Source organism: Eriocheir sinensis, chromosome 9, assembly GCF_024679095.1.
Source record: "Eriocheir sinensis breed Jianghai 21 chromosome 9, ASM2467909v1, whole genome shotgun sequence".
Lineage (NCBI taxonomy): Eukaryota > Metazoa > Arthropoda > Malacostraca > Decapoda > Varunidae > Eriocheir > Eriocheir sinensis.
The window spans coordinates 23,496,671-23,560,039 of NC_066517.1; the positions used below are offsets into that span (position 1 = coordinate 23,496,671).

At 43.6% G+C, this 63,369-nt stretch overlaps 1 protein-coding gene across 1 annotated transcript; it reads left to right on the top strand.

Annotated features, from left to right (window-relative positions):
• Window positions 1–40,264: 40,264 nt before the first annotated feature.
• Window positions 40,265–55,771, top strand: LOC126996210 (ABC transporter F family member 4-like). Its single transcript, XM_050856535.1, has 10 exons — window positions 40,265–40,362; window positions 43,856–44,042; window positions 46,567–46,593; window positions 46,751–46,801; window positions 47,852–48,050; window positions 48,371–48,665; window positions 48,835–49,083; window positions 49,411–49,551; window positions 51,678–51,818; window positions 52,953–55,771. The coding sequence occupies exons 2-10, from the start codon at window positions 43,856–43,858 to the stop codon at window positions 53,100–53,102; spliced, it is 1,440 nt and encodes a 479-aa protein (XP_050712492.1). The 5' UTR covers window positions 40,265–40,362; the 3' UTR covers window positions 53,103–55,771.
• The last annotated feature ends 7,598 nt before the right edge of the window (window positions 55,772–63,369 follow it).

A 63,369-nucleotide genomic window follows, 5' to 3' on the forward strand; every position in this document is an offset into this window, starting at 1 on the left:
CCTAACGAAACCCCAAACAGGTACTATAGGTCTTGACTCAGAAAATTCATATATGCTTCCTTACTAATGAGATTTTCTATACAACAAAGTGAAGTCATTCTTTGTTGATTTATACCTTAAGGTGCTGGCTATCATGTGTTTGAAGATACCCTAAACTTAACCTAACCTAGCCTAACAAAACCCCAAACAGTTACTATAGGTCTTGACTCAGAACATTCATACATGCTTCCTTACTAATGAGACTTTCTATACAACAAAGTGAGGTTATTCTTTGTTGATTTATATCATAAGGTGCTGGCTATCATGTGTTTGAAGATACCCTAAACTTAACCTAACCTAACCTAACAAAACCCCAAACAGTTACTATAGGTCTTGACTCAAACCATTCATACATGCTTCCTTATTAATGAGACTTTCTATACAACAAAGTGAGGTTATTCTTTGTTGATTTATACCATAAGGTGCTGGCTATCGTGTGTTTGAAGATACCCTAAACTTAACCTAACCTAACCTAACAAAACCCCATACAGTTACTATAGGTCTTGACTCAGAAAATTCATATATGCATCCTTACTAATGAGACTTTCCGTACAACAAAGTGAGGTCATTCTTTGTTGACTTATACCATAAGGTGCTGGATATCATGTGTTTGAAGATACCCTAAACTTAACCTAACCTAACCTAACAAAACCCCAAACAGTTACTATAGGTCTTGACTCAGAACATTCATATATGCTTCCTTACTAATGAGACTTTCTATACAACAAAGTGAGGTCATTCTTTGTTGATTTATACCTTAAGGCGCTGGCTATCATGTGTTTGAAGATACCCTAAACTTACCCTAACCTAACCTAACAAAACCCAAAACAGTTACTATAGGTCTTGACTCAGAAAATTCATATATGCTTCCTTACTAATGAGACTTTCTATACAACAAAGTGAGGTCATCCTTTGTTGATTTATACCTTAAGGTGCTGGCTATCATGTGTTTGAAGATACCCTAAACTTAACCTAACCTAACCTAACAAAACCCAAAACAGTTACTATAGGTCTTGACTCCGAACATTCATATATGCTTCCTTACTAATGAGACTTTCTATACAATAAAGTGAGGTCATTCTTTGTTGATTTATACCATAAGGTGCTGGCTATCATGTGTTTGAAGATACCCTAAACTTAACCTAACCTAACCTAACATAACCCCAAACAGTCACTATAGGTCTTGACTCAGAAAATTCATAAATGCTTCCTTACTAATGTGACTTTCTATACAACAAAGTGAGGTCATTCTTTGTTCATTTATACCTTAAGGTGCTGGCTATCATGTGTTTGAAGATACCCTAAACTTAACCTAACATAACCTAACAAAACCCCAAACAGTTACTATAGGTCTTGACTCAGAAAATTCATATATGCTTCCTTACTAATGAGACTTTCTATACAACAAAGTGAGGTCATTCTTTGTTGATTTATACCATAAGGTGCTGGCTATCATGTGTTAAGATGATACTAAAAAAACCTAACCTAACCTAACAAAACCTAAAACAGTCACTATAGGTCTTGACTCAATAAATTCGTATATGCTTCCTTACTAATGAGACTTTCCATGCAACAAAGTGAGGTCATTCTTTGTTGATTTATACCTTAAGGCGCTGGCTATCATGTGTTTGAAGATACCCGAAACTTAACCTAACCTAACCTAACAAAACCCAAAACAGTCACTATAGGCCTTGACTCAGAAAATTCATATATGCTTCCTTACTAATGTGACTTTCTATACAACAAAGTGAGGTCATTCTTTGTTCATTTATACCTTAAGGTGCTGGCTATCATGTGTTTGAAGATACCCTAAACTTAACCCAACCTAACCTAACCTATTCCTAACTAGCCCACTTCCTCCTCCTCCTCCTCCTCCTGGCGGGGCGGGGCCGTGTCAGGTATGGGCAGGTATGGACGGGTAAAACGCCTGACGGCCACTTAGCGTCTCCATCCCTGACGCCCAGACTGGCTGACCCACATTAGGAGTGACCCAAACCCAGGCTGGGAATGTTGCCGCTATGTTCTATGCTCATTATGCTGACCCGCGACTGCCTCGACTACTACTACTGCTACTACTACTACTACTACTACTACTACTGCTACTACTTCTACTGCTTCTACTACTACTATTACTATTACTACTACTACTACTACTACTATTACTGCTGCTGGTACTACTACTACTCACCTCCATTATCATTTTAACCACTATTACTTCCACAGCTCCGGGGGCCAGCATTAGACAAGCAATATGGCGCCACTGTAAATACTTGCCTGCGCCATTACGGACTGGGGCCGATCACCAGACCCCACCAAGAAAGCCTACCAGCGCCATGGGGAGAAACGTAAAAAGAGAGAAAAAAAGAAAAAAAGAAAAAAAGAACCCTCTCCCCTCAGCTGCAATGAAGTAACCTGCCGGACTTGTTTTCTCCTCTAATACACAATATTACTCTTAAAGAAAGAACAAAGAGAACAACATACTGCATGACTAGTGGTTTCTTCCTCCAGTATACATTAATCTCCGCTTGCTCTTCCTCCTGCGCCGCCGTGTATTGACCTTCTCTTCCTCTTCTTCCTCCTGGGTCGGCGTGCAGTGACCAACCACCTCGCTCGACCCTCTCAGGCCCTCGGGAGACGCTGGACACACCCAACCAACCACCGCCTCTGAAATGGATCACCTGACTCAGCCCTTTCGTGTCCCCGTTGTTAGGATCGTCACAGCAATTATGATCTAAAAGTAGTACCCGCACGCACCCCAAACGTACCCAGGGAGTGCAAAGTGTACCCAGAGGCTGTATTTTGCGTCACGGGTACATGTCAACACTGATAATTGAAGGTAATGCAGGTGATAGGCATTTGATTGATTGGGGAATGCAGAAAAGAGGTAATTAGCACTTGATGAATGGATAGATGAGTGATTAAATAGATTAGGCTTCATTTGTCGCCTTGGTTAGTGTTAATAGGCTACAAAGACATTTAAATCAATAATGCTCAAAATTAACACAGAAAAACAGGTAAATGGTACTTGACGAATGGATAGTTAAGTGATTAATAGATTAGGCTATATTTTTTGTCGCTTTGGTTAGTGCTAATAGGCTACAAAGACATTTAAATCAATAATGCCCAAAATTAGCACAGAAAAACAGGTGAATGGCACTTGACGAATGGATAGTTAAGTGATTAAATAGATTAGGCTACACTTCTTGTCGCTTTGGTTAGTGCTAGTAGGCTACAAAGACATTTAAATCAATATTACCCAAAATCAGCGCAGGAAAACAGGTATATAGCACTTGATAAATGGATAGTTAAGTGATTAGTAGATTAGGCTATATTTTTTGTCGCTTTGGTTAGTGCTAATAGGCTACAATGACATTTAAATCAATAACACCCAAAATTAACACAGACAACAGGTGAATGGCACTTGACGAATGGATAGTTAAGTGATTAAATAGATTAGGCTTCATTTGTCGCCTTGGTTAGTGTTAATAGGCTACAACGACATTTAAATCAATAATGCCCAAAATTAACACAGAAAAACAGGTATATAGCACTTGATGAATGGACAGTTAAGTGATTAGTAGATTAGGCTATATTTTTTGTCGCTTTGGTTAGTGATAGTAGGCTACAAAGACCTTTAAATCAATATTACCCAAAATCAGCGCAGGAAAACAGGTAAATGGCACTTGAAGAATGGATAGTTAAGTGATTAGTAGATTAGGCTATATTTCTTGTCGCTTTGGTTAGTGTTAATAGGCTACAAAGACATTTAAATCAATAATGCTCAAAATTAACACAGAAAAACAGGTAAATGGCACTTGAAGAATGGATAGTTAAGTGATTAGTAGATTAGGCTTCACTTGTCACCTTGGTTAGTGCTAATAGGCTACAATGACATTTAAATCAATAACACCCAAAATTAACACAGACAACAGGTGAATGGCACTTGACGAATGGATAGTTAAGTGATTAGTAGATTAGGCTTCACTTGTCACCTTGGTTAGTGCTAGTAGGCTACAAAGACCTTTAAATCAATATTACCCAAAATTAGCACAGAAAACAGATCAATGGCACTTAACGAATGAGTAATTTAGTGGTTGGTTCATTAAGCTTCACTTCCTGATGCCTTGGTTAGTGTTAATAGGCTACACAAACATTTAAAACAATCATAGTCGAAATCAATACAAATTACCACTCAAGTTGGTAACAAGAAATAAGTTAACAAGCACCGAGAACTTAAAGTAATGAAAAACAAGTTAACAAGCACACAGTCAATTATAGGGAACGAGAAAGGAGTAACAATCACTTAGAACTTGTTAAGAGGAAAAACTAGTAAAAAATAAAGAAGTAAGAAGTTAAACAAGCACTTAGTCAATTAGGAATAACAACAACAAAAAAAAAAAACAAGTTAACAAACATCTGGAGCTTACGGTAACAAAAAAAAAAAAAGAATAAAAAGAAACAAAGTAAAAAGGATCTGGAATTTGAAATAACAAATAAAGAAAAAAAAAAAGTGTTAACAAGCATCTGGTCAATTAGGGGAACAAGAGAGTTACAAGCGCCGGACAAATTAGCAAATACTCAACTTCAACTCAATTCATTACCCATTACGCTTTGTCACAACGTTCTCTGTAATCTTAAACACACTAACAACATCCTTCAACACACTGCAAGGAACGGGGAACTCAAGTCGATAAGGGGAACAAGAAAGCAACACGTTAACAAGCGACTGTCAAATTAGCAAATACTTATACTCAATACTCGATTCACTTACCCATTACGCTTTGTCACAACGTTCTCTGTAATCTTAAACACACTAACAACATCCTTCAACACACTGCAATGAACGGGGAACAAGTCGATTAGGGGAACAAGAAAGCAACAAGTTAACAAGCGACTGCCAAATTAGCAAATACTTATACTTAATACTCGATTCACTTACCCATTACGCTTTCTGTCACAACGTTCTCTGCGCTCCTGAACACACTGACAACATTTTCAAACACTCTGCAAGAAACGGGGCATTCAAGTCGATTAGGGGAACAAGAAAGCAACACGTTAACAAGCGACTGCCAAATTAGCAAATACTTATACTTAATACTCGATTCACTTACCCATTACGCTTTCTGTCACAACGTTCTCTGCACTCCTGAACACACTGACATTCTCAAACACACTGCAAGAAACGGGGCACTGAAGTCGATTAGGGGAACCAGAGAGCAGTAGTTTACAAGCAACTGCCAAATTAGCAAATACTCAACTTCACCTCAATTCAATTCCCATTACGCTTTCTGTCACAACGTTCTCTGCGCTCCTGAACACACTGACAACATTCTCAAACACACTAGAGTGGACAGCGGCTCTTGACAAATTAACGAGCATGGAACTCCGACTTATTAATCTACTATTGTGTCCCTGTCATCGTGTTTTGGTTCACGTAGACAAGACTTCAAACACTCAGGAACGCGAGACAATGATACATACCCATAAAAAGCGAAGATGAGACGAGGAAAACCGAGAAGAAGGAAGGAGGAGGAACACACACTAACATCGACACGAGAGAAAAACACATGAGTCTCGGAGCTTTGAATGACAACAGCTGATGGAGACAAGAGACGATAGCCATGCGCATTCTACGAAATCCTCCCCGCTCCATATACTACGAAATTTAATACTCCTCTCTCCATACATTCATAAGATCAAATACATTACGTTATGGAAGTGAGAGAAGGAGGAACACACACTAACATCGACACGAGAGAGAAAACACATGAATCTCGGAGCTTTGGATGACACAGCTGATGGAGACAAAAGACGATAGCCATGCGCATTCTACGAAATCCTCCCCGCTCCATATACTACGAAATACTCCTCTCTCCATACATTCATAAGATCAAATACATTACGTTATGGAAGTGAGAGGAGGAGGAACACACACTAACATCGACACGAGAGAGAAAACACATGAATCTCGGAGCTTTGGATAATACAGCTGATGGAGACAAAAGACGATAGCCATGCGCATTCTACGAAATCCTCTCCGCTCCATATACTACGAAATACTCCTCTCTCCATACATTCATAAGATCAAATACATTACGTTACGGATGTGAGAGAAGGAGGAACACACACTAACATCGACACGAGAGAGAAAATACATGAATCTCGGAGCTTTGGATGCCAACAGCTGATGGAGACAAAAGACGAAAGCCATGCGCATTCTACGAAATCCTCCCCGCTCCATACATTCATAAGCTCAAATACTCTACGTTATGGATGTGAGAGGAGGAGGAACACGCACTACAATGAAAGACACTCAACATAACTTACAACGAAACACTCATCATAACTTACAACGAACAAAATCATCATCATATCATACATTCATAAGACCAAATGCATTACGTTATGGAAGATCGAGAGGGAAGAACACAAATTAACAACACCATACAGAGAGAGAAACACAAGAATCACAACACAAGATCATCTGACTGAAACAAAAGACGACGGACTTGCGCACATAACGAAGTATTGGTGGTTTTGTGGTCTCGGTCTGGGTCTTTCCGTCTCAGTTCTTCCTTACTAACGGCACCACTGAATTCACGCACACAACCAAATCCTCACCATAACAAACATTCATAATACCCAAAACCATATCCATTACACCCAAAGTCATGCATCGATAACTCAAACAATTCCATACATTTCCCGCACCTCTTGAAAACTGGTTATAAGCATTCCAACCCTTCCTTACGGACTCCAAATCGTTTCCGCACCGAACATCGCCTCGTCATTTCGTCGCGGGGAGCTGAGCACGAGATGACACAGGAGCAGCAGTGGGTATCAAGACTGCCAGATTGTCGTACTCAGCCGCTCATATTTCCCGACTTCCTACCCCAAAACTGTCTTCTGTACTCCAATAACAAAACTCATTTATAGCTATCCTTACAAGCGTTAGATCCTGATGTTTCTTGGCAATAGCTATGCGTCCAAACCCGGTAAATACAATGCTCTGGGTACGATAATTATAATCTGGCAACGGTGGCGGGTATAGAAAAGCGGATAACCTCATTGTGGGATGCCGGGAAAGAGGTGAGCGGGTGGCAGGCCGGACCAGAAGGAACGGGTTGGGGAAAGGAAGGCAGGAGGGAAGATGAGGAGGACGAGAAGGGAGGATGGAAGGGGAAACGAATGCAGGAGGGAGAGTTAGGTTAAGAGGAAAAGAGAACGGTTAGAAAGGAGGAGGAAGAGGAGGGGAAAGGAAACCAGGAGGGAAGATAAGAACGAGAAGGAGGATTAGAAGGGAGAAAGAGGCAGGGAAAGGAAGGTTAGAAGGAAAGACAAGTTAGAAAGGAGGAAAAGGAAGGGGAAAGGAAGACAGGAAGGAAGGTTAGAAGGAAAGACAAGTTAGAAAGGAGGAAAAGGAAGGGAAAAAAGGAAGACAGGAAGGAAGATTAGGAGGAAAAAAAGAGAAAACAGGTTAAAAGAGAGGAAAAGAGATGGAGGAAAGGAAAACAGGAAGGAAAATTAGGAGGAAAAAAAGAAAACAGGTTAAAAGGGAGGAAAAGAGATGGAGGAAAGGAAGACAGGAGGGAAGATTAGGAGGAGGAAAAGACGAGTTAAAAAGAGAAACAAAGCAGAAAAGAAGAGAAGGAGAGAGAGAGAAAGGAAAAAGGAAGAAAACAAGGTGGGGAGAGGAAAGGCAACAAGATACTCAGAAAAAGAAGACAAGTTAGTAGGAAGAAGAAAGGGAGGAGAGGAAGGAAGGAGGGAAGAGGGAGGAGGAGAAAACGGGTAGAAGGGAAGAAAGAAAAGGAGGAGGAAAGGAAAGCAGGAGGGAAGGATAGGAGGAGGAGAAGAAGACAAGTTAGAAAAGAGAAGAAGAGGAGGAGGAAGAGGAGGGGGTTGAAGGGTTCGCTGTTGGGTTTGCAAGTTCGGTTAGATCTTGACTTCGGTTCCGCTGGAGGTTGTGTGTACAGGAAGTGACGGGGGTAGAGATAACATTAACGCTGTGAGATTATTGGGTACGATCTCTCTCTCTCTCTCTCTCTCTCTCTCTCTCGCGAAGAAGAAGAGGAAGAAGAAGAAGAAGAAGAAGGACGGGTTTTCCCAGATTTTCTTTTTCCCATTATCATCCGTGCGTGGAGAGAGAGAGAGAGAGAGAGAGAGAGAGAGAGAGAGATAGCAACAACCTCGTATCTATGCGGGAGGAATGATGAGAACGCACTCACACACACACACACACACACAATGACCGGATGGCACACACACACAAACACACGTACACACATACACACATCAGTCACTTTTCTAATCTCTTCTACAAATCATAAAAAACAACAAAACAAACAAAACAAACATAGGAAAGAAAGAATATATATAATTAAAAGTCTTATCTGTTTCTACTACTACTACTACTACTACTACTACTACTACTACTACTACTACTACTTCCATATGGTTTTTTTCCGGTTCATGTTTACAAGTTTTTTTTTACTTCAGTTTACAGCTACAAGGCAGGTTTTCCTCCTTTTCCTCCTTCCTTCCTTCCTTCTCTCCTTCCTTGCTTGTCTCTCTTTTTCCTCTCCTTTACTTTCTTTCCTCTTTTCCTCTCTCCTCTCTCGCTCCTTTCCTATTTTCCTTTTTTTCTCGTTCTTTTTCTTCCCTTTCTTTCTTTCTCCATTCTTTTCTTCCCTTTCTTTCTCCTTTGCTTTATTGCCTCTTTTCCTCCTTTCCTTTCTTCCCTCTTTCTTTATTTTCCTTTTCTTTTCTTCGTATCTTGCTGCTTTTCTCCTTCCTACCGTGTTTCCTTTCTCCTTTCTCCATCCTTTCTCTCCCTTTTCCTCCCTTCTTTCTTTCCTTCCTTCTAATCTCTCTTTCTCCTTTTCCTCATTCTCTTCTTTCTTTCTTTCTTTCTTTCTTTCCCGTTGCTTTCTCATCCTTATTTATGTTCATGCACGAGAGAGAGAGAGAGAGAGAGAGAGAGAGAGAGAGAGAGAGAGAGAGAGAGAGAGAGAGAGAGAGAGAGAGAGAGAGAGAGAGAGAGAGAGAGAGAGAGAGAGAGAGAGAGAGAGAGAGAGAGAGAGAGAGAGAGAGAGAGAGAGAAAGGGGAGGGGTGTAAGTGTGTGTGCGTGCGTGTGTGCGTGCTTGCATATGGAGGGTCGTAAGTAGTAGTTGTGATATCCGGAAATGGGAGGAGGAATGACCCTTCTCTGGAGGAGGAGGAGGAGGAGGAGGAGGAGGAGGAGGAGGAGGAGGAAGAAGAAGAAGATGTAAAAATGACCACCACCACCACTACCATCAACAACAACATCAACAACCCTTCCTATGAAACCCTTGCCAAATGTGTGTGTGTGTGTGTGTGTGTGTGTGTGTGTGTGTGTCTCTCTCTCTCTCTCTCTCTCTCTCTCTCTCTCTCGGGCATGAACAACATAAAAAAAAGTACGAGAAAGCAACAGAAAAGGAAAGAAGGAAAGGAAGGAAGGAGAGAAGGAAGAGAATGAAAAAAAGAAAACGACCCAAAATTTAGAAAACCAGGAGGCACTCAGGAACTCAGCGGTGTGTGTGTGTGTGTGTGGGGGGGGGGGAAGGGGGGGGAGTGATTAACAGTGATGGAGGTGTGTTTGCTTTGAGGCGCAACACAAGGCACAGCTGTTGTTTTGCAGGTTAGTTTTACCATGAAGAGCCAGGCGCAATATTTTAGAGCATCACTTAACTTACGCAGCATGGAGGAAGGAAGGAAGGAAACATGGTAGGAAGGAGAAATAGCAACTGGATACGAAAAAAAGGAGGAAAGTATTGAAGGAGGGAAGAGGAAAGAAAGGAAGAGAGGGAAGAAAGGAGAGGAAAGAAGGGAGAGAGGGAAGAAAGGAGAGGAAGGAAGGGAGAGAAAGGGAAGAAAGGAGAGGAAAGAAGGGAGAGAGGGAAGAAAGGAGAGGAAGGAAGGGAGAGAAAGGGAAGAAAGGAGAGGAAGGAAGGGAGAGAAGCAAGCAAGGAAGAGAAGGAAGGAAGGAAATAATGGAGGAAGAGAAGGAAGGAAGGAAAGAATGCAGGAAGAGAAGGAAGGAAGGAAAGAATGAAGGGAAAACTTGATAAGGCTTGGGTAGAGGCTGTGTTAGTATTTCCAAGGGTAGTTTTATGTTTACAGTGATAGTCTGACATTCTTCTGGACCGTGAACTTGAAAAACACTCATGGAAACTCTAATATCATCTGTCACCTACCAACAACAACATTAGAAAGGAAGGAAAGAATGGAGGAAGATCTTGATAAGGCTTTGGTAGAGGCTGTGTTAGTATTTCCATGGGTAGTTTGTGTCTAGTGATAGTTTGACATTCTTCTGGACCGTGAACTTGGAAAACACCCATGGAAACTCTAATCTCCTCTGTCATCTACCAACAACAACTTAGGAAGGAAGGAAAGAATGGAGGAAGATCTTGATAAGGCTTTGGTAGAGGCTGTGTTAGTATTTCCAAGTGTAGTTTTATGTGTCTAGTGATAGTTTGACATTCTTCTGGACCGTGAACTTGGAAAACACTCATGGAAACTCTAATCTCCCGCGTGCCCTTTGGAATATTATCGTCACCCTCATAAACAAACCGTCTAAGTCATTATTTTCTACTTTACAGGAAATCAGAAAAGAAATGTCATTATCTCATTTAGCTTAACCCGGTAGCTGCGGGGATCATGTTTCTTAAATGTCCCTCTAAGCGAGAAAAAAAGAAAAAAAAATCATCACTCACACAAACCATTTCATAATATATATTGAAACATTTGTGATCGGTTTATGTATCATCTATTTTTTGGGGGTTTATATCATGGCACAAATTTGGCCCGTCGCTGCTACCGGGCTAAGATTTAGGCAGGAACGAAAAGGCCAATTCTGGAACACTTAACAAACCCTGAATAACGAAGACAACTCAACAAAAAAGGGCGTCACGAGTTGAAAAATTGATGTAGACAAAAACCTGGAAATCGCTAAAAAATGACTATGGCGATTATTTTATGAGGGTGACGATGTGTTGTGAGAAGCGAAAGCGTCTGATGTTACCGTCCCAGGAGGCAGCCTTGAGGGAGTCTGTTGATGAGTGCGTCTATGATAGTGGGCCGAGGACTCAAGGCTCTCCCCGCTGTGGGCTAAGGCGGTGGCGGGGGAGATAGGGGGGGGGGGGGCGTCTGGGGTGGGTCATGAAAACCTGGACGCGAATTATGGCTGGTGGCGTCTCGGTGTTGTTGTTGTTGTTGTTGTTGTCGGTGTTCCAGCTGCCGAAAACGAGACCAACTGGGTTCTCATGAAATGTGGCCCGTCACTGGTACACGGTAAAGCCACAAATTTGGCCCGTCGCTGCTACCGGGTTAACAGGACATCAACCCTCACCTATTTAACCCTTTCATTCCCATTCCTCCTTTTCTCTCTCTTCCATCTCCTCCTATCACCTTCCCCTTCCTCTTTTTTATTTCTTTCCCCTCCCCTTTCCTCCTTCTCTTCCTCCCCTCCCTGTTGCTGCCTAGTGAAGTATAACATTATTTTTTGCCGGTCTCTCTCCCCGCCGGACCTTACCAGAGTACATCTTCCCGGCTCACCTAAAAATAGCTCACGGGGGTATAGGTACAGACGCTGGCACAGACGTATATCAGGCGGACCACAGTTCGTACCTCGTTACCTGTGGAGCTCTCACCTGTCTGTCTGTCTGCTTGTCTGTCTGCCCGTCTCGCCATTGATCCAGAAAGGTGATGAAGGTTTTTTTTATTATTCTTTTATGATCGATGGTAGAGCAAGAAGAGGAAGTGGGTTAGTGGACAAGGTAGCGAAAGGAAGGAAGGAAAGGAGGGAGGATGAAAAAAACGGAATAAAGAGGGCTTGGAAGGAAGGAAGGAAGGAAGGAAGCAGAAAAGAAGGGAGGGAAGGAAACAGATGAAGAAAGAGGAAAGAAAACAAGAGATAGAGGAAAGACGGAAGCAGTATATTGTGTGACGCTCTTCCCCCTCTCCCCACCATCACCGTCTCTCTCTTTCTCCTCTTCTCCCTCCTCCAAAACCAAGCCCTTCATATCCTCCTTCCCTCAAGTCGCTAGAGTGAGGTATTCCTTCTCTCCAAGCGGCGGGAACTTCTTCAAAACATAAAGATCTCATTGGGATTGGAATTTGGCTTGCCCCGCTTCGATGCAACGTACCCCATACCACCCGGAGAGCTTGACGGGCGATCACAGCACCCAGGTAACTAGATTCTGAAGTGCGGCAGGTATGGAGGGCCAGGTAGTACTCAGGATCATTCACCCCGCTTCTCTAGTATCCGTCTGCACCTCGTGGCGGCTCTTATCACGCCCTCCAGGAAGCCAGACGCAAAAGTGGGGCGCTCCTGACAACATTTCAGCGGCCAAGCACTCAAGGCTTTCATGGGAGTTTCGGACATTTCCAGGGGTAGTTTCATGACGCTTGTGATAGTTTGACCTTTCCTATGTACCGTGAACCTAAGGAAACACTTATTAGAAGCAGGTTGGTCTCCTTTTCGGCCGTTGGAAATAGATGATGTGAAGGGGCGGAAGAGTCTTGAGAGCACCGACCCTCCGTAGATACCTGAGACCCGCTTTTTATATGGACAGGAACCGAATCTGCTTTTTTCGCCGGGTGGGGCGGAGTAGGAAGCGTCCCCGGTCAACCAGAGCAGGATGCGGGTGACTTCAAGCTATGGGGCGGGGCGGGGGAAGGGGGGGCGAGGAAGGGGAGGGGAGGGAGCCGCGGGTGAGTCGTGTGGCCGGTCGTTCAGGTTGTATGGGCAAAAGTATGTTGACCCAGTAGAGGAGTTGCCGGGTACGAGTGTGGAAATCCTTATGTGTGTAGGTCGGGGGGGGGAGGGTTGAGTATGTAGAAGGGGGTGGGGGATGTGTGTGTGTGTGGGGGGGGAGGGGTGGTTACAGTAGCCTTCAAGTCGGGGTAAGCATTTCTGCACCTATTCGCGTAACGACGTATGCGAATTAACTCTAAGCAATACAGGCATAGGAGAACACTTGGCCGTCACCACCACCACCACCACCACCTCCACCACCACCGAGAGCACACACAAGACTTTCATGGGAGTTTTAGGCATTTCCAGGGGTAGTTTAAGAAAGATGATCCCCGCATCTACCGGGTTAGGCTTTCGAGGTGAGGTTAGTCTAGGTTAGATTAGGATAAGTTAGTTTACACAGGAATTATAGAAGTTAGAGAACCAAGTGGAGGGATGCGATTAGAGGGGTGAAATTAGGGCGTAAAATAAAACAACTAATAACAGAAAGAGAAGAGTGGAAAACGTTGGGAAAGGCCTTTGTCTAGCAGTGAAATAACGATGGTTGTTAAAGATAGCAATGATGATAACAATGATGATAGCGATGATGGTAATGATAGAAGGGGTTTGATTAAGTGCATCAGGTTAGGTTAGAAAGGTTACCAAGCCTAAGTAGATTCGATGATGACGATGATGATGATAATGATAATGATGATGGGGATGATGAAAGGGATTAGAATAAGTGGATTAGATTGAGTTAGACATGGAAGGAGTTTTTTTCTGGCATGGTTAGGTTTGATTAGGTTAGGGATTAGTTAGGTTAGGTTAGGATAGATTAGATGATGATGATAGTGATGGTGAGGATGATGAAAGGGAAGGAGAGGAACCATTACTTAGAAGATAAATAAAGAGCTTGGTTGGGTTAGTCTGTTACGCCTGTTCCTTTTCATTAATTTCCTTTCTTTCCCTGGTAACTTTTTCATCTGGCTTCGTTTATATTTTCTTTATCTTTACTTTCATCTCCCCTTTCTTAATTCTGTGGGTGAGATTAGGTTGGATTAGGTTAGGGATAAGTTAGGTGAGGCGAGGTTAAGGTAGGGAAGGTTAGGGATAAGTTATGGTAGGTGAGGTTAAGGTAGGGAAGGTTAGGGATAAGTTATGGTAGGTGAGGTTAAGGTAGGGAAGGTTAGGGATAAGTTATGGTAGGTGAGGTTAAGGTAGGGAAGGTTAGGGATAAGTTAGGTGAGGCGAGGTTAAGGTAGGGAAGGTTAGGGATAAGTTATGGTAGGTGAGGTTAAGGTAGGGAAGGTTAGGGATAAGTTATACTAGGTGAGGTGAGGTTAAGGTAGGGAGAGGATCATTTCTCATCTCCCTCTTCATCTCTCCCCAGCATCCCCTATGGCTAACCCGAGGCCCCCAATTACTGCTTCGTTGTAAGTCTTAAAAGTGGGGTCATTAGCGTATAAATCACCCATATATATCATTAGCGTCTGAAAGTGATTACAGAGTCGGCCAAACATATAGATAGTTAGATATAGGTAGACAGATGGATTGATAGATAGATAGATAGAGAGATAGGGAGGAAAAGGAAGATGGGAAGAAAAAAGAAAGGGGACATGAGGGAAGAAAAAGAAGACTGGAGGGAAGAAATGGGGGATTGGAGGGAAGAATGAGAAAGAGGACTGGAGGAAAGAAAATAGGATTGGAGAGAAGAAAAAGAGGATTGGAGAGAAGAAAAGACGGATTAGAAGAAAGAAAAGGAAGATTGGAGAATAGGAAGATAGATAGATAGATAGATAGATAGACAGATAGCGAGAGAGAGAGAGAGAGAGAGAGAGAGAGAGAGAGAGAGAGAGAGAGAGAGAGAGAGAGAGAGAGAGAGAGAGAGAGAGAGAGAGAGAGAGAGAGAGAGAGAGAGAGAGAGAGAGAGAGAGAAACGGGGGGCGCACCACCCTTGCTAACCTACTTCTCAGTGACCTTCCTCTTCCTCCTCCTCCTCCTCCTCCTCTTCCTCTTCCTCTTCCTCTTCCTCTTTACCTACTTTTCACTAACCTTCTCTTCCTCCTCCTCCTCCTCCTCCTCCTCCTTCATTTCTATTTCCTTCTTTTTCCTCCTCCTCCTCCTCCTCCTCCTCCTCTTGCTCAGTCTTAAGTAAAATGGAAACTGGCCTTTTTATAATCTTTTTTTCTTTACTTATATATATTTTTTTACGAGTCTTATACAACATGATGGAAAAAATCTCTCTCTCTCTCTCTCTCTCTCTCTCTCTCTCAAAAACAAAAAAAATAAATACAATAAATTTTTTCAATCTCTAAAAATAGACTTTCCCACCTCTTGCCTCTCTTCCTCCTCCTCCTCCTCCTCCTCCTCCTCCTCCTCCTTTTCAACCTGCTGCGGCCCCCCTGACCTACTCTTACTCGGCTCCTCCTCCTCCTCCTCCTCCTCCTTCTCTTCCTCCTCCTCCTCCTCCTCCTTCTACTATTTCTACTACTACGACCATCACCACCACTACCACCCACTACTACTACTACTACTACTACTACAACAGGCATATCTCCCTCAGAAGTTGGCAAATTAGGAAGCGTTTTGTATATGTATGAAGGGAGAGAGAGAGAGAGAGAGGGAGAGAGAGGGAGGGAGAGGGAGGGAAGGGAGGGATGCCAGAGAGAGAGAGAAAATTCAAGATGGAGAGAAAAGAGGTGAGGGAAGTGACAGGAGAAGGTAGGAGGCAAGGGAACTCTTCTTCCGGGTCATTGAACGAGTATGTGGAGGAGGAGGAGTAGGAGGAGGAGGAGGAGGAGGTCAAGAGCGATTTCCCATTTTCTATAATTACAATCCTTCCCGCCACACCTGTCTGGTCTTGTGTTTGAGTCTGGAAGTCCTCCTTTTCTTCCTATCCACGCGCCTGTCATGTGGAAGAAGGGCGGGACGAAGAGGGGGAAGGGATGGAGGAAGAAGAAGGGGAAAGAAGAGGAGGAGGAGGAAGGGGGCATGGGAAAGATATGTAGAGGAAAGTGCGGAACGAATCACGAACCTTAAGGGGAGGGAGGGAAGGGAGGGAGAGAGAAAGGGGAGAGAAAGGGAAGAGAAAGGGGGACACTTATATAGTAACTCACAGTATGTTGTGGGTGTGGAGAGGTCAGTGGGGGAATGGGGGAGGGGGGAGGGGATAGGAAGGGGGTGAAAGAAAGGGGACGTGGGTAGGGAGTAATTGGGAAGGGATGAGGAGGGATGGGGAGAGAAGGGGAGGAAAGGGAAGGGAAGGGGAGGAAAGGGGAGAGAAGTGGAGAAAAGGGGAGGGATGGGGAGAGAAGGGGAGGGATGGGGAGGGAAGGGGAGGGATGGGGAGGGAAGGGGAGGGATGGGGAGAGAAGGGGAGGGATGGGGAGGGAAGGGGACATTAACCTAAGGCCTACACCTGAGGTCATAATTCCCCCCCCCCCCCCCTCCCTTTATATGGAGACCAGAATAAAATGCCTGAACTGTAATTATGGTCATCAATGCTTTCCTATTCCTTTCTTCATCGCTATTTTCGGGACCAAATGTAAAGTGAAACTGACCTTTTTATTATTATTATTTTTTTATTTTTTAATTTTTTTTACGAGTCTTATCTAACCGGATGAAAAAAGCCTCTCTCTCTCTCTCTCTCTCTCTCTCTCTCTCTCTCTCTCTCTCTCTCTCTCCCCCCCCCCCCACTGCCTATAACTACGGTTCTCACTGCTATCATATTCCCTTCTGTATCCCTACTTTCAAGATTAAATGGTGAGGTTAGGACACGTGAGGAATCTATGTCCATTATCAAGTGTAAGTTATCACACACTCACATCTCAAGCGCCTTACACACCGGCCGTCGACCTATACCCAGTCTGCCCACGTCAAGACCAAACACGAGTCAGGGTTAAGGGAGGCAGCCACAAGTAAGGTTCTAAACTTGTCTGCCTTGGAAACGACATTGCCCAGAGCCTTCCCTTGCGGCGACATGACACAGACCCTCTATCAGTCACCTTAAACGACATTGCACAGTCACCAGCAGCCGTCACTTCAACCTCAAGCTGCTTCCATCTCAACCCAGGCAATCCAAGAGTAAGGATAAAAAAAGTCGCTTTGATAATTTAGAAAGATCGTCACACAAGTTTTTTCCTCCTCCAGTCAAAGCAGTTTCCATATTGATCCAGAGGAGGAGGAGGAGGAGGAGGAGGAGGAGGAGGAGGAGGAGTACCATCAGGCCTAAGATCATTGCTAGAGGAGGAGAGAGAGAGAGAGAGAGAAATGACATGGTTGTGGAGATAAACTGCGCTCTCTCTCTCTCTCTCTCTCTCTCTCTCTCTCTATTGCTGTGGAATTTGAGGAGTGGGTTCCTTGATGGGGGGCAAATTTTGGGGGGGAGGTGGAGGAGGAAGGGGGGGAGGGGGGGAGGGGGTGAAAAAAGTGGAGTAGGTCAGAAGTGGAGAGGAAAATAGGAAAAAAAAACTCCACCACTACCACCACCACCATTTCAATACCAGTTTTCATCACCACCTTTTAACCCCTTTCAACACCACCAACCACCACCAAAGCCAACACCATCATCACCACCTTGCACCTCCACCAACCACCAAATTCACCGTTGTCACCGCCACCACCACCACAACCCACCCAAGTTTACCCCATCACCACCACCCAGTCAACTCCACTTCAACACCTTGCACCATCACCACCACCCAGTCAACTCCACTTCAACACCTTGCACCACCACCACTAACCACCAAAACTAACCCCACTTCATCACCACTTCCCAGTCAACTCCACTTCAATACCTTGCACTATCACCACCAACCACCAAAACTAACCCCACTTCATCACCACCACCCAGTCAACTCCACTTCAACACCTTGCACCATCACCACTAACCACCAAAACTAACCCCACTTCATCACCACCACCCTGTCAACTCCACTTCAACACCTTTGCACCACCTCCACTAACCACCAAAATTAACCATACTGCAACACCACCAACCATTAAAGTCAACCTCCTTCACCTCCACCAACCACCAAAGTCAACCTGTTCATCACCAATTCATTCTACACCACACGGAAAGAACCACCACCAATCCAATCACCACCACACAACCTTCACCACCACCTTAAAAAACATACCTAATCCCATCACTGCCAATCCATTCATCACCACAGAATCATCACCACCACACAATCTTCACCACCACCACCATCTACCCCATCACCACCAACGGCTTCACCACCCCACAATCACCTCCCCACTACCCAACCCACCACCAAAGACCCACACCACCATCACCACTGCATCGACCCACACAGAAGAACGCGGTCACGCCAGCCGAGAATCGAACAAGCCTCCTACGATTCAGCGAAGGGCGGGGGTGGGGGGGGTAGCGTTTCCCGTCTTTTGCGTAGGGTGGAGGTGGTGGGTGGTGGAGGTGGTGTTCCCCTGCGGCACTCCACTTGGTTAATGATGGAAGACGCCTGGCTGCCTCGGGAGGGTGAGAGCCGGGTCTGTCTGCGCGCTCTGGTTTGGAAGTGTATCCTCAGACACCATCGGTTCTCAAATCAAGTACTTCCAAAGGCCACGAGGGATAGTATTCGGGGTTCTCAAGAGCGATTTTCACATTGGCGGAGCAGAAGCCTTGTCAAACTATCACTAGGCTCATAAAACTACCCATGGAAACACTTATAGCCTATACAAAAAGCTAGATTAGATGTTTAAGAATATGGGCTTAGATTTTTTTTATTTTCAAAGGCCATAAATGATAGTATTCGGGGTTCTCAAGAGCGATTTCCACATTGACGGAGCAGAAGCCTTGTCAAACTATCACTAGGCTCATAGAACTACCCATGGAAACACCTATAACCTATACAAAAGCTAGATTAGATGTTTGAGAATGTCCTTAGTTTTTTTTTTTTTGTGACAGTGCTGAGAAAAAAAAGCCCGCTACACACCGCTTCCTAAAAATGTTAATTAAGCTCATAAAACTACCCATGGAAACACCTATAACCTATACAAAAGCTAGATCAGATGTTTGAGAATATGGGCTTAGTTTTTTAATGTGTTTTTTTTAGCAAAGGAGACGGCTCAAGGGGAACAAAAAGAGTGCAGAGAGAGAGAGAGAAAAAAAAAAGCCCGCTACTCATAGCTCACTAAAAATGTTAAAATGATATAGCACGAGATGTACGCACGTAAAGTTTTGTATGAAGGTTAACTCTCCACCTGACTAATTGGAGAAGGTGTATAGTGGGGGGGAAAACCTTACCTGTCTTCCTATTTGGTCTGTTCTTAGTGATCTAGGACGAAGAAGAGGAAGGTAAAATTTGCATGGGTATGATTGACTGGGGTTGGTGGAAAGTGTGGTCAAAAAACTTACTTGGCTATCCATCTGTTATTTTTTTTTCTCTTCTCTTCTCTTCTCTTCTCTTCTCTCTTTTTTTTTTTGTGTGTGTGTTTTAGCAGCAGGAGAAAACGGATGCAAGGTCTATTTGAAGGTTATTGTCTCTCTCTCTCTCTCTCTCTCTCTCTCTCTCTCTCTCTCTCTCTCTCTCTCTCTCTCTCTCTCTCTCTCTCTCTCTCTCTCTGCCTTCCTGTCTGCCTGCCTGGGGTCTTGGGTTACCTTGTCTGTCTGGAATGTTCTTTGCGTTATGGTGAGAGATAGCGCTTGTGAAGGTATGCGAAGGGGTGGAAGAAGAAGAAGAAGAAGAAAAAGAAGAAGAAGAAGAAGAAGAGATGAGAAGAGAAAGATGAAGAAGATGAAGGTGATCAAGATGAAGAACAACAGGAAAAGAAAATGAAAAAGAAGAAAAGAAACAGAAGAAAAAGAAGGAGCAAAAGATGAGAAGAGAAAGAGGAAGATGATGATGATGATGAAGATGAAGAACAACAGGAAGTGAAAATGAAAAAGAAGAAAAGAAAAAAAGAGAAGAAGAAGAAGGAGCAAAAGGTTACGAATGAGAATAGGAAGACGAAAACGAAGAAGATGAATAATAATGAAAATAATAATAAGAAGAAGAACAAGAAAACAATCAACAAGAACAATAAAAACAAACAAAAAAATAAGAAAAACTAAAAAAAAGAAAAAAAATGAAAAAGACAAAGAAGAAAATTAAGATTACCACCACCACCACAACCATCAACCAACCAACACCACCACAACCATCAACCAACCAACACCACCACAACCATCAACCAACCAACAAACCAACCAACAAACAAACAAACAGGAAAACTTTCACGCATGTCTTCCGGATACGACTGCGAAAAAAGGCGTGTGTGCGTGTGCGTGTGTGTGTGTGCGTGTGTGTGTAGGTGGGTAAGGGAGAGGTAGGGTGCGTGAGTGCATGTGAAAAGGAGGTGGAGCGTGGAAGAGTGGAATGGGTCTTGAATGAAAGGGTCGGGAGAGCGTGATGTGGAAGAAAAAGGTTAAGTGGAAGGGATGTAGTGTGTGTGTGTGTGTGTGTGTGTGTGTGTGTGTGTGTGTTTGTGTGTGTGTGTGTGTGTGTGTGTGTGTGTGTGTGGATGTGGTATGGCGTAAAGGCAGAATAATAAAGATAAAAACAACAGTAATAAAAATGGAAGGTGAAGACAAGGAATAAAGATAGTAAGTGAAATGCAGGTGATAAAGATGGGAGGTGAGAGAGAGAGGTGATGAAGATGGGAGATGAGACAGAGGTGATGAAAATGGGAGGTAAGAAACAGATATAAGAAAAACAGGAGATGAAATACAGGTGATAAAGACTAGGAGTGAGAAACAGGGAAGAAAGATACGACATGAAAGACAAGAAATAAAGATGGTAACAAAAATAGGAGATGAGGAACAAGTAAAATAAAGATAGGGGATAAAACAAGTAATTACAGATAGAAGGTGAAAAACAGATAGATAACAAGGATGGAAAATGCAAGTAAAAATAAATGAAATAAGTAAATAAATAAAAACGAGAGATGAGGTACAGGTTATGAAAATGGGAATTGAAACGCAGGTAATTAAGATACAGGTGAGACACAGGTAATGCAAATGAGAGACAAAATACAGGTAGATAAAGAAAACGTAAAAAAAAGATGCTAATAAAATGTGAAAACAGGTGATAGGGTGAAGAAAATTGAATTAAATATACAGGCAGGAAGAGACACATAGTGAGACAGGTAATATAATAAGAGACAAAAATGAGGTAGAGAGGAAGGTAAGAGATAGAAAAAATAAGAAAAATACAGGTGGGTGATGAAATGAAAATGAAAAATTGCAGGTAATTAAGATACAGGTGAGACACAGGTAATATAAATGAGAGACAAAATACAGGTAGATAAAGAAAACGGAAGATGCAGGTAAAAAAAAATGGAAGGTGAGGTGCAGGTGATGGCAAGGTAATATAGCCCTAAATTAATGCTTCCTCTCGCCTACCTGTACCAGTTAACCTGAAAACACACATCCAGGTCACCTCACAACCGACACGCTCACAAAAACTGGGTAACAGGGCAAATTGATCCAGTAGTCTTGTTTTTTGGCCTAAGAGGTATCGAATCCTGTCTGTTATGTAACCCGGTAGAAAGACGAGTGCATTAGCCGTGATGAGGAGGATTCTAATGGCAATGTTTGATCTATTAAGGGATTTGGTTCTATATATCGTCGGTTTGAATTCCTTTTAAGAGGATCGAATATTTTTGTTTTGGCGTAAAGAGGAATCGAAACTTGTCTTGTACGAATGCATTAACCGTGATAAGGGGGATTCTAATTGCAATGTTTTATCTATTATGGGATTTGGTTCTATATATCGTCGGTTTGAATTCCTTTTAAGAGGATCGAATAGTTTTGTTTTGGCCTAAGAGGAATCAAAACATACATGAACAGTGATGAGACGGATTCCAATACATATACTTTCTCAATTAGGTGATGTGATCCTTTATAATCTTTCAGGGGATTTGGTTCTATATATCTTTGGTTTGAATTCCTTGTAAAAGAATCGAATAGTTTTGTTTTTGGCTTAAAGAGAAATCAAAACCTGTCTAGTACATACATTGTGATGAGAAGGATTCCAATGTCTATACTTTCTCAGTTAGGTGATTTGATCCTTTATATCGTCGGTTTGAATTCCTTTTAAGCGGATCGAATAGTTTTGTTTTGGCCTAAAGAGGAATCGAAACCTGTCTTGTACTTACATTAACAGTGGTGAGATGGATGTCAATACCTATACTTTCTTAATTAGGTGATTTGGATCCTCTATATCTTTGGTTTGTATTCCTTTTAAGAGAATCCAACCCTGTCTCTGATGTAACCTGGTTGAGAGTCGAGTGCATTGACCATGATGAGAAGGATTCCAATACCTATACTTTCTTAATTAGGTGATTTGGATCCTCTATATCTTTGGTTTGTATTCCTTTTAAAAGAATCGAACCCTGTCTCTTATGTAACCTGGTTGAGAGTCGAGTGCATTGACCATGATGAGAAGGATTCCAATACCTATACTTTCTCAATTAGGTGATTTGATCCTCTATATCTTTGGTTTGTATTCCTTTTAAGAGAATCCAACCCTGTCTCTGATGTAACCCGGTTGAGAGTCGAGTGCATTAACAGTGATATGGATTCCAATACCAATACTTTCTCAGTTAGGTGATTTGATCCTTTTTACTGTTGGTTTGAATTCCTTTTAAGAGAATCCAACCCCGTCTCTGATGTAACCCGGTTGAGAGTCGAGTGCATTAACCATGATGAGAAGGATTCCAATACCAATACTTTCTCAATTAGGTGATTTGATCCTTTTTCGTTGGTTTGAATTCCTTTTAAGATGATCGAAACTAGCCTTTAAGTATAAAACAAAGAATCACGAGTCATTAGGATACTCAAGGATACAGAAGGATTTAAGGATACCACAAGAAGCCAAAAAATCCTACACAACAGACCAGACTAGATCCTATTTATAAGGGGGATCGAACCCGGGCCCTCTCATCAAGCTGGGAAACAAGTGCACCAACCTCGATACCAACACCACCACTTCCTCTATTCCAAGGTGATTCAACTCAATACCTGTCTCTAATTACGTCTTGTCGGGGGGCTCGAACCTTGTACCTTTGTTGCGGTTGGGAGCAGAGTCAATTAGCCGTGACACGAATACCAATGGATCGTCTGTGGAGTGTCACGAAACCTACATCTCGCGTCTTTTTTTATAGTCTCCCCTACACGAAGAAAACGGGGTGATGCGTTTCGGGTCATGGGCAAGTGGGGGATACAGTCGGTTGGTATTTTAGAAGCTTCCGCCTCTCACAGTCAGTCGGGAGATCAGTCGGGTTCTAATGGGTGGTTCTGTAGGTTCACGGCACAGAGGGAGGGTCATACCACCACTACCAGGGTCAAAACTAGCCCAGGAAATGCCCTAAACTCCTACGAAAGCCTTGTCAAATATGCATGCTTGGGACTTGAAATATTTGAGAAGACTCCCCTATATAATTTCTGAGACTACTTCGCTTTCTCCACGCGAGGAAAACATCATCACATCAGCTATTTCCTAAGGCCGAAGAGGAGATCAGCACCACAACCACTGGGGTCAAAAATGCCCTAAACCCCTAAAACTCCTACAGCCTTGTCAATATGCATGCTTAGGACTTGAAAATAGAAATATTTGAATATATATCCCTGAGACTACTTCGCTTTCTCCACGCGAGGAAAACATCATCACATCAGCTATTTCCTAAGGCCGAAGAGGAGATCAGCCGGGTTCTAATGAGTGTGTTTGTAGGTTCGCGGCACAGAGGAAAGGTCATACCACCACTACCAGGGTCAAAACTAGCCTAGGAAATGCCCTAACTCCTACGAAAGCCTTGTCAAATATGTATGCTTGGGACCCAAAATATTTCAGCCATTTCTGGGATCGTTTTGATTTCTCGGCGTGGGAGGAAAGGATGTGGCCAGAGGTATACGTCTTTACAAATGTCTGTCTGGCTCTTTAAACAACTATATGAGGGGACAGCGTGGGAGGAGAGACAATGGAGGAGAGTCACGCAGTCATTTCTGGGATCGTTTTGATTTCTCGGCGTGGGAGGAAAAGAAGAGGGCAAAGGTATACGTCTTAACAAATTGTAAACTTAACTAAACTATGAGAGGAGAGGAGGATGGAGGGGTGGTGGAGTCACGCAGGGATTTCTGAGATCGTTTTGATTTCTCGGCGTGGGAGGAAAAGAAGAGGGCAAAGGTATACGTCTTAACAAATGTCTGTCTGGCTCTTTAAACAACTATATGAGGGGACAGCGTGGGAGGAGAGACGATGAAGGAGACACTCACGCGGCCATTTCTCGGATCGTTTTGATTTCTCGGCGTGGGAGGAAAAGAAGAGGGCAAAGGTATACGTCTTAACAAATGTCTGTCTGGCTCTTTAAACAACTATATGAGGGGACAGCGTGGGAGGAGAGACGATGGGAGAGACACTCACGCGGCCATTTCTGGGATCGTTTGGATTTCTCGGCGTGGGAGGAAAAGAAGAGGGCAAAGGTATACGTCTTAACAAATGTCTGTCTGGCTCTTTAAACAACTATTTGAGGGGACAACGTGGGAGGAGAGACGATGGAGGAGACAGTCACGCAGGCATTTCTGAGATCGTTTCGCTTTCTCCGCGTGGGAAGGAAAGATTAGATGACTCTCCCAACAACTGCATGAGAGGGGCAAGTGGGCGAGGCGGTGACGAGAGAGACGCTCACGGTATCATTCCTTTCTCTTCCTCTTCTTCCAATAACATAAGAGGAGCGAATTGGAGAAGAGGCGATGGAAAAGAGTCACATTATCATTTATTTCTCTTCCTTTCTCTTCCTCCTCTTTCAACAACATAAGAGGAGCGAATTGGAGAAGAGGCGATGAAAAAAAGTCACATTATCATTTACTTCTCTTCCTTTCTCTTCCTCCTCTTCACCTAAAAACACGAGAGGGCCGAGTGGGAGGAATGGCGAGGAAAGAGACAGTCACGTAAAGGCAAGTTCCGTCCTCATTAACCGTCGCTTTGTGCGGTAATTCCCCTTCAACCGTCTGCCACTGTTGCCTACGTGACCGTCTGTCTCTCCAGGTGACCCTAATGACTCCCGCACGCACCTGGCCGCCCACTGCTCCTCCCCGCCAGAGCCAGACACACGCCAGCCCTCGTCGACAGGGACAAAATCAACAGCAACGACCTCCACGCCGCTCTTTACACCGCACCAAGACACCTGTGAGACCATATTTGAGTTTTGTTTTCTTGGTAACTTTTGTACTTTTTTGGGGAGTAGTGTGTTGTGGGACCTTTTTTATTATTTTGCTTTCTCTCTGTTTCTGTCGGTGTCTGTGTCTGTCTCTGTGTCTGTGTCTGTCTCTGTCTGTCTCTGTCTGTCTCTGTCTCTGTGTCTGAGTCTGTCTGTGTTTGTGTCTGTCTGTTTCTGTCTGTTTCTGTCTCTGTATCTATCTATCTATCTATCGCTTTATCTCTCTGTGTCTCTGTCTCTCTGTCTCTCTATCTCTCTATTTCTCTATCTTTCTTTCTATCTAACTATCTAACTATCTCTATCTCCATAACAACAACATTAGCATACTTTAACAATCCTTCATTTTTTTAACACACCGCACTTCGTCACCACAACAGCTGCGGTTCGTACTTAAAGTCTTAAAGTCTTACATTAAAACAACCTGTCTTCGTGAGTCACTTGCTTTAACGTTTCACACGCCCCGCTACACCGTTTTTGCAAGGGCCGTGACTGACTTCAACGATCGCATCTGCTGTGTCTTTTTTTGCGTGTGTGCGTGTGTATGTGTGTGTGTGTGTGTGCGTGTGTGTTGTACCGCTTTGTAATTCATCCTCGTACGGTCTGCTTCTCGGAATTATGGTCCAGACTAGCAAGATGGCGCCACTATAAACACTTGCCTGCGCCATAACGGGACTGGAGCCGACCATCAAGCCCCACCGAGATAGCTTACCGGCGCCATAGGTGAGAACGTAAAAAAAAAAAAAGAAGGGGACATAATGGGCCCAGTTGTGTGTGTTTGATCATTCTAAAAAGTTTCTGATCCTCTAGCAATAACCATGAACTCTTCTATTGCGAATTTGGCAACACTAGTTTAATACAGGTAGAGACAAGACTGAAGGTAAAAAAAGGAGGCTGTTTAGTGCTGGCAACAACGCGTATTTCCCTTCTCTGAGCGGGTATGTGGCGCCGCTCTTGAACAGGGGTTAGGTTAGGTTAGGATAGCTTGGGTGAAGTTTGGGTCGCACAGGGAAATTTTGAGTGGGAATTACAATGAGAGTATTTACCAGAACACCCCGTACGATACCATCTTCCTAAAAAAATATCATATGATCCTTGGATTTACGAAGTCACGGAATATATTATCTTACAGCCACATTTTTTCACGTCCAACAAAACCTCCTGATGGTCTATATATATATTTCGTTGCTATAATTCGGAGCCAACTCTCGCGTACCGTATGAAGTTTCGCGTTCCAACTACGATCTTATCTTCCTAAAAAGTGTGGCGTATGATCCTTGCAATTACGAAACCACAGAGTATCGTCTTACGGCTACATTTTCACGTTCAGTCTCTCCTTTTGACTGACAGAGGAGGCGGGAAGGAGGAGGAGGAGGAGGAGGAGGAGAAGGAGGACGAAGAAGAAAAAGAAGAACAACAAAAAATAGAATACGAAGATGAAGAAGAAGACGAAGAAGAACTATAACAAGAAGTAGAAAAAAAAACAAGAAGAAAAAGAAGAGCTGGGAAGTAAAACAAGACAAGAAAAAGTAGATAAAAGAAGTAGAAGAAGAAAAAGAAGACAAAAACGAAGACGAAGAAAAAGAAAAAGAAGAAGAAGAAGAAGAAGAAGAAGACGAGGAGAGAAGAAAAAGAGGAAAGAAGGAATGATCAAGCAGAGATAGAGAGTTGTCGGAATAGGAAGACGAGGAGGAAGAAGAAGAGGAGGAGGAGGAGGAGAGACAGTAAGAGAGAAGGGAGGGGAGAGAGAGATGTCGGCCCGGCAACGCGTCTCAGGTGTTTGGGTGTTAAGTGGGCCGAGCAGGTGGGCGAAAAAGAGGTCAAGAGGGTGAAGCAGACCGCAGATGACGCGTGGCCCCGGCGCTCAACTCCGTCTCCTCAGGTGGCGACAGGTGATATATTTAAAGGGATGACTCATTAGCCTTTGCTACGTAGGTGAGGGCAGGTGTTAAGAGGCTCATTGCTCCTGTGTTCATCTCCGTGTCTTTGGGATTGAGAAAGGAGTACAAGAACTAGAACAAGAAGAGAAATAACAATAAGAAAAATAAGAAAGAGAAGAACAAAAACGAGAACAACAAGAGAGAAGAACGACAAACAAGAACATGAAGAACAAAAACAAGAAAAATAAAATTAAACAAGAACAAAACATAAACAAGAAAAAAATAATAACAAGAACAGGAGTAACAAGAACAAGGAAAAAGAAGGAAAATGGGAACAACAACAATAACAACAACAATAACAACAACAACAACAACAACAACAACAACAACAACAACAACAAAACCAAACATTGTATACACGAAACATTCCACACCACCACCACCACCACCACCACCACCACCAACAACAACAACAACAACAATACCACCAACAACAACAAAAAGCATTCCACCTGAGTTATTCCACGTGCCACATAATTATTCCACAGGTGACGTTTTCCTAAGGTGAGCCGCTCCACACGTGCCACCTGGGCGGGGTCATTACACTCGGTGCCGTGGGCGTGGCGGCGGCGGCGGCGGAGGACAGCTGGCGTGCGGGGGGTGGGGGTGGGGTGGGGGGGGGCGAGGCTGTGCGGGATCTAAGAGAGGTTCCCAGTCCAAGTCCAAGGTGGTGGTTGGGGGATGTTTAGTCTTTCCAACGGGTCTCGACTACTCCTGATTCTTCTTGTCTCTGTTTTGTCTTTTTTTGTCTGTTTTGCCTTTTGTCTTGTCTTTATCTTTGTCTTTTTTTGTGTTTTTGTCTGTTTTGCTTTTTTGTTTTTTGTTTTTTGTTTTGTCGTTTGTCTTTTTTCTTTTTTCTTTTGTCTTTTGTCTGTCTTTTTTGTCTTTTTGTCTGTTTTGTCTTTTGTCTTTGCCTTTTTTGTCTTTTTGTCTTTGTCTGTTTTGTCTTTGTTTCTTCTTGTCTTTGTATCACGCTTTCTTGTTGTCCTGTCGCATTGGTTAACTTCTTGGTTCTTTTTTTCTTGTAATATTGTGTTAAAATCATTGTCTTGTTTCATGATAAAGAAGAAGATGAAGATGATGATGAAGAAGAACAGGACTTGGATGATAATGTGATATTGTGTTAAAATCCTTGTCTTGTTTCATGATAAAAAAGATGAGTGATGAAGATGATGATGAAGAAGAAGAACAGGACTTGGATGATAATGATGACGATGTTGAAGAAGAAGAAGAAAAAGAAGATGATGATGAAGAAGAAGAAGACCTGAATGATAATGATGACGATGTTGAAGAAGAAGAAGATGAACGATGATGATGAAGAACAGGACTTGGATGATAATGATGACGATGTTGAAGAAGAAGAAGAAGAAGATGAACGATGATGATGAAGAAGAACAGGACTTGAATGCTAATGATGACGATGTTGAAGAAGAAGAAGAAGATGAACGATGATGATGAAGAAGAACAGGACTTGAATGCTAATGATGACGATGTTGAAGAAGAAGAAGAAGATGAACGATGATGATGAAGAAGAACAGGACTTGGATGATAATGATGACGATGTTGAAGAAGAAGAAGAAAAAGAAGATGATGAAGAAGAAGACTTGGATGATAATGATGACGATGTTGAAGAAGATGAACGATGATGATGACGATGATACAGTTTGCGTGGACTTGGTAACACTGCAAATTGGTGTTATTTTCCACAACGGAGCAGAAATCTTGGTAACGTTATACAAAATGGACTGGTTAACGTTTTTTCTGATATAATCTACTACAATCCTCTCTGATGGTAGGATTCTAGTTCGCTCCTTTAGATAAATAGCGGAGATCTCTCACAACAGGTTTTCCAGTGCCCTTTAGTAATATAATCCAGTTCTTTCTTGTGATAATCTGGTTGAGATCTCTTGTAAAAGGGTTCCAAACTTCCAATGCTCTCTGGTAATAGGATTCCAGTTCCCTCCTTTTAAGAATAACAGCAGAAATCTCTTGCAATAGGTTTTAATAGGATCCACTTCTCTCCTTTCATAATGGGGCTGATATCTCTTGTGGCAGCGGGCGGGATTCGAACCTGAGTCTTCCTGAACGCCGCGCCGGCAGGCACCTCTCGGCTCTCTCATGATGTACTGTAGTGACGCTTTCCCGTAACAGTGTGGCGGTGCTCTCCTTTATCACAGCCCCATCATACCTCCGCCACAGTACATTAGCTCACTCACATGTAGTTTAGGTAGAAAAAAACTTCGGTAAAAACTCTGGAGCCCCGTTTACGTGTCTGGCTGGAGGCGTCGCGGCATGCTTCTTTCCAGTGGACCTTCCTTTCCCTCGCTGTGTGTGTGTGTGTCTGTGTGTGTGTGAGTGTGTGTGTGTATGGGAGTCGTAAATTAGGGTACGGACATGGCTTTTCTGGTTATGTGAGAGATAATAATAGCAAGGAAATAGTTGTAGAATGAAATATGGAGTGGAAAGACAGATTGAGAGGAAAAAGCTTATTAAGATTACTGAATAAAAAAACAAGATAGGTAAGTAATATTAAAAGAAAGAGAGAAAGGAAGATAAAGGCAAGAGAAAAGTTAAAGAAATAAATATGGAGCGGAAAGATAGATTACAGATGAAAAAGATAGTTAGGCAAAATAAGAGAAAAAGATGGAGAGAAAGCAAAAGAAGTGAAAGAAAGAAAAATATGTGAAGTGAAAAGAATGAGAAAAAAAGCAAAACAGTGAAAAATGAAAGAAATAAAGAGTGAAAATACAAAATAAGGGAAAAAAAAACTTAATATGCAAGGAAAAAGAAAAACAAACAAAACAATATGAAAAGACAATAATAAACAGCGACAAAAAGACCGGAGAAAAAAAAAAGAGACAAATCAGTAAGAAAAAGAAAGAAGGAAGGAAGAAAAAAAAGAAAGAAAAGAACGAAACAAACAAAAGAGAATGAGAGAGAGAGAAAGAGCGGACGAAGACACACACACACCCACACACACACACACACACACACACACACACACACACACACACATATATAACACACACACATCACCGGGTCATCGTCGCTATTACCATGTCCATCACGACCCGCTCCCGCTATAAAAAAAAGTCGATGCTTGCCTTGTCTGCTGCGTCCGGGTAGGCTGGTCTGACCCCCCCCCCCCCCTGGCCTGCATCCCCCCTTTCCTCCTTCCTTTCCAGACGGCCTGTACACACACACACACACTCTCTCTCTCTCTCTCTCTCTCTCTCTCTCTCTCTCTCTCTCTCTCTCTCTCTCTCTCTCCTCTTCCTCCTCCTCCATCTCTCTCTCCACCTGAACATCCATTTTCTTGTCTCTCCTTCTTCTCTTCCTCATTTCATTCTTCTTTTTGTTTCCTTTTCCTCGTCCTCTTCCTCCTCCTCCAACTCTCTATCTCTCCTGAACATTCCTCTCCTCCTCCTCCTCCTCCTCCTCCTCCTCCTCCTCCTCTTAACTATTGCCTTCTTGCCTTCATCTCCATCATCATTTTTCGCTCCACTCAGTCCTTCCTTCAATTTCTCCTTTGCTTCTTTCTCTTTTTTTTTCTCCTCCTCCTCCTCCTCAGTTCCCTATACCCACCATTTCTATCCCTCCCTCCCTCCGCCTCCCCCTCCTCCTCCTCTCTTTATTCTACTGTTTTCCTTTCATGTCTTCGTCTTTTCTTCCTCTCAACCTTCCTCTTCTCTCCTCCTCCTCTTTCCCTTCTTCTTCTTCTTAAGCGTTACCTTCCTCCTTTCTCCATTTCACCGCCTTCATTACCCGCATTTGCTCTTCCTCTCTCATCTCACAACTCCTCCTCCTCCTCCTCCTCCTCCTCCTCCTCCTCCTCCAACACGAGCGGCCGTTCAAAGACCCTCATCCGACAATAGCCTTCACTTGCCTCACACAATAGACGCTTTGCCTGCCTCGACCCAACGTGGCCTCGGCGTCAGGGTCACCTCCAGGGCACATCACGGACCCTCCAGTGCCTCTCGTTTTCCTTTCGCCATGGACAGCCGATGACATGGAGGGTGGGCTCAAGTAGATTGGTCTAATGATGGGATGATAGGAGGGGCTGTCAGATTTCCTCCCCTCCCCTTCCTCCTCTCTCTTCTTCCCTGTCTGTTCCTGGCCTCCTCCTCCTCCTCCTCTTCCTCCTCCTCCTATCCCACACACACATCGAGAGAGAGATTCCGGTTGTCACTCGGAGGTTTTTCTTGGAGATTTCAACTGGCAGGAAGATAGGCATCCACATGAAAGCGATTTTTCAAGATTTGTGTCCGGGAGAATGAAAGGTAATGACAGATTGTGAGGCTGTGTGTGTGTGTGTGTGTGTGTGTGTTGCAAAACGTAATTGCATGATGGGAATGATGGGAATATGGTAAAAAATGATGGGAATTATGGGAATATAGTAAAAAATGATGGGAGGGAAATTGAAAAAGGGAAAACAGAAAAATTAAAACAGAGAGATAAAAAAAAACAGGAAAATTCAAACAGATAAAAAAAACAAGAAAATTACGACAAGAAAAATTAAAACAAGGAAAACTTTAAGAGGAAAAAATAAAATAGAAAGAATCACAACCGGAAAAGTTTCACAAGCAATAAATACCTCGTGGCCAACTCTCACCTTTCAAAACCTTCTCAAACAATAAGGGATTAACAGCCAAACCAAGAGATAAAAGTACTTGCAGAGTCATGTGTCTATCTATGTTAAGCACCGTAGCCAACCCTCACCTTTCAAAACCTTCTCAAACAATAAAGGAGAGAAGGGAGCAATAATTCGAATATGGTATGTAAAAGAAGGGAAGATGCGAGAAATATGGGAGAAATATGGGAATTAAGGGAAAATGAAAAAAAAAATAGTTGAAATAAAGAGAATAATGATGAATAAGAGAGAAAAGAGCATCCTCCTCCTCTTTCTTCCTCCTCTTCTTCCTCTTCATCGGCTCTCTCCTCCTCTTGAAGTCCCATTCCGTGTTTCACTGAAGTTCTGTATCATCAATAAAGGATTAAAAGCCAAACCAAGAGATAAAAGTACTTGCAGAGTCACGCGTCTATGTTAAGCACCATGACCTACCCCAAACAATGCGCTCACTAATTACTCTTACGTCGCCGAGGGATATGAACATACTACCCACGTCACCCACCTCGCCTCCTCACGGCACCCAGTCACCCTGTCATTGCTACCTGCGTCGCGTTGGGGCCGCAGCTGCCGAGGGTTCTAAAAGAGTGTTCTGCCTGGATGTCACCCGTTCCCGCTGCCCACCACAGACACACAGACACACGTATCCCCCCCATCCCCCAACCATGCACTACCTCACGTCGACGCCTGAGAGGGAGGAGGAGGAAGAGAGAGAAGGAAAGAAGAAAGTCGGAGGATCATCTGGAATGCACGGTGGTTCAACTTGTCCACACACAAACGCACACACGCACACACACACACACACACGAGAATCATATATACATCCTCCTCCATCTCTCTCTTTCTCACGCACACACGCACACACACACACACACACGAGAATCATATATACATCCTCCTCCATCTCTCTCTTTCTCACACACACACACACACACACACACACACACACACACACACACACACACACACACACACACACACACACACACACACACACACACACACACACACACACACACACACACACACACACACACACACACACACACACACACACACACACATTCCTCCCTTCCTCTTTCCCACACGCACACAAGCACACACACACATACACAAACATACACACGAACGCAGAGGATGAGAGCGCAGAAGAGAAGGGTCAAAAGGAGGTTCATTGGGTGTACACGTGAAGGCCTAGAAACACACACACGCACGCACACACACACACACACATACACACACACACACACACACGAGGTCACTAAACGGATGGAACTCAACAAGATAATCAAAATGGATAACTAGTAACGAGAAAACACACACACACACACACACACACACACACACACACACACACACACACACACACGAGAGCGCTAGCGTAGAACAGGTGGCTAGGAGGAGGTTACCTGGATGAGGAGTCAGGTAAAGATCAGGTATAGGAGTTCAGCGGAGCGGCTCTTCGGATAACCACAGTCTTGTGCGTGCGTCCCATATAAAGTCACTCGCTCCCGGAAAATATGACGGGTCTGCAGCGCGTCGTAAACACACCTGATACCTGGCGCCTCACGGACTAAAGGCGCTTATGATTGTACCTGTTGTGAGCTCCATGGATTCTTATTTTATTAGGAGACAGCCAAGACCACAGCACTACAGGTCGTAAAATGCTACAACCACAAAACAGTAGGCCTAGCTAACTAACTAACTAACTAACGAGGAACACTACAGAAAAAGGATCGTAAAATGCTACAACAATAATACAGTAGGCCTAGCTAACTAACTAACTAACGAGGAACACTACAAAAAATGGGTCGTAAAATGCAACAATAATAAAACAGTAGGCCTAGCTAACTAACTAACTAACTAACGAGGAACACTACAGAAAAGGGGTCGTAAAATGCAACAACAACAAAACAGTAGGCCTAGCTAACTAACTAACTAACGAGGAACACTACAGAAAAGGGGTCGTAAAATGCTATAACAACAAAACAGTAGGCCTAGCTAACTAACTAACTAACGAGGAACACTACAGAAAAAGGGGTCGTAAAATGCTACAACAACAATACAGTAGGCCTAGCTAACTAACTAACTAACTAACGAGGAACACTACAGAAAAGGGGTCGTAAAATGCTACAACAACAATACAGTAGGCCTAGCTAACTAACTAACTAACGAGGAACACTACAGAAAAGGGGTCGTAAAATGCAACAACAACAATACAGTAGGCCTAGCTAACTAACTAACTAACTAACGAGGAGCATATCCCCGGGTGCGCTTCACTTCATTCACTCTCCGCCTCCATTCCCGATAGTCGACAGCACAGGGATGACGTTGAGTAGAGGGTAGTGCAGTGAGGTCGAGGGATAATATAAAACGATGAAGTAGAGAAAGTGAAGGATGAAAGACTAAAGATACCGGTTAACTCTTGCATTAGGAAGTTGGACAGCACAGGGATAAGAATGAGTAGGGTGCACTGAGGCCGCGGCGGGGGAGGAGCAGGCATGGCAGTTAGCATGATAGAGATGAACTATAGAAAAAGAAACATGAAAGACTAAAGATACTGGTTAACTCTTGCATTAGGAAGTTGGACAGCACAGGGATGAGCTCGAGTAGGAAGCATTGAGGCCGCGGGGGAGGAGCAGGCATGGCAGTTAGTAGGATAAAGATGAACTATAGAAAGAGAAACATGAAAGACTAAAGATACTGGTTAACTCTTGCATTAGGAAGTTGGACAGCACAGGGATGAGCTCGAGTAGGGTGCATTGAGGCCGCGGGAGAGGGGGAGGCATGGCAGTTAGCAGGATAAAGATGAACTATAGAAAGAGAAACATGAAAGACTAAAGACACTGGTTAACTCTTGCATTAGGAAGTTGGACAGCACAGGGATAACAATGAGTAGAGTGCATTGAGGCCGCGGGAGAGGAGCAGGCATGAGAGTTCGCTTAATAAGGATAAAGTTGCGTATAGCAAGAGAAGCAAATTGAGATGAGGGTTGAGAGGTTGATGGAAGTGAGTCAGAGGAGATGACGAGGGGAACGACCTTAGGACTGTATAGATGAGCCCAAAGAGGAGTGGCACCCCCTTCCTCTTCCTCCTCCCTCCCCTCCCCCTCCTCCTCCCCACCCCCCCTCCCCCTCCTCATCACACACGGATACCTGTTACACCTGAGATTTTAATGTTTTCTTTTTTGTTTTTTGTTTTGGGTTATTGTTTTGATTTGTGGGTGTGCTTGTTTTGTTATTGTTGTTATTATTAAATGATTGTTGTTGTTGTTGTTTATGATTTCTTCTTTCTCTTTTTTGTGATTAAGCAGTTTTTTTCTATTTTCTTTTATTTATTTGCTTTTTTCTCTCTCTCTCTCTCTCTCTCTCTCTCTCTCTCTCTCTCTCTCTCTCTTTTCTTCTTCTTCTTTTTATTTTTATTTTCCCATTTGTTATTCTATTTCTATTTCTTTCTTTCTTCTTCTTCTTCTTTTTCTTCTTTTTCCTTTCTTCTTCTTCTTCTTCTTCTTCTTTCTTTTTCTTTTTCTTCTTCTTCTTCTTCCTATTATTATTATTATCGTTTATTTATTATTATTATTTTTATTAACATTATTCTTTCTCCTCTTTTTTTCTCTTATCTCTCACCGACTAGTTTTTGTTCGCCAGGTTTCTCGATATTACTCGTCTTCAACCTATTTCCTCCTCCTCCTCCTCCTCCTCCTCCCTCCTACGTCTTACTCTTTCTTCTTCTTCTCCTCCTTCTTCTTCTTCTTCCTTGTCCCCATTCCCTTCCTCTTTATCATCATCATCATCATTACAGTCATATTTTTTTTCTTCTTCTTCTTCTTCTTCTTCTTCTTCTTCTTCCTCATCATCATCTCATCACCATCCTCCTCCTCATCATCATCAATAATTATGAAAAAAAAAATACAACAACCACCACCACCACAACCACCACCACCACCACCACCACCACAACAACAACAACAACAACAACAACAACAACAACAACATTGGGGTCCGGTTCTCGCTCATGACCAGTCCGACATACTGACCTTCAAGACTATGTATGTGTGCGTGTGTACGTGTGTGTGTGTGTGTGTGTGTGTGTGTGTGTGTGTGTGAGAGAGAGAGAGAGAGAGAGAGAGAGAGAGAGAGAGAGAGAGAGAGAGAGAGAGAGAGAGAGACCAACATCCAACATCCTACATCCTACAGACAGACAACAAAGACCACCTAACAGAACAACATCAGATAAGAAGGAAAACGATGATGATGAGGGAGATAAAAGAAGATCACAAAAAGGAGGAAGCGGTAATACATCAGATACGAACAACAACAACAACAACAACAGAACTAGAAAAAAAAGATAAAAGAAGAGAAGAGAAAACAAAATAGATAAGAAGCAAAAGAAGACAATAAACATACGATACAGTTATACGAAGAACAATAAATGAAGAAATAATAATAATAATAATAATAATAATAATAATAATAATAATAATAATAATAATAATAATAATAATAATAATAAGAAGAAGAAGAAGAAGAAGAAGAAGAAGAAAAAAAAAAGAGAGAGAGAGGAAGGGAGAAAGAAAAAAAATACAGTTAAAAGAAGAAGACGAGGAAAATATAAACACCAAAACCATCAGAGAATATAAATGAAACAAAAGACAGTTATACGAAGACGAGAAAAATATAGACACCAAAACCATTACAAACTATAAATGAAACAAAAGCACAGGTAAAAAGGTTCAAGAAAGGTGTGACAGGTAAGAGAGAGAGAGAGAGAGAGAGAGAGAGAGAGAGTTGAATTCCCTCACGAGATTAGATAAAGAGTTAGAAGGAGTCCATAAGTGCGTTTATATGGACGCTTAAAAGGATTGGAACCTCATAAAACAGGATTGAGTATTGTTTTTTTTTTTGCTTATTTCTTTTCTTCTTGTTTTGGGTACGAAAGAAATTGCCACTAATCTTTTAAGAGCTGTGGACTGGGAGGTATGTGGGGGAGGGAGGGATGGGGAGGGAGGGAGAGATAGGGAGAATGAGAGAAGAAGAGAAAAAGGAATAAATTGAAAGAAAAAAGGATAAATATGAGAAAAATGAAGAAAATGAAAAGAAAATAAGAAAAAAATGTGTATATTTGAGAGAGAGAGAGAGAGAGAGAGAGAGAGAGAGAGACCTTTGGTAGAAGAAGTAGGCAGGGTCAGGCATTTCAAGGGGGGGAGGGAGAGAGAAGATTGTCCAGTGACCCGCTTCTCTCTCTCTCTCTCTCTCTCTCTCTCTCTCTCTCTCTCTCACCTGCCCGTTTAATTATCAAAAGTAAGACAACAGGTGACAAGTAAGAATCTTAACGGAATGCAAATTAGAGAAAAAAGAAAAAAGAGAAAAAGAAAAAAAAAGAGAGAAAGAGAGAGAGGAAAGAAGGCCAAGAAAGGGAGGAGGGAGAGAAGGAGGAAAGGGAGAAGTTAAGGAAGGAAAGTGAAGAGGAGAATATGAGTAGAAGAGAAAAGGAGGAGGAGGAGGAGGAGGAGGAGGAGGAGGTAATTAAGGAAGGACACCTTGAGGATGAAACCGTACAGGGAGAGAAACTGGTTCATGGAGGAGGAGGAGGAGGAGGAGGAGGAGGAGAGAAAGGAGGAGGAGAGAGAGGAGGCGTAGGAGCAGAAGCAGGATATCTGTTAAGGAGGATGTGGAGAGAAAGGAGCGAAGGAGAAGGAGAGGGAAAGCTGGACAGGAGAGAAAACAAAGAGAAAGCAGAAACGGGAGATAGGAGGAGGAAGGAAGTGGAATAGGAAAAGAGGGAGAGAAAGGAGGATAAGGAGGTTATAGAGAAGAAGAGAAGAGAGAAGGGCGAAGGGGAAGAAGAGGAGAGAAGAAAGAGAGGAGGAGGAGGAAGGAGGAAAAGAGAAAGAAAGGAGGAAGAGGAAGTAAAAGAGGAGAAGAGAAGAGAGAAGAACGAAGGGGAAGAAGAGAAGAGAAGAAAGAGAGGAGGTAGAGGAAGTAAGAGAAGGTTAGAGAAGAAGGAGGAGGAGAGGGAAGTAGTAAACAATAAAGAAGAAGAAGAAGAGGAAGATTGGCGGGAGAATAAGACAGAGAAGAGAAGATAGAGAGAGAGAGAGAGATGAAGAACAAGTGGAAGAGGAAAAGAGAAGGAAACAAACAGAAAAAGAGAATTAAAGAAAGGTGGAATTAAAGAGAAGAAATGAAATGGACCCAAAAATAAAAAAAATAAAAAGAATGAAAAATAATACAAAAAAAGGGAAAATGGAGAAAGAGAGAGATAAAGAACAAGTGGAAAGGGAAAAGAAAAAGGGAACGAACAGAAAAAAAGAGAATTAAAGAGACACTAAAGAAAGGTGGAATAAGAAGAGGAGAAATGAAATGGACCAAAAAATGAAGAAAAAAATGAAGAAAATAACCTTTGAAAGAACACATTGAAAAGCAGAAAAGACGGAAAGATGAAAGATGAAGAAAAAAAGAATATAGAGTCATTGCAACAACCGTGACAACAACAACAACAACAACAACAACAACAACAACAACAACATCAATCAATCAATCCATTTACCTTACCTTACCTGTCCATCTTCACACCTGTCGCCAATCAATTATCTCCAACAGGTGAGTCTACACGCAGGTATAGTAAGTCATTCACCTTTCCCTTCTTCCCTTCCTCCTTCCCTTTCTATCTTCCTTTCCTTCCTTTCTTTCTCCCTTCTTAGACTCCCTCCAGACACACACACACACACACACACACACACACACACACACACACACACACACACACACACACACACACACACTAACACACACACACACACACCAGGACAAAAAAATACACAGGTGAGTCTTGGCGTGACAAGGTGAAGGAAAAAAAATACGAAAAGGAAAGTGTTTTTGTCCCTAATTACGCCCTGTCATTTTCCTGTTTTTTTCTTTCTCTTTTTTTTTTTTTTTTGGTTGGGTAATGATGATGTAGAGGAGGAGGAGGAGGAGGAGGAGGAGGAGGAAAAGGTGATTATGAAGATGAAGAGGAAGATTGAAAGGAATAAAAAATGAAAGATGATGATAAATGAGAGGAGAAAAAGACCGGGAGGAACAGGAAGAGGAGGAGGAGGAGGAGGAGGAGGAGGAGGAGGAGGAGGAGGTAAGGCATGCAATGGAAAAAAAAACGAAAAAAAACCCGTTGATGAAAAATTGGAGGAAATGGTAAGGAAACAAGAGGAGGAGGAAGAGGAGGAGGAGGAGGAGGAGGAGGAGGAGGAGAGAGAGAGGGAGAGAAAGAGAAAGCTTGACCGGAAATATTCAATCCACTCCCACATACATTTTTTTTTTTTAGCTTTTTACTCAAGGAAGAATTTTTTAGAGTATTTAAAATTTAGTCTTTTTTCTATTATCATTATTATTATTATTATTATTATTATTATTATTATTATTATTATTATTATTATTATTATTATTATTATTATTATTATTATTATTATTGCAATTTGATATGATATTAATTTTTTGAGGTGGCGTCAGGCGGTTGTGAAGTGGAGGTGAAGAGGAAGTGGAGTTGAAATGGAGTTGAAGTGGAGCTGAAGAGGAAGTTGAGGTGAAGAGGAAGTGGAGTTGAAGATGGAGGTGAAGAGGAAGTGGAGTTGAAGATGGAGGTGAAGGTGGTGGTGGTGGAGCAAGAGGAGCTAAAGGAGGAGGTGGAGCAGGTGGAGTTGAAGGAGGTGGAGGAGGAAGTGGATGGAGGTAATAGTTGTAGTTTTCCTCCTTATCCACCACCACTACAACCACCATCACCATCACCACCACCACCACCACGACCATAACCTCATTTACCAACTCCACTAACACCACCTCTTCTACCACCACCACCACCACCACCACTAAAAATATGACCACTCCCCTTCCCCTCCTCCTCCTCCTCTTCCTCCTTCTTCCCTTCATCTCCTCCATTCCCTTACATTCCTCAGCCTCCCTCCTCCTCCTCCTCCTCCCCCCTCAATAAAATGGTAGTATAATGACCTCTGAGTGAGCAACCACCACCTACACACACACACACACACACACACACACACACACACACACACACACACACACACTACATCGGAACCAGTCAGCTGTATGTATTTAATTTTAGGATATTATCTCCCTCCACGCTTCTTCTTGTTCTTCTTCTTCTTCTTCTTGTTCTTCCTCCTCCTCCTCCTTCTCTTCCTTCCTGTTATTTTCTGTAAGTGTTTATCTTTATCGACATCCTTTTTTTATTTTTCTGCATTTATTCTATTTTCTTCTTCTTCCTCTTCTTCCTTGTTTTACTTTTTATTTTATTTATATTTTCACACCGACTCATCCCTCCGGTTCCTTTCTTTCTATTCTTTTTCTTTTTTTTGTATCTCCAGTTCCTTCCTACTTTCTTTCACGATTCTCTGCTTCTCCTCCTCCTCCTCCTCCTTCATCCACCTTCTTTCTTCACCCTCCTTTCAAGTCCTATTCTTTTATTTTCTTCTAAAACGGGATGGGAGGACGGAATCAGCTGCATGAACGAATTTTTAAGCTAATTAGAAACACACACACACGCACACACACACACACACACACACACACACACACACACACACACACACGGCGGGAGCCCCTCGCCGTAACTGTTCCCCTCCGCTGACCTGGTTACGGGCGGGTTTCGCGGCCGCCGCCGAGTTTCTCTTGGGTGGATTCCGAGTCGAAGTCTTCTGTAGGTCACGTATAAAACGGGGCCCGACGGGGAGAGGCACCTCAGTTGCTAGCAGGAGCCTGGAGTGAGAGAGGTGCGTAGGGGTGATTGTGGTGGTGTTGGTGGTGTTGCTGGTGGTGTTACTGGTGGTGGTGGTGATGGTCGCGTATGTGGCTGCCTCGGCCAATGACTCCGGGGCGCCGCGGCCGCGCTGGACATGCTGCGGCGCCGCGAGGAGGCTGCGGGATATGGTCCGCCGCTGTAGCACATGATCCCCGCCGCAGCCGCCTCCGCCAAAGTTCGCTCCCTCCCCTGACGGCGGCGCCGCTCCGAGGCGACCATGTCCCAAGCCTCGCGGCGGGTCATGCGCCAAGACTGATCGGTGGTGCTGCTGGTGCCGGTGCCGTCCACGAGTGTGGCACACCAACGTCCCTATTGATACTACGGGCACCCGAAGGACTGATCTGCCCTCAGACGTCACATCTCACAATACTGCTGCTGTCTTCCAACCCCTGACTCGTGGGGCAGCCCTACCCAGCAGCTAGTTCCGGGCAGGGTGCGGGGGTGCTGTGCCCCGCCCAACACTTTGTGTTGATTCATTCATTCCCTCAGATTCCAACAACTGACCATGACCACGGCCGCTCTCAGGGCTGTACAGACGCCATGTCAGCCAGGCGTTGCCGCACGTCACCCGGGAACACGTCCCTCAAGCCATCAGCTGAAAAAGTTCCCTCTAATGTATGACGCGCCAAGTTGAAACGTTTTAGAACAGAAATCATTGAAAGCATGAGGGAGGAAAAATGCTTTAAAAACTTTTTCATACCCCGCGGCAGCCATGTGTGCCTTGCATACTTGAACACATAACGGCGTGATGGCGCACGGGCGCGCCATTAGTAGGGCGGCAGGCGTGCGGGCCACGCCAGGCTCTGCCCGGCGCGGCGGCCACACGCTGGCGTGAACTTGGTCCTGGGAGCAGCGACCGCCTGACCCACATTCCCGAGGCATGACCCTGTGACCCCGTGCGGCGCGCTAATAACACGCTTCTCACCCCGCTGCCCTCACCCCCCCCTGCCACCTGCCCCACCCTCGCCGCCTCCAATGATTACCTCACTTCCGTCGCGCCGCTGCAACGCGGCCGTGACTGCCGAGACACAACGCGGCGCCGCCGCCACGCAACAATACAAGTAATAAGAAGTTTGCGCACGTTCTTGCGCGCTGCGCCGCACCACTGCACCGCGATCCTGCTCCACTCAGATCCAACCCGACTGGACAACAGTCGTAACAGTTCCTGACTGGAGTTACGTGGTAACAGTTCAAGAGTGGAGTCACGTGCCGCCCTCTGGACACCGGGTCGCATTAATCATGAGTGAAAAAAAGGATGAGCGTTATCTTAATGGAAAATAATTGAGAACAACTGGATCAGCATTAACTACTACAACGTCACGCCTCAGTCTCTCTTTGGCTAAGCATATATAAAAAAAATTACAACATGACCGAACGGTTACCGGAAGATTAAAGTCTCCCCGAGAAGGGCAGCCAAGACCATGCAGCTGTGAGGGTTACAAGGGAACGCTGAGGCTCCCTAAGAAGCTGCCGAGAGACGGGATCGAACTCAGAACACTTGAATCGCGAGTCGAGAACCAGAACCACAAAGCCACCTGGACCTTACTGGTTTTGTTTTGTTTTTGTTTTTAGTAAAGGGAGAATCTCAAGGGCAAAAAAAAAAAAAAAAAAAAAAAGTAGAGATGAGTGCCCAATTATTTTCATCTCTTATTATAATGACGATAAAGATAATGATGATGATGATGATGACGATGATTGCCTCCCCCCCTTCTCTCTCTCTCTCTCTCTCTCTCTCTCTCTCTCTCTCTCTCTCTCTCTCTCTCTCTCTCTCTCTCTCTCTCTCTCTCTCTCTCTCTCTCTCTAAGTTCAAGACGTTCAATGACCCCAGACGCTTACCGAGAGAGGGAGAGAGAGGGAGAGAGAGGGAGAGAGGGAGGGAGGAAGAGGACGCGTGGGAAGAATGTAATGACCTCAGGAAATTAAAACCTTACCCTTGGCGGTGGAGGAAGAGGAGGAGGAAGAGGAGAAGGAAGAGGAGGAGGAGGAGGAGGAGGTGGAGGAGGAGGAGGAAGGGAAGGGTAACGGAATGAAATGGAATGAAAGGGTATGAGGAAGGAAGCGGAAGGACGAGAGGAGAGGGAAAGGGAAGGGAAAGGAAGGGATAATTGTATGATGGAATGTAGAAGAGAAGAAAAGAGGAAGAGAGAGAAAAAAAATAGAAAAAAATATACTTGATTATGCATTACTCTCTCTCTCTCTCTCTCTCTCTCTCTCTCTCTCTCTCTCTCTCTCTCTCTCTCTCTCTCTCTCTCTCACATTCTCTCCATGCACTCCCTTCCTTCCCTCCCTTCCTCTCATTTTCTCTCCATAACCCATTCTTTCCTCCCTCCAAGAAGCCCATTTTTCCTCCATACACTCCCTTTCTTTCCTCCTCTCCTCCTTCCACCTCCTCAACCCTTCAATTTCCTCTCCATAACCCATTCTTTCCTCCCTCCAAGAAGCCCATTTTTCCTCCATACACTCCCTTCCTCTCCTCCCTTCCTCTTTCCACCTCCTCAACCCTTCAATTTTCCCTCCATAACCCATTCTTTCCTCCCTCCAAGTAGCTAATTTTTCCTCCAATATGTCAACTTAACACTACAATATCCTTCTCCTCTTCTTCCTCTTGTCTATTCACACTTTTTTTTTTCGTTTCTTATTTCCTGTCTATCACCTATTCTTTTCTCTCCCTTATACACCCTCTGTCCCTCAAAACCATCATATAGGTCAATTTAATCTTTCTCTCCTTCTCCTCTTTCTCCTTCGTTCTTTCTTGTCTTTCCCTGCAAATGCGTGTCAGCCCTCTCTATATCCCTTTTTTTCTTCTCTTTCTCTCTAACACATCTTTAACGCCTCAATCTTATCTTCCTCTCCTTCTCGTCTTGCCATTAATGTTCGCTATCGTCTTAAGCTTTTATGTTCTTGGTCTTATTCTCATGTCCTCGCTATATCCAATTTTTTTCTAACACGCCGTTTTCTTTCCAATAAATTCACTGAGCGCCAGAGTCCCCTCCCTCCCCTTCTTCAGTTCTTATGTTCTTCTTACTCGTTCATGTTCTTTGTCACCTTCATCTGCAAAAGCATCTAATTCTTTCTATGTAACTCATTCTTTTCTCTCTAACAATCCCATTTTATCTCTACTATGTTAACCAAACTCCACAATATCTTCTTTATCTCCTCTTCTTACTCACGTTCTTCATCGTCTCTTATGTCCTCTCTTTTCTCCCTCTAACAAGTCTACTTTCTTCCCAATCTATTCACCAAACGCCTCGGTATTTTCTTTTATCTCCTCTTCTTACTCACGTTCTTCATCGTCTCATATGTCATCTCTTTTTTTATCTCCTCTTCTTACTCACGTTCTTCATCGTCTCTTATGTCCTCTCTTTTCTCCCCCTAATACGTCCAGTTTCTTCCCAATCTATTCACCAAACGCCTCAGTGTCCCCCTCCTCCAGTGTTCATGTTCCCTCTCTTCTTTCCCCACAGATGCGTCTTATAGTATTTTTGGGCGCCGTGCTGGGGGTGGCGGTGGGGCTGACCCTCGCCCAGGAAGCCCCCGTGGCCGTGGAAGAAGTGCATGCCGTGGAGGAGCCCGAGGCGTTGCCGGTTGTGCATGTCGAACTGGACGAGGAAGGAAGACTCGACGCGGCCAGGCTCCTGCAGGATTTTTTCGGTAAGTGTTCTAGAGGTCCTTCTTAAGTTTGGACTGCGGGAACTTGGTATTGCAGCTTTTTGAGTTAGCGTAGGACCTTGCAGTAGGATAAGGAGGACATGGAAGTCAATTTGAATGTGGAGTTAAGGTCAGATGTAGCCAAGGAGTCCTCCAGGATCTATTCGGTGAGTGTTCTAGAGATCCTTCTTAAGTTGGGACTGCAGGAACTTGGTATTGCAGCTTTTTGGGTTAGCGTAGGACCTTGGGGTAGGATCAGGAGAGCATGGGAGTGAATTTGAATGTGGAGGTAAGGTCCCATGTAGTCAAGGAGTCCTGCGGTGAGTGTCCTAGAGATCCTTCTTAAGTTGGGACTGCAGGAACTTGGTATTGCTGCCTTTTTGGGTTAGCGTAGGACCTAGGGGTAGGATAAGGAGGGCATGGGAGTGAATTTGAATGTGGAGGTAAGGTCCGATGTAGTCAAGGAGTCCTGCGGTGAGTGTCCTAGAGATCCTTCTTAAGTTGGGACTGCAGGAACTTGGTATTGCAGCTTTTTGGGTTAGCGTAGGACCTTGGGGTAGGATAAGGAGGGCATGGGAGTGAATTTCAATGTGGAGGGTACGATAATAACAACAAGGGTATGGTAACAACAACAAGGGTACGATACTAACTACAACAGCAGCAATGGGAAGAGTTACAATGACAGTATCCGAACGCAAGTCATGACGATTTAACAGTTTCGGATTCTTCTTCTTCTTCTTCTTCTTTCTCTTCTTCTTCTTTCTCTTCTTTCTCTTCTTCTTCTTCTTCTTCTTTCTCTTCTTCTTCTTTCTCTTCTTCTTCTTCCTCTTCTTCTTCTTCTTCTTCTTCTTCTTCTTCTGCTTCCTCCTCCTCCTCCGCAATTTTCTCTCATTCTCTCTTCATCACCCACGTAAAGACAGGTTGAGAGAGAGAGAGAGAGAGAGAGAGAGAGAGAGAGAGAGAGAGAGAGAGAGAGAGAGAGAGAGAGAGAGAGAGAGAGAGATGCCACTTACATGATCCACAGAAATTGCGTCATGTGAGTTGAGAGCTGAGATCCTCCTCCTCCTCCTCCTCCTCCTCCTCTTCCTCTCCTCCTCCTCCTCCTAGATTAGATAAAATAAGTAAAATTCGGTAACTATTTCTTGTAACAGTAAATTCAACACTTTTTAAAACGTTGACTTAAAATATAAAGAAAAGAAGAAAAAAAATACTTGTAAGGGCCAGTTTTTCCTCCTCCTCCTCCTTTTCCTCTTCCTCTTCTTCCTCTTCCTCCTTCACACTATCACAAATTCTTCTTTCCTCTTTCCTCTTCAAACCTGTTCCATCTAGTTCATTTCCTCTTCTTCCTCTTCTTTTTTTTTTCTTTAACTTGTTTCAGCTAGTTCCCTCTTTCCTCCTCCTCCTCTTCCTCTTCCTCTTCCATCCTTCCTTCTATTGTTTTCTTCTTCCTTTCTTTCTTTCTCTTCCTCTGTGCTTCTTTACTCAGTTTTTCTTTTTTTTTCCCGCCCCTTAATTTTTTCCTCTCTCCCAATTTTTCTTCCTCTATCTCTCATTTTCTGTCTCTCATTCTCATTCTCTCATTCTCTTTATCGCTTTCCTATTTCCTTTATCTCCCTTTTTCTTTCTCCCATTTCTTTTTTCTTAATTTTCCTTCTCTTCCTCTCTTTTATCTCCCTTCTTTATCCCTCCCTTTCTTATTCTCTTTCCTCTCCCTCTTCTTTTATTTTCCTCTGTTTCCTTTTCCTCCTTCCTCACTCTCTCTCTCTCTCTCTCTCTCTCTCTCTCTCTCTCTCTCTCTCTCTCTCTCTCTCTCTCTCTCTCCTTCCGCCTACACACACGTGGAAGAATATCAACAATTTTCACGGTTCTTTTTTGAGGTGGGTGGGAGGGAAACAGGTCTTGAGTGTGTGTGTGTGTGGGAGAGAGAGAAGGGGGAGGAAGGGAGGGGAGATGTAAGTAGGGGGAGGGGAGTTGAGGAATTGGGGTGAAAATTGCAGGAGGTGGGGGGTGAGGGAGGGAGGGGGGAGAGGGGTCAGGAAGGGGGGAGGGAAACAGGTCTTAAGAGGAGAGGGAGGGGAGAGAAGAAGGGGGAGGAAGGGAGGGGAGATGTAAGTAGGGTGAGGGGGGTGAGGAAGGGGAGTGAAAATTGCAAGGTTGGGGGGTGAAGGAGAGAGGGGGTGGAGAGGGGTCAGGGAGAGGGGGGAGAGGGGGGGAGGTCAAAACGTTAGATTTCCCCAATTTGCGTTCCGGGGATGGGGGGGAGGGGAAAGGGGGAGGGGGGGGGTTTGTGCTTCCTGTGCATAAAATTTGGTCAATACCGTTTTTTTTTCGTTTTTTTAACTTCTTTTTTTTTAACTTTTTTTTAAGCATACGATGTCTGTCTTGTGTAACTGTCTGTCTGTCCATCTGTCTGTCTGTCTGTGTTTATTTATTTATTTATTTATTTATTTATTTATTTATTTATTTTGTGTGTGTGTGTGCGTCACCAATAATCTAACCTCTTTTTATTTTTCTCTCTTCTTCACAGATAACGAAGCGGAGGAATTGGCTGCAGGTAAGACTGTCATATTTATAACTGTTCACAAGATTATTATTATTATTATTATCATCATTACTATTATTATGATTTACTGGGCGGTACATCTACACCTGCCTCATTTTTGCTTAGTCCCTCCTTAAGTTTTGGTCAAGGTGTTCGTTTTCTCTTTTAGCTGCTGCTGCTGATGATGACGATGAGGTTGCGGGCGTCGATCGTGAAGGACGTAAGTTAAAGCCATTGTTTATTTAGTTCTTTTTTAATTCATTCAAATGCATACTTATTTTTTTTCTTCTTATTTTAGTACTTCTTTCTCTCTTCTCCTTCTTGCTAACGTTCATTCTTTCTTCCTTTCTTTCCTTCTTTCTAATCTTTCTTTTCTTCTTTCGCTCTTTCTTTCTCTGCAATCTATATCGTTCATCCATTCTTCCTTTTTCTTTCTTCTTTCCTTTCCTTCTTTCCAATCTTTTTCTTCTTTTCATCTTTCTTTTTTTGTATCTTTCTCTCTTTCTTGCTCTACAATCTACATCTTTCTTTTCACTCAACCCAAATCTCATAACCTAACATCCTCCCCTTCTCCCTTCTTCAACTCCTACTCTCTCCCCCTCTTCTTCTCCCCTCTTCAACGTCCACTTCTTGAGGTTACAGTTTCTCCCCACCTGTCTCCCTCCCCTTTCCTCTCCCCTCCCTATTCTGTCTTCTCCCACAACGCGTCCTCCTTCCCCCCACCTCCGTTAAAACCAGTTCGTCTCCTCCTTCCCAAAACTTGACCACAACCGACCAGCTTTCTCATTTTGCCTTCTGCGGCCACATCCTCATTCCTCTCTCCCCCGCCTCCTCCTCCTCCCTTCCTCCTCTTCTTCTTCCTTCTCCTCTTCCCCGTCATCCTCATCCTATCTCTCCCCGTTCCCCATTCTTATTTTCCTCTCCTTTCTAACCCCAGTCTCGTCTATTCATTTTATCTTCCATCCTGTCCAAGCCCTAACTCTCCCATTCTTCCCATTCTCTCTTCCAGTCCCTTCTATTCATTGTCTTCCATTCTCTCTAAGCCCTAACTCTACTATTTTATTCATTCAATCTTCCAGTCCCTTCTATTCATTCTGTCTTCCATTCTGTCCAAGCCCTAACTCTTTCATTCTAACCACTTCATCTTCCAGTCTATCTAAACCCAAACCAGTGAGCAACCAAAATGCAAAAACCTCAACCAAAATCTAACCACCTCTTACTCTCTCCTTAACCGACACACCTTTCTCTCTCTCTTCCTTCACGCACGCAGGCAAGGCCGATGACGGTAGCGGGGGGGAGGTGGACGTCACTCGCTACAACAACTTCATCGACACCGTCCTGAGGCGCATCAACTCCTTCTCCAGGACCCGCAACGACCCCTTGACCGTGAGCCTCAGCGAAGACGGCAAGAAGAAGAACAAGACGAAGGACGAAAAGGAAGGAGGGAAGGGGAAGAAGAAGAACAAGGGGTAAGGAGGAATAGGAAAGGGGGGATGAGAGATTGATTGATAGATAGATAGATAGATAGATAGATAGACAGAGAGAGAGAGAGAGAGAGAGAGAGAGAGAGAGAGAGAGAGAGAGAGAGAGAGAGAGAGAGAGAGGTTATATACTTTGTCTAATTCATGTTTTCATATAGTTATAAGTAGTAGTAGTAGTAGTAATAGGAGGAGGAGGAGGAGGAGCAGGAGGAGGAGGAGGAGGAAGAGAAGCAAGAGGAGGAGGTGGAGGAAGAGAAAGAGGAGGAAGAAAAAACACTAACCAATCTATTCTTCTCTCCCACCAACAGAAAGAAGGGAGGAAAGAAGGAAGGCAAGAAGGGAGAGAAGAAGGGAAAGAAGAAGGGAGAAAAGAAGGGAGGAAAGAAGGGGGAGGGAGAGAAGAAGCAGAGAAAGAGCAGCCGCCACCCTAAGGACCTGAGCCTGGATGTGGAGCAGGTGGAGCAGGTGGTGGAGGGCGAGCAGCAGGAGGCGGCGGCACCCGAGTCTCCCGTGGCAGTGGAGACGAGGAAGAAGAGGGAGGTGGAGGACGAGGTGGAGGAGCACATTGAGGAGGAGGAGGAGGAGGCCGACGAGGAATTGGAGGTAAATTAGCGCCCCATATACAGACTCAAAAGAAGTAAACCAAAAAATAAAGAAGTTACCGTCAAAAAACAATCTTCTCTAATGCAAATCAACGACCATTTTCTTTCCTTCTTTCAGGGTAAACATTAAGGAAATAAAATCAATGCCCGTTTTCCTTTCATGTTTTCAGGGTGGACTTGAGAGAGAGAAGCGCGACGCCGAGATGGAGGAGGAGGAGATTGACGAAGCCGTGGTGACTGCCCGCAAGAAGAAGCCAGACAGCGGAGACAACAAGAAGGCCGGGAAGAAGGGCAAGGGCAAGAAGGGAGGCAAGAAGGGCGGCAAGAAGGGCGAGAAGAAGGGAAACAAGAAGAGCGGAAAGAAGGGAGCAAAGAAGGGCAAGAGCGGAAAGAGGAAGACCAGGAAGGCTCCCCCACGAGTAAGTAGATAGATAGATAGATAGATAGATAGATAGAAAGAGAGAGATAGAGAGGAAATACTAAATGAAACTAAGAAATCATGAATGAGAACGTAAATGAAGATAGAAACAGACAAACGAACAAACAGAAGCTACAAAAGACTTTAAAAAAACGACACAATTGAACCAAAACAAAAGAAATAAAAATAATAAACAAAAACTAACACAACAACCAAACCAAACAGGCAGGCAACTAAACAACCCAACCAAACCATCACCCCTTCCCTCACCCCTTCCCATCACCCCTCTTTCTAACTCCCTCCCCATTTTCTCTCCCCTTCCCCCCAGGTGCGCACAAGCCGGGCCTCCGTGACGGGAATCTCCACGCTGCGCCGCCGAGGGGACGTTAAGGTGCTCAACAGGAAGGGAGCCAAGGAGATCAGGACCCAGTTTACGCTTGGTCCCGTCAACCTCAAAGTGGCTAGGAAGGTGAGGAGGGGAAGGGGGAAGGGGAAAGAAGTGAGGAGGGAGAGAAAAGGGAAGGTAGTGAGGAGAGGGAGAGGAAATGGATGGTAATGAGGGGTGGGATAGTAGAGGGACGCTGGTGAGGGGACGAATAGGGTGTTGGTAGTTACGGTAATGATAGGAAAGTGAAGGAAGAATTGGTTTTCAGTGCCAGTAAGGTGAAAGAAGTGAAGGAAGGTGATGGTAGTGAAAATAATGATTGGACAGTGAGGAAAGAAAAATGATTACTAAGAGCGTGAAGATACTGGAAATGCTATGAGTAAAAAACAAAAAAAATAATAAGGGTGGCTGAGAAAGTGAGGCAATGGCTTACAAACTTCGGTATTGACTGGAGAGAAAGAAATATTGCAAAGAAAAGCGAGAATTATGCAAAGAGAGTGAGATTGAAAATAGCTTTAAAAAAAAATATATGACAGTGACAGGAAAGTAAAAAAAAAAAAATGGCAGGAAAATAGGAAAAGTAACAGAAAAGTGAGGAAATGAGTAATACACGAAGGGTAACGATGAGAGATGATGAAATTGCCAATGATTAATATTTTCATCCATTCCAATTTAGTGCTTTCCGAGAATCATTTGATCTCTCTCTCTCTCTCTCTCTCTCTCTCTCTCTCTCTCTCTCTCTCTCTCTCTCTCTCTCTCTCTCTCTCTCAAAACCAAAATAGAAACAAGGTCATGATACTAATGGCTCTTCTAGGAACGCTTTCTCTCTCTCTCTCTCTCTCTCTCTCTCTCTCTCTCTCTCTAAAAAAAAACACGAAAAAAGAAAACGGGGAAAGAAATTGAAAGGGATACTAAAATAAAACTCGACACGCGACCCTTGAAATTAATAAATACTTCAGGTGCTTCTTCTAAGTCCTACCTGGAGGAGTTTTGGACGCTATTCAATTAACGACGGCGACCTGCTCACCTGTTTATAGAGATGGTTAATACCCTCACCTTTTCCTTTCCCTTTTTTTTTTGTTACCTTTAGCGATAGAGGTAAAAAAAGAAATGAAAGTGATGAAATTAATATGAAAAGACGATGATGAAAGGAGTTAGGATATGTATGAGGAAGGGAAAGGAAGGAAGGGGAAGGAAGGAAGGAAGGAAGGGAGGAGGGAAAGGATGGAAGGGAAGGAAGGAAAGGGAAGGGGGAAGGGTGAAGGGAAGAGGATAGGCAAGGAAGGAAGGAGGGAAGGGATGGAAGGGAAGGAAGGAAAGGGAAGGGTGAAGGGAAGAGGATAGGAAAGGAAGGAAGGAGATGAGAAGGGCAAGTAAGGGAAGGGAAGGTAAAGAAAGGGAAGGAAAATGAGTGGGTAAGGAAAGGGAAGAAAAACAAAGGAAAGGGAAGGAAGGGAAGGAAGGAGAGAGAAGGGAATGAAAGGAAGAGGTTCGTTAAGGAAGGGAAGGGAAGGGAAGGGAGGAAAAGAGAAGAGAAGGATAAGTAAGGTAAGGAAGGGAGATGAAGGAATGGAAAGGAAGGAAGGGAAGGGAAGGAAGGAGAGAGAAGGGAATGAAAGGAAGAGGTTCGTTAAGGAAGGGAAGGGAAGGGAAGGGAGGAAAAGAGAAGGGTAACAGAAAATAAGGTAAGGAAGGGAGATGAAGGAATGGAAAGGAAGGAAGGGAAGGGAAGGAAGGCGAGAGAAGGGAATGAAAGGAAGGGAAGGGAAGGGAGGAAAAGAGAAGGGTAACAGATTATAAGTTTAATAAGAAAACCATGTGATGAAATACATACCTCACTAACATTTCCTAGGACACACTCACGCCAGATTATCGTCCTCATAGCAGCATCACCTTCACCAGCTTCTCCCCCTTAAATATCACCAGGAAACAGGAATACTAAACCATTTCAACAATAACTACAAATATATCTCGTTATTGTGGCCCGGGAAACAGTTTTGGGGATGGACATCGGGAAATACGAGGAACGGAGTACGACAATCTAGCAACGTTATTCACACCTAATCACTCTAACGTTACTACGACAATCTGGCAACGTTACTCACACCTAATCACTCTAACGTTACTACGACAATTTAGCAACGTTATTCACACCTACCGACTCTAACATTACAACTCATTAAAACGCCCTTCTTCCCTTCCCTCCACAGTACGGCTTCGGCAAGGACACTATCAGCAGGGACGCCCTCGCCGAGTCCCCGGAGCTGAAGGGCAAGATGCACATTGTGGTCTCCGCCGACGGCAAGGCGCGCGTGGCCAAGTTCTTCATCTCCAGGCCGAACATCGTCAGGGTGAGGGAAACGGACTCAGATGTAGGTATAAGAAGGGAGGGAGGTAGAGCTGGAGGAAGATGGAGGTAGGGAAGGAATGGGTAAGGGAGGGATACGTAAGGGAGGGATGGGTAAGGGAGGGATGGGTAAGGGAGGGATGGGTAAGGGAGAAAGGGTAAGAGAGGGAGGGAAGAAGGGTGACACTTAGGATGGATAAAGTAGTTAAGAAAAAGGGTGACACATTGAGGTAGATAGGTAAGAGATGAAGGGAATGGGTAAGGGAGGGTGGATAACATACTGAGGTAGATGGGTAATGAAGGGATAGGTAAGGGAGGAAGAAAGGTGTAAGAAGGCGTAGGAAGGAAGGATAGGGAGAGACAGGAAGGGAGAATAAGAGATAAGTGTAGGAAGGCGTAGGAAGGAAGGAAAGGGAGAGAGATAGAAAGGGAGATAAGAGAAGAGAAGGGAGAGGAAATCAGAGGCGGACAAAGAGAGGAAAATGGAAGGAAGGAAGAAAGAAAGGAAGGACATAATAGAGAAAGGGGAAGAACAGAAGGACGTAGAAGGGAGTAAGTACAATGGAACGAAATGAGAGAGAGAGAGAGAGAGAGAGAGAGAGCATGAAAGGGGTGACCTATACATTCGGGCTGATATACAATTAGTTAGTTGCTCTGAATATACGCCTCCCTCTCGCTTCCATTCATTAGACCTTTTACGCTCCCTTCCAGCCGCCTCTCATATGATTTCTCTTTTAACTCTTCGTCAGGGTGAGGTTTTAACTGTATTTCTGTCGGCCTAGTGTCTGTCTGTCTGTCTAACGCTTTTGTATCTCTATTTCACTCTTTGTCTTTCTGTCTTTCTGTCTCTCTCTCTCTCTGTCTCTGTCTCTCTGTCTCTCTCTCTCTCTCTCTCTCTTTGCTGTCTGATTTTCATTTATCTGGGCAAGTGTATTTCTGTTTGTCTGTTTACCTGTCTGTCTGCTTACTAATATGTCTGTTTATCCGTCTAACTCTCTGTCTACCTACTTATATACTCGTCTGTCTAGCTATGTACATGTCTGCTCACCTGTCTAACACTTTTCCTATCTATCTGTCTAACTAACTATATGACCGTCCGCCTGTGTGCCTGTCCCCTAATCGTCCCCTCCCGCCCCAGGTTGAAGGCACGCTGCACAAGGAAGTCAAGACCGGTATGAACAACAACTACCTCGAGCGCTCCATCGCCCGCGTGACCCCCGTGGCTACCAAGAGGCTCAAGGCGGCGGCGAGGGAGGTGCTCTCGTCCAGCCAGACCAGGAACCAGTAAGCTGAGGTCCCTGCCGCTGCTGCCCTGCCCGACGCCACGGCTGCCAACACCTACAGAACTGCTTCCCTTTGCTCAGACTCTCGGCAATCTTGTTCTTCTTGTTCCTTTTCATTTTAGGGTCTTTGCAGTACTGTCCAGCATCTATAAATGATACTATGATGCTGTTTTAAGTACTGGTCATCTTCAGCATTGTTAGAGTTAATCCTGTAGTGCTGTTTTTAGTACTGTTATTCGTCTCTTGTTCTTCTTGTTCCATTCAGACTCTTTGCAGTACTGTCCAGCATCTAGAAATGATCCTAAGGTGTTGTTTTAAGTACTGGTCATCCTCAGCATTGTTAAGAGTCCTGTAGTGCTGTTTTTAGTACTGTTATCTGTCCCCTTGGCCTCTTAACACTTGGCAGTCTCTTGCTCTTCTTCTTGTTCTACTCAGGCTCGTTACAGCACTATTCAGCATCGTTAAGGTCGATTCTAAGGTGTTGTTCTAAGTACTGTCATCTATGCCAGCGTTAGAGACAATCCTATCTGCTGTTCCTCGTTCTTGGTCATCTTCAGTTCTCTACCCAGCGTCGCGAGAGTTGGTGCCACGGTGTTTTTAGTACAACCATCCTTCGGGACTCAACGACAACTCTGGGAATGTTTTGTTAAGTCCCTGTCAAGCCTCCACTGAATTCCTGTAGCCCCCTGTCCCCCCACACACCCCTGCCCCCCGCCCTCAGGAAGTTCCCAAGTCCCTTATCTCAAGTAATCCTCTCCGGGCTTTTCATTTCGTTGAGAGACTTGGTTTTAAATCCCTCAAATCCTCCTCTTCTTCTTCCACCTTTCTTTTTTTCATGGTTTCCCCCCCCCAGAATTTCTCTCAGGGGTAAAATTTTCCATTATAGTTTGAGTGATTCCAAAGTGTTTAAGTGGAGGCGTTTTTTTTTTTTTTTTTTGTTTCTTTTTGACGGAGTTTATTCAGTTTCGATTCCCCTTGACTTCCTGGTTGAATCGTTTTGCTGTCCCGATCACTTCCTGTACTTGTCTTGTTTGGCTTTCTTTCGGCAGGGTCAAGTCAGTTTTCGATTCCCTTTGACCTCCAGGCTAAATCATGTTGGTGTCCCGATCTCTTCTTGTTCTTGTCCTGTTTTCGTGAAGTCTGCCTAGTCTTCCCCTGTGCCCTGGTGATCTAAAAGTATAAGCCATTTGGGTCCCTTCATCACCACGGTTTTCTTTCGGCAGAGCTAGAATCATTTTTGGTGTCCCGATCGCTTCCTGTTCTTGTCCTGTTTCCCTTACATCTGCCTGGCCTTCCCCTGTGCCCTGGTGATCTAAAAGTATAAGCCATTTGAGTCCCTACACCACCATGGTTTTCTTTCGGCAGAGCTAGAATCATTTTTGGTGTTCCGATCACTTTTTGTCCTGTTTCGTGAAGTCTGCCTGGCCTTCCCCTGTGCCTTGGTGATTTAAAAGTATGAATCATGAGTCCCTTCACCACGACACCACTCCCTCCATCCCCCTCCCAGCCGTCCTTCACAAGTAATAGCCAACCAGTCACCACGGCATAAAAATTTGGTTCCAAGGTTTTCCCTCGCCACAAAAAGAACAAGAATAAAACAAGAAGATGAAAAACAACGAAGAAGAAGAAGAATGGGACAGCAGACTATTTTACCAGCGTGCAGCACCAACCAGCCAGCACCAGCCTCTCCTCTCCTCTCATTTCTTCCCTTCCCTCGCGGCGCATCGGAGCAGTTGAGGTCGCGTCCCCCCCGCCCTCCCCCCTCCCGCCACCGGCCAGCCCTCGAAGCCCTTGGACCAGCGCAAGAAAATGGATTAAGTCCCCGGATGATGCTAATGTTGCGACAGCCTCACTTGCATCATTGTCTTATGTCTCCTCCTCCTCCTCCTCCTCGTCCTTGTCTTCCTCCTGCAGCCTCACTTTCTCAGGGCTTTCATCATTGTCCTGTACCTTCTCCTCCTCCTCTTCCTCCTCCTCCTTCATGTCTAGTCTAACATACATCACTCAGAGCTAAATTTCCGGTTCCACTCCCTCACTCCCATCCCTCCCTCTCCTTCATTACGCAAAACTCTACCAAGAGAGAAAAAAAAGCTAAAAAAAAGAACTGATTCCTCGGAGTCCAGCGGCCTCAGAAGTGCACGTCTGAAGCCTCGCCTGAGACTCCCCCGACGACGACTTCGGCGACACGCAAACCCGACGACGGATACGGACGACGCTGTGACTCGGCCCTCCAGACCCTCCCCCCTCCCCCCCCGCCCCTTCCTGGGTGAGGGAGGGGAGGGCCAGCCACGGAGGGGGGGTGAGGGGCACGGGGGGAAGGGCCACGTACGGATTTTGGATGCCACGGTCTGCCATCTTTCCATTTTCGTCTCGCTTGTCAACTCGGCGACAGAACGATACAAAAAGGTCTCTTGCTTCGCACGGAACATCGCAGCAGCCCGGCGAGGTTGGTCTCTCGCCTATATTATTTTTTTTATTTATTTTGTTTTGTGTTAGTTTTTTTTTTTTTATAGTTACCGTGTTGTATGTACTTGATATTATTATGATGTATGTGTTGTGTGAGTGTGTGTTATTCTTATTATTATATTGTTATTATTATTACCACTACGATGAGTTTTGGTTATTAAGATGTGTTTAATTTATTGTGTATTTAATAATAAACTCTAGATTAAGATGTGGTTGTTTGCTTTCCTGGTTCCTTCTTTTTTTCTTTCCTTCCAAATGTTTCTTGTTTTCTTTTGTTTTTGTTTATTTGTGCGTCAGTTTCATATACTTCCTCAAATCCAAAAGCTGCTATTTCATTTTTCTTTATTGTTTTTTCTTACTTCCGCGATTGTATTCTTTTTTTTTGTTTCTTTTTTTTCATTTCTCCTAACTTTTTTTTTCTTGTTTTTTTTGTGCTTCAAGTTCATACACTTCCTCAAAACCCAAAGCTGCTATTTCATTTTCTTTATTGTTTTTTTTCTTACTTCCGCGATTGTATTATTTTTTTGGTTCCCTTTTTTCATTTCTCCTAACCTTTTCTTGTTTTTTTTGTGCTTCAAGTTCATACAATTCCTCAAAACCAAAAGCTGCTATTTCATTTTCCTTTATTGTTTTTTTTTTCTTACTTCCGCGATTGTATTATTTTTTTGGTTCCCTTTTTTTCATTTCTCCTAACTTTTTTTTTTTGTGCTTCAAGTTCATACACTTCCTCAAAACCCAAAGTTGCTATTTTCTTTTCCTTTATTGTTTTTTTTTCTTACGCCTACGATTGTATTTTTTTTTTTTTAGGTTTCCTTTTTTCATTCCTCCCAATTTTATTTTTTCATACAATTCCTCAAAACCAAAAGCTGCTATTTCCTTTTCCTTTATTGTTTTTTTCTTACTCCTGCGATTGTATTTTTTTTTCCTTTTTTTCGTTCCTTCCAAATTTTCCTTCCTTGTTTTATTTCTTCAATAACTCACAATTCCCAAGAGCTGTTTGTTGTTTCCGTTATCTTTACTTCGTTCTTTACTCCATTTCTTCTTTATTTCCTTTTCATTTATTTCGTTCTTCTTATTATTCTTGAAAATCTCGGAGGCTTGGCAGTAATCAATCCATTTTCTTCTTGTTTTCATTTTTTTCTTCAATAAAACGCAAAAACCAGCATCCACTTTCTTTTCCTCCTTGCTTTAGTCCTCCTCCTTCCTCGCCCTCCTCCTCCTCCTCCTCCTCCTCCTCCTCCTCGTTCATCCCCTTCTCTTCTTGTTCTTCCTCGTCTTCTTTACTTCGACAACCAGCAACGACCACTACTGACTCTCATTTCTCCTTATTCTAGTTCTCCTCCTTCCTCCTACTCCTCCTCCTCCTCAAGGCCAAGCAGTTATCACGGTTGCCAGAAGGGATTCATTTTTCACCTCATCATACGGCGCCGCTCGAGGCAGTAGAATTTTCCATCTCGTGAGTAAGTCCTCGGTAATGATATCGAGTTCCCTTGTGTTCAGGGTCTTAGAGGAGGGAGACAAGACTGAGGACGTTACATTGGGTGGTATTTTCATTATTATTATTGGTAGTATTCTATAGAAGATGATTTTTTGGGCTCGTGTTGTATTGAGGGTTTTAGAAGAGGGACTTGAGGGGAAGGCTTCGGGACATTATATTAGGTCTTGTTTTTATTAGTATTGCTGTTAGTAGGTTATTTGTGAACCTAATTGACTGCTTTGCTAATTAGTTCTATATCGTTTCATCTCTTTTTTTTTTATCTTATATGAATGTTATTTTTCTTTTCTCCTCCTCCTCCTCCTCCTTTCTCTCTCCTTTCTTCCTTCTCCTCCTCCTTTTTCTTCTCTTCCTCCTCCTTCTCCTCCTCTTTCTCTTTCTCCTGCATCTACTCTTTCTTCATCTACTCTTCCTTCTTCTCCTTCACCTCTTCTTTCTTCCGTCTCCTACTCCTCCTTCTCCTCCGTCTCCTCCTCTTTATCCCTCTCCTTCATTTCCTCCTTTCTCTCTTCTTTCTTCCTTCTCCTCCTCCTTTTTTTCCTCTTCCTTCTCCTCCTTCTCCTCCTCTTTCTCCCTCTCCTTCATCTCCTCTTCCTTCATTTCCTCTTCCTTCTTCTTCTTCACCTACATCTCCTCCTCTTCCTTCTCCTCCTCTTTATCCCTCTTCTTCCTCCTCTTCCTTCTTCTAATTCACTTCCATCTCCTCCTCCTCTTCTTTTCCGTCTTCTCTTCCCGCATCCCTTGTTCCTCCTCCTCCTCCTCATCATCATCATCCTCTTCTTCTTCCTCCTCCTCCTCTTCCTCCTCCTCGTTCCGAATATGCTTCTGCAATGTCAAAGATTAATGATTCGAATTGATAGTTTACTCCATCAGCTCCTCCTCCTCCTCCTCCTCACCTCATCCTCCTCCTCCTCCTCCACTTGCCCCATATAGCCAAGCGGGGAGATTAATTAACTAATCAATTAATTCGACCTTCCTCCCCCTCCTCCTCCTCCTCCTCCTCCTCCTCTTCCTCTCCTCCTCCTCCTCCTCCTCCTCCTCCTCCTTGTGAAAGCGTCAACACATCAGGTAATGAACTGCTAAACCAACACACAAACTTTGAGGCCCACTTTTGTGACCTCTCTCTCTCTCTCTCTCTCTCTCTCTCTCTCTCTCTCTCTCTCTCTCTCTCACACACACACACACACACACACACACACACACACACACACACACACACACACGAGTCGTTGAATCGCTTATAAGGAATCGGAAACCATAGAAAATCACTGACTTTGGTAAATCTATTGAATCTAAGACTTTGATGTTTATATTTGAATGCTCTCTCTCTCTCTCTCTCTCTCTCTCTCTCTCTCTCTCTCTCTCTATCTCTCTCTCTCTCTCTCTTAATGAACAAAATGATTAATTATTGTCGCGAGAGAGAGAGAGAGAGAGAGAGAGAGAGAGAGAGAGAGAGAGAGAGAGAGAGAGAGAGAGAGTATAAAAGAAAGAGACAATATGATAAACGAAAGAAGAAAAGAAGAAAAACAGAAAAAAAAGGTAGATAGATAGGTAGATAGGTAGATAACAAGAGAGAGATTTGATTTTAGCGTGGACTGTGTTGTCTTGAAAAAAAAAAAAAAACTATTCCTCTTGCCTATATTAACCAAAGCAAATGAAGTAAATTTTCTTCTTTCTGTTCTGTCTTCTTCTTTCTTGTTCTTATTCTTGTTTTCTTCTTTTTCCTGTTCTTCTTTTCCTCATACATTTTTTTTTACAGTAAATGAAACAATTCAAGGACAGGAAACGAGAAAAAAAGCCCGCTAATCATTGGTCCTTCTTCTTCTTCTTCTTCTTCTTCTTCTTCTTTTTCTTCTTCTTCTTCCTCTTCATCTTCGCCTTTATCTTCGTCTTCATCTTCATCTTCATCTTCATTTTCTTTTTCTTTCTTCTTCTTCTTCTTCTTCTTCCTCTGCATCTTCATCTTCATCTTCTTCTTCTTCAATAACTCTATCCACGCCACATATCGTCAAATTACGGCCAGCATACGAAGGACATCTTTTTCAACTTTCAACACAAATATAACACAAAATAACGCAATTACACTACAATACAACAGATACTCACCGAAGCTTTTGAGGTGGTCCCCTTGTTCCAAATCCGGCAAACAGGTGTCACGCGTTCGGCTTCCTCTATAGTGCCTCAAAGCGAGCACCTGTATGGGAGAGGCGGAGAGGTCTTTGAGTATTGCCTGGTTCAGTTGGTCAAGGGGTGTATGATATTGGGTTCATGTTTATTTGGCTTTGTTATTGGGTTATGTTTGATGTGGTGAAATGCATATACGTACCTGTTGGATATTGAGATGTGGCTTTTTCTTCTTCCATTTCTTCCTCTTTTGCTTCGATGTTATGGCAGTGAAGGAAACAGTTGAAAGGCGATATATAAAGAAAAACTAATGCTCGCTAATCACTGCTTCTTCTTCTTCTTCTTCTTCTTCCTCTTTTGCTTCGATGTTTTGGCAGTGAAGGATATAGTTGAAAGGCGATATATAAAGAAAAACTAATGCCCGCTAATCACTGTTCCTTCTTCTTCTTCTTCTTCTTCTTCTTCTTCTTCTTCTTTTTCGTCTTCATCTTCTTCCTTTTCTTCTTCATTGATTAAAACGCGGTATATCTTCAAATCACGAACAGAACACTAACTTCTGTCTTGACGCTAAACAAACCATAACACCCTAAAATAACAACATACACCAACATAATAACACAATAACCAAGATAACAATAACAGCCGAAATAACAAAAACATTGGCACCGCGTAAAGACATCCCGGAAAGCTTACTGATAAACACGAAAATTGGGCAGAATAATCTAAGCATTCACCCGCCTAACACAACTACACACCCTATCAAAGCCCGCCCAATTCGACCAGCCCAACCAGCCCAACTTGTCCGCTTCCTACACTGTCCCGCCCAAGCCACGCCCAATTCAATATAGACCCACTCCTTGCTACTCAATACCCCTCAATAGCTCTCTTCCACCCATTTAGTCCTCATCCAACCTCATATTCACCTTTCTACCCGCCCAACCAGCCTAACTTATCCCTATCTCACACTATCCCGCCCAACTAGCCACGCTCTATCCAACCCAAACCCGCTTCTTGCCTCCCAATGTACCCAACGACCCGCAGTCAGTCTCTTCCACCCACTCAGTCCTCACCCAACTATCCCCATTCAACCTCATATTCACCTTTCTACCCGCCCAGACCGCCCATCTCATCCCTATCCCATGCTGTCCCGCCCAATTAGCCACGCCCTATCCAGCCCAAACCAGCCGAATAGCCCCCAGTCGGTCTCTCGTACCCAAGGAAAACAAAAGAGAATCGTGAAGGATGAAAATGACGAACTATATGATCACTGACACTGTTGTTATGGCACTTATAGAAACAGGATCCCAGACATTGATACCTCACCTTATACTCTTATGTCACGTATAGACACCGGAGACCAGGCACTGATACCTTCACTTATACTGCTGTTATGTCGCTTATGAATACACGATACCAGACACTGTTACCTCCCCTTATACTGTTGTTACGTCCCTTATAGAAACAGGACACCAGACACTGATACTTTCCCTTATACTTTTGTTATGTTATTTATAGATACAGGACGCTAAGGCTGCATAAAGGAGTATTTTTCCTTCCTCTTGTCATACGCTTATTGGATTCGGTTCGAGGGAGACTGTGTGATCGGAATGCGAGATGAGATGATCCAAGCGTGTGTGTGAGGAATGTGTTATGGAGGGGAGGGGGAGGGGGAGGGAGGGAGGGAGGGAAAGAGGGAGAGAGAGAGGGGGAGGGAGGGAAGGAAAGAGAGAGTTAGAAAGAGAGGAAAGAGAAAAGGAAGAAGGAGGGAGGGAAAGAGAGAGAGAGAGAGAGGGAGAAGGGGAGGGAGGGAAGGAAAGAGAGTGAGTTAGAAAGAGAGGAAAGAAAGAAAGAAAGAGAAAGAAAAAGGAAAAGAAAGGGAAAAAAAGATATAAGAAAGAGAAAGATAAAAAGAAAAATACAACGATAAGAAAGAAAAAAAAAGACCAAAATAAAAAAGATAGATAGATAGATAGATAGATATAGATAGATAGATAGAAAGAGAGAGAGAGAGGGAGAGCATATCTACCTATTAATAAACATCTCAGTTAAAGAAGAAGAAAAAAAAAACATTACAATTCACCTATACGAACCATATGACCACCACCACCATCACCACCACCACCACCACCACCACCACCAACAACAACAACAACACCACCAACAACAACACCGCCGTCTCATATATTCCGCATTATCCTAACACCATTTTCAGGCGGAAGACTTAGAGGCACCGTCAGTGATGGAGATGGTGATGAAGAGGGTGGAGGTGGTGGTGGTGGTGGTGGTGGAGGGGTGGAGGTGGTGGTGGAGGTGGTGGTGAGGTGTTGCATCCGAGAGAGGGAAAATTGGATGAAATATGGACCAAGAAAAAGAGAGGGAGATAGAAATAGTAGTAGTAGTAGTAGTAGTAGTAGTAGTAGTAGTGGTAGTAGTAGTAGTAGTGGTGGTAGTAGTAGTAGTAGTAGTGGTAGTAGTAGTAGTTGTTGTTGTTGTTGTTGTTGTTTTATGTTAATGTTATTGTCTTCCTCTCTCTCTCTCTCTCTCTCTCTCTCTCTCTCTCTCTCTCTCTCTCTCTCTCTCTCTCTCTCTCTCTCTCTCTTATCAGCAGGCAGGTCACGTGTTCTGGGTCGTTACCGGTTTATATTAGTGCAGTTACGAGGAGGAGGAGGAGGAGGAGGAGGAGGAGGAGGAGGAGGAGGGAGAGGAAGAGGAGGAGGAGGTGAGGGAAGATCATGTTAAGATGCTGCTGCTAATAATAATAATAATAATAATAATAATAATACCACTACTACTACCACCACTACTACTACTACTACTATCATCATGTATTTCTATAGCTACTACGCATATGTTTTTGTTGTTGTTGTTGTTGTCATTAGTGGAGGTGCTGGCAAAAGTTAATTAGGTTAGCTCCCCCCAAAAAAGTACTAAAAACGTTGAGTGGAGCAATTAAACGTTCAGTGTGGCAAGAGTTTGTTCTCCACACCGGCGTAGCAATTGCCCACACCTCCCACACCTGCCCGCACCCACACCTGACGAAGCTTACTACACACCAGACACGACACGCATACGCTTACTGTTTTCCTTTTTACTTATAATCTTTTACATTTTATTTTATATGATCAACACGATACTTATCACCCGACATGAAGTTCACACCACGCCCGTAATTTTGGAAGATATTTGGTAGATTTTTTGTATATTTTGGTATATTTTAGTATATTTTGGTAGATTTTTAGTAGATTTTGGTAGATTTTCGGTAGATTTTTGGTAGATTATTGGTAGATTTTTCATGGTGTGTGTGTGTAGGTGTGTGTGTGGGGGGGAAGGGTGGCGATCGAAGCGAGTAAGCGGAGGAAGGGGAAACTTTTTGAAATATAAGCAATTTCGGCATTTTGAGGCCGATATAGCCCCCCATAGGCCTACTTAAATTACGGCCTGTTAACTGTCTTGCCTTGGTTAATAAATGGATAGGTAATATAAAAAGACGTAGTTGTTTAAATGAGACAAAATAACGTTTGTTTTAAAAAGCTTCGAACAGAAATTAACATACCACCACCACCATCAACAACAACAACAACAACAACAACAACAACAACAACAACAACAACGACAACAACAACGATAACAACAACAATGATAACAATAATAATGGTAATGATAATAATAATAATAATAATAATAATAATAATAATAATAATAATAATAATAATAATAATAATAATAATAATAATAATAATAATAATGAGTTTTTATCCCTCCATTAGGCTGATTATCCTTCGCCTCACGTACTCATGAAAAAAAAATCGTGTATTGTGGAAATTATGGAAATAAGGCCACTCTCTCTCTCTCTCTCTCTCTCTCTCTCTCTCTCTCTCTCTCTCTCTCTCTCTCTCTCTCTCTCTTTCAAAATTAAAACCAACCAACATGAGAATACTCGACAATGACACATCTCACCAAAATGCAAGGGAGGGAGAGAAAGAGAGAAGGAGGAAGGAAGGGAGAGGAGAGAAGGGAGGGAGAGAAGGATACATACAAGATCCATACATGATACATACTACAGGACCGGATACATACAGAAGAGACGGATACATAGAGGATACATACAAGATACATACAGAGCGGGAAGGATATATATAATTCAGGTGTTGCAGAGGGAGAGAGAGAACAGAGAGGAGGAGGTACAA

Excerpts from the sequence above, each read along its gene's own strand:
- LOC126996210 (XM_050856535.1), top strand. The coding sequence starts at position 43,856 with ATGCGTCTTATAGTATTTTTGGGCGCCGTGCTGGGGGTGGCGGTGGGG. Across the intron at positions 46,594-46,750 it reads AGCGGAGGAATTGGCTGCAG|CTGCTGCTGCTGATGATGAC; the intron begins GTAAGACTGTCA and ends TTTCTCTTTTAG. Across the intron at positions 48,051-48,370 it reads GGGAAGAAGAAGAACAAGGG|AAAGAAGGGAGGAAAGAAGG; the intron begins GTAAGGAGGAAT and ends TCCCACCAACAG.